Source organism: Adiantum capillus-veneris, chromosome 3 (genome assembly GCF_014529385.1).
Source record: "Adiantum capillus-veneris isolate H3 chromosome 3, ASM1452938v2, whole genome shotgun sequence".
Taxonomy (NCBI): Eukaryota; Viridiplantae; Streptophyta; class Polypodiopsida; order Polypodiales; family Pteridaceae; genus Adiantum; species Adiantum capillus-veneris.
In genome coordinates this window covers 156,855,285-156,927,373 of record NC_140933.1, presented here as the reverse complement: position 1 = coordinate 156,927,373, position 72,089 = coordinate 156,855,285, and the positions used below count along the sequence as shown (strand labels likewise).

General features: G+C 41.8%; 3 protein-coding genes and 2 pseudogenes across 3 annotated transcripts; all 5 read right to left on the bottom strand.

Annotated features, from left to right (window-relative positions):
* Nucleotides 1-19,484: 19,484 nt before the first annotated feature.
* Nucleotides 19,485-20,192, bottom strand: LOC147462028 (uncharacterized). Its single transcript, XM_086502371.1, has 2 exons — nt 19,961-20,192; nt 19,485-19,851 (listed from the first exon to the last, which is right to left on the bottom strand). The coding sequence occupies exons 1-2, from the start codon at nt 20,090-20,092 to the stop codon at nt 19,669-19,671; spliced, it is 315 nt and encodes a 104-aa protein (XP_086358497.1). The 5' UTR covers nt 20,093-20,192; the 3' UTR covers nt 19,485-19,668.
* A 10,011-nt stretch (nt 20,193-30,203) lies between these two features.
* Nucleotides 30,204-31,684, bottom strand: LOC147462027 (uncharacterized; annotated as a pseudogene).
* A 3,781-nt stretch (nt 31,685-35,465) lies between these two features.
* Nucleotides 35,466-36,173, bottom strand: LOC147462026 (uncharacterized). Its single transcript, XM_086502370.1, has 2 exons — nt 35,942-36,173; nt 35,466-35,832 (listed from the first exon to the last, which is right to left on the bottom strand). The coding sequence occupies exons 1-2, from the start codon at nt 36,071-36,073 to the stop codon at nt 35,650-35,652; spliced, it is 315 nt and encodes a 104-aa protein (XP_086358496.1). The 5' UTR covers nt 36,074-36,173; the 3' UTR covers nt 35,466-35,649.
* Nucleotides 36,174-46,184: 10,011 nt separating this feature from the next.
* LOC147462025 (uncharacterized) lies at nt 46,185-47,660 on the bottom strand (annotated as a pseudogene).
* A 3,798-nt stretch (nt 47,661-51,458) lies between these two features.
* Nucleotides 51,459-52,166, bottom strand: LOC147462024 (uncharacterized). The gene is made up of 2 exons (XM_086502368.1): nt 51,935-52,166; nt 51,459-51,825 (listed from the first exon to the last, which is right to left on the bottom strand). Exons 1-2 carry the CDS (start codon nt 52,064-52,066, stop codon nt 51,643-51,645), a joined length of 315 nt encoding a protein of 104 aa, XP_086358494.1. The 5' UTR covers nt 52,067-52,166; the 3' UTR covers nt 51,459-51,642.
* Between the last annotated feature and the right edge of the window lie 19,923 nt (nt 52,167-72,089).

Here is a 72,089-nt window from a genome sequence, read left to right as displayed (position 1 = left end):
CAACTTGGGAGCAAAGAGAAAAAGAGAGCAATTACCTTTCTACACATCCCAGGAAATAGGGAAGGTAGCATCGAATGCACATGTAGCCCTTGCTGGAGAGAGAGAGAGAGGATTGTCAAGAGAGAAGTGAGAGAACACACGACAGAGTGATGGCGGTGGTGGCCTAGGTGAATTGAGACGTAGCAAATGCAGGCTCCCATCCGTAGTAGGCAAAGGAGAAGAAGCTAGAGCATGTTCCCATGAATAGGAGATCAATCATGTAGACATTAAGTGGGTGTAGTGTTCGGAAAAAATGTGTTTCAATTTAATATCGTGCCATTTTCAATTTCAAAAATTATTGTTGAGAGCAAGGGGAAAAGGAGAAATTCCGTCTCAAAATAGAGAAAAATAGTGTAAAAACTTGAAAAACAAATCTAATTTCCTGAAAATTTTCCTCCTGCCAAATTCAAGAGAAGGAATTTTGTACGTCTGGTTATGCACAGCAAAAAGGCATAGATTATGAAGAGACTTTTTCTCCCACATGTCGTATGACTACTATGCATTTTCTATGTGCATTGGCAGCTCATTTTGGTTGGGATGTACATCAATCAGACATTGTTACTACTTTCTTGAATGGTGACATATTTGAGGAAGTTTATGTAACGCAGCCTTGCGGTTTTGTCATAAAAGTACAAGAGGACAAAGTGTGCAAATGTAACAAGGCTTTGTATGGGTTGAAGCAATCTCCTCGTGCTTGGTATGAGAAAGCTGACACTCATTTGGTCAAACAAGGCTTTCATAACAGTCCAACAGAAAGAACATTGTATGTGAAGCGTGAGGGTGATGTACTTCTCATTGTGGTTCTTTATGTTGATGATTTGTTGATCACTGGACCAAATGAGAGACACATTGCTGAATTTAAGTCTGATTTGAATGCTACTTTCAAGATGAAAGATTTGGGGCTGTTGCATCATTATTTGGGTATACAGTTTAAGTAGTGTGATGGTGGTATTGCCTTGTGTCAGAAAAGTTACATAGAGACATTGCTATGTAAGTTTGGACTTGAGGATTGCAAACCTATTGCCACTCCCATGGAAACAGGTTTGAAGTTGAGTCTACATGATGCTGGTGATCCTGCTGATGTCACTCTTCACCAAACTGTTGTTGGCTGCCTCATTTATGTATGCAAAACGAGGCCGGATATTCATTTTGCAATCTCACAGGCAGCAGATTTATGCATAGCCTTGGGTCTAAGCATTGGCAGGCTGTCAAGAGGATTTTCCGCTACCTTAGTGGAACTTTACACCTTGGCTTGTTTTATTCCAAGCTGGGATCATTGCCACCAGACTTACATGCTTTTTCGGAATCATATTGGGCTGGTTGTTTTGACATGCGAGTGTCCACAAGTGGTTTTTGTTTCATGCTTGGCAGCTCATGTATATCATGGTTGAGCAAGAAGCAACCTACTGTGGCCATTTTGAGTTGTGAGGCTGAGTACAGGGAAGTCTTCACAGCTACGGTTGAGTGTGTATGGCTCAGACGCCTTATGGCTGATTTGGGTGTTGGACAGGACATTGCCAACACTATCTACACTGACAGTCAGAGCGCATTGGTAGTTGCGAGGAACCCAGTTTTTCATGCTAGCACAAAGCACATTGAGGTGAATTACCACTATGTCAGGGAGAGGCTCTCAGCAGGAGAGATCAGCTTGGCTTATGTGCCAACACAGGACAACCTTGCAGATCTTTTCACAAAGGCATTGTCTCGTGAGAAGCTTGAAGCTTTCCGCAAAGCTTTGGGCTTACTCCCCTTTGTGGACTGATCATGTCCTCAGGGCATGGCACTTCCCTTTACTCATGTGCCAGCTCTCGTTCACCACATCACTTCAGGGGGGATTTAATTTGTTACCATATACATGTGGTAGTGATGTGTGTGAACACACTAGGACCTCCGGGGTATTTTTTCCCTCTTTAGGAGGTTTTTTCCCCCGTGCATTGTATATACGCCCATCACTCTAGGGCTATCTATCTTTCCATTGCACACTAAGTAACACACTCTCTATTGTGTGCCTTGAGCTTCCTTTGTCTTCTCCAAGCTGTGTGTGTTTCTCTACAACCCTAATTCCAACAAACAAAACCACAACATCAAAAGCTTAATCATGACAAGTTCTCAAAAGCATAACCATAACATCAACTCCAAACCATAGGCACAATTGCATAACCATAACCATAACCATAATCTAATTGCCAAACCATAACTATCACATGATTGCCATACGATCACTGAAAACCATAACCATAACTTGATTGTCAAACCCTAACCATACCATGATTACCATACCATCATTGCAAAACCATAACCATAACTTTATTACCAAACCATGACCAAAATCTCCTATACAGGTTCAGAACAAAATCAGGGTACTGAATGGAAATTGAAGACAGAATACACAGAGAAACACAAAATCTTCATAGCCATAGTCTTGCAATCATCATCTTCACATGTACGGAAATTATTCTGAATCTGTAATGAGATGATGCATTGCCTTAATGGTTGATTTAGTTGTTATTCCCACTCCCCTATGCCTCAATAACATGAATCAAGCACTAAAATCATGCTTAATCAAAACCTCAAACTTTTATAATGACTTTATGCAAATTTTGCAATCGATGCATACACAATCATAGCCCATATCGGTGCTCTTTAAGTAGCAAATATGGCATTTTTAGCAAATGATGGAAAGGACTATTTAGCTCTCACGGTAATAAATACCCAATGAAGCTCATCCACTAGTGCATGACAACATTTGACAGTCAAAGTAAGCCTCAAAACAGACCATGACCATTCACAAACCAAACATTTTTAAGTTATTCCATGGCCATTCACCCAAAATCTATGTAAAATTTAGGATATTTAGCATACATATCAAAAAAGAAAGAGATTTTACCATGAAGTGCACACAATTCTCTTTTTCGATAATCAAATGTTGGCTCTAAAAGTGCAACTCAAAATGCGTCTAAGCCTTGATTAAATAGAATGGCTCTTTATTTCAAGAATTTTTATGGTTTTTGAAAGTTAACTTCAATCATGAGCATTCATTCAAATTTTAATGCATCTGAAATGAACATTTGTTACACCAACCAACATATATAACTGTCAAGTCTTGTGCTGCAGTCCATAGGGAGGTGGGAATCATCTCTTGATGAGAGTAATTTTTTTATTTTTTTTAAAAAAATATTTTATCTTTTAATTATTTCTGTTTCTGCTCTCTGCATAGCCTTAGTGGCGTCAGTCCATCTGTGGCGAATTAAGGGACACACACACACACACACACACAGGGACAGAGAGAGAGAGAGAGGGAGAGAGAGAGAGAGAGAGAGAGAGAGAGAGAGAGAGAGAGAGCGAAATCGGCTCTTTAAAAAAACCCTAGAAGCTAGCGATGGCGTAGCATCTTCACCCCTGCGCTCGCCCATTTCCCAATGAGATGACCTCGCCGCTCGTCTCACCCACCCTCAACCCCGACTCGAGAACCCCCAACATTTGGACGTCAAGTGGACTTCCACACCACACTCTAGTGCACCTTAACTCCACGGCCGACCACGCAAGTGGAGTTAATGAGATTCACCTACTGGGTAATCCTCACTTCAACCACTTGGGGCCTTTTCACTACGACGACGACCAACTGTTGCATGAAACTATAAGCAAGCTTCAAGTAGCGAGGCAGGCGAGGCAAGATGCCGTGTTCTACACATAGTCACCCACTGCCAACACACCAACATGGTTACATATTGGGGTTGGTGAAGGCAGTGCCACTGCATCCGCCTTTACTGTTGCCGCTGAGTCTCAACCAGGAGGAAGCATAGACCATCATGCAGGAGGCACTGGCAAGACTCCAAATGGTAAGACTCTGGTCATTTTACCTGCTATTCAAGTTTGCAAAACCTAGAACAATATAGAGAGCAGATCCCTCATAGGCCCCTAGCCGGACCTCGTCCACCTACCGAAGTGCTAAGAGGTTGGATTAGGAATCAATGGGGGGAAATAGAGGCGCAAGTAGATACCATTCAGGCCCTACCCAAAAACCAGTGCGTCTTCATTTTCAAGAACGCAGACATGGCCTTTAGGGTATTAAGCTCGGGACAATGGCTTCTACGCTCCTCCCTCCTCTGCATGTTCAAATGGCACAAGGAATACAACACTGAGAGAGACGCACTATAACACTTCCCGGTTTGGGCGGAGTTCCCTAACCTGCCCCTGCACTTTCATAATCACCCGAAGGCGATAGGTACACAACTTGTAAAGGTCCTAGGAGGCTGCCCACATGGAGAATACATCCCCTCTTGGCACCCACAAGCCCTGATAGAGATTGACATCTCTGAGGAACTCCCTCAAGCAATGATGATCGCCCTAGATGATGGTGAAGTCTTTGAACAACCCTTGATCTACAAGTACTTACCAAATGCATGTTCTCACTGTGGAATGAAAGGGCACTTCATTCGAGACTCCTCGATCAAAAACCCTTAACCAAAAATGACCTGAAAGGTCAATGAAAAAAGGGAGAGTCGGAAACAAGAGCGACCGCCAGCAGTCTCCTAGTAGAACAATACAACCCCACGGCCAACTGCAGAAAATCCTTCAAATGATAGAGCTAAACCTAGACAGGCCAACAGGTATGCGCTCCTTGCCTCACTTCCCGAATGGGAAGATTCAGAGGTAGCAGATTCCAGTGGGCAGGACTCAGAGGAGGAGCAAGACACAGAATCACAGCTTGGAGAGCAAGTCAACAAATCAGACAGAGGCTCTGCCATTGAACTCAACAAAGAATCTAGTAGATAGAGCCCAACAAGGAGAATGTGGGCCCCTAGACATGCAAGATGTATAGAAGCAGACCCCTCCCCAATCGAAGTGCAAAAGATAATAAGAAGAGTCATAACTCAGTAACCCAGCCCTCACCAAGGGCCCAGATAAATATCATGAAAGACAAAAGAAGTAATAAATGAAGCTAATGTTGTGGAATATGAAGGGGTTGACCGACCCCAAGAAAGCAAAGAAGATCAAAGCTTGGACTCAGAATTACCCTGTAGATGTGATTGGGCTACAGGAAGTCAAAATTACAAGGCAAGATCTAGAGCAGAGGCTTCAATTGATCCAAGGAGCTTCAGTGGTTCCACTGTTCGTACAACAGAGGGTCAAGAGGAACAGCCTTGGACATTCCTCTGAACTGGAAAATTAATTAAACATTGTCGTCAAGAGGAGAGTATTGGGTTGCACTCTACATTGAGGCTCCCATGAGCTTCTCTTGGTTTCAATTTATGCAGGGGGCTCGGTTAAAGACAGGACCAAGCTGTGGAGACAAATCGCTCAGATCAAGGAACAGACCATTCTAATGGGGGACTTTAATACGGTAGAGTCTATGGAGGATAGGTACCTTATGAAGGGGAAAATAGTGGGGAATACCGAGAAACAAGGATGGGTAAACCTTAAGGATCAGCTAGACCTATGGGACATAGGAACACAAGGAGAATTCACCTGGCAAAATTACTCGAGAGGGAGCCTTGCTCGAAAGGCTAGACTTGACAGATGTTACGTTAGTACTCCTCTGGCTAGACAATTTAACAGGGTCAAAGTGTCTAATAGAACCACCTCCTGTGCGTCAGACCACTACCTATTAGTCATCACTCTGGACAACAAATGCAACAAGATAAGGAACCACTGGTTCCACACAGACCCATCGTTGTTTCGGTTAGGGGAGGTCCAGAAAACCATAAAAGCTATTTGGGTGCAAGCTTTCTCTAAGGGAACCACACCAACAAAAGCTTGGAAGATGGCGGTCGCCAACACTCAACACTCCCTGATCTCTTTTAGGAGAAAGGTGACAGAGATTCAAAGAAAAAGGAAGGACTCTATCTATAATGAACTTATATAACTAGAAGCCTGTAGTAAGGAGGGGCTGGAAGTGCAGAACAAAATAACCACCCTTCGACATCAACTCAAGACTGAAGAAGAAATAACACTGCAGCACACCAAAGCATTTATTCGAGAATGGCGGATAGGGAAAGTAGAAGTCTCAGAACGAAACATCAAATAGAACTGATCCCGATGCTAGTAGGGGCTAGAGGGAATGCCACATCTGAGGAGGAAAACCTAGAAGTGGCCAGAGATCACTACGCTCAGTTATTTACCCCTCCAGAAGTTCATGATGAGTCAGTCATGCTGGCAAGAAGTATTATTAGGAACTGTAGGAAACGAGTGACTCCTCCTCATCTGAGTACCCAGCTAGACTGAGAGCTGTCTTTAGGAGAAATTAAAAGGGCCTTATATGCTCTTAAACTAAAGAAAACATCTGACATTGATGGCCTCCCTGTTGAGTTCTACCAAATGTTTAGGATGTCTTAGCACCTATCCTCCTCATAGTTTGGCAAGAAGTTGTTAAGCATGGAGCCCTACCGATTCAATTCAACACTCTGATAATCAAGCTGCTTCATAAAAAAGTCCCTAAGGAAATACTATCAAGCTTGAGACCGTTGACAATGCTAAATGCCTCATACAAAATTTTTGCCAAAGCCATAGCTCTCAGAATTTCCCTGGCTCTTGTTGAATGGTTGAGCTCCACGCAAAAATGATTCATCAAAGGATGTCGGCTCGTGCAAGCTGTGATAGCAATGTGGGAAGGAATAGACTATGCTGAAGAATCATCACAAGACTACATCTTCATCAAAGTCGACTTTGACAAAGCTTATGATAGACAAGAATGGTCGTTTATTTTGGAATGTCTAACTATGATGGGGTTTGGGCCCAGGATTGTAAGGTTTGTGAAAACTCTGCTAGGTAATGCCCAAGCCCAAGTAGCTATTAACAATGGATTGTCAGAAGTGTTCCTCCTTAGTAGATCGGTCAGGCAGAGACGTCCTCTCGCTCCTCTGTTATTTTCCACTTCAACTGACTCCCTGAATTGGTTGGTAAAAGAACGAATGCAACAAGGTAGCCTCATAGGAATCAAGATGCTAACGGGAACCAGCAATGTCTATCTCAATTTGTCGACGACACTAATGGACTGATGCAAAATGACGATACCTCTCTGAAATCCTTTTGGGAATGTCTCAATACCTTCTGCACAGCCTCAGGGTCCAAAATCATCCACGCCAAAATAGGGGTTAGAGCCTCAACGTTCCCGCTGCCTAGGTGGGTGGAAGAGCAAGGATGCGCAATCATCCAGGATAGAGTCATTTTCAGACAGCTAGGGATACCCTTTGGATTCAAGATTTCAATGGCTCAAAGGTGGCAGTGGGTCATGGACATTTTCCACAACTAGCTCAACAGATGGTTGGGTTTTCAAGCTAACTTGGTTGGTAGGATAGTAGTTATAAAGCACTACATCTCTGGGTATGTTCTCTTCTTTCTATCATGTTGGAGACTCCCTAACTGTCAATTAAAAGACCTAACCAAAATTTGTAGGAACTTTCTATCGTCTGGGGATCCCCATAAAAAAGGGCTAGCTAAGGTTACCTGGGAAGTTTGTTGTCTTCCTAAAGAACAAGGGGTACTTGGCCTCACCAGATTTAAATTATGGGTAGACAAACTAGTTGTAAAGCTCATCCTCAAATCAATGGAGAATCCTGATGAGGAATGGGCCGTGTTATTATTTTGGGAAAATCCATAAATTCCATTTTAGAGGGAATAAGGGAACCACTAACATACCTTGGTTTACGGTATTCTTTGGACCCCTAGAAGTTGTATCTAAGGGGTCGGACCCTGTGGAATGCTTGGAACAGATACAGAAGCCTAATTAGAACCAACTGGGAATCGACATACATCAGACAGATTAGGTCTTTTGAATCAATGTGGTGGTCCCTCCCCCCTATCCCCCAGCTGAAACAGAGATAGCTAAGGTCAGCAAAAAGACTACACAATAAAGGTATTATCACCTGGAAAGATGTAAGGAATACAACTGAGCACAAGTGGAAGAATGAAATCAAACTCCTAGGAAGGTACCACCGGCAACCATGGGAGCTCACCCTTATCCAGTCTAGGACTGCCACATTCCCAAAATAGAAGGAGTGGGCACTCTCTGAACAACCTATCCAGTCATCCAAAGCACTATACTGGGTAGGATGGGGGGCCCTCGCCAACCCTCCCAACTGCCCACCAACCCTAAAAGAACCTATCCATGTCACTCTCGATAGAAAATGGCACCTATCCCTTGACAAAAGATAGTGGAACTTCAAATTTAAAACCCTTTGGCATCAAGATACACCAGCCAAACAATCGCTACTACTATGGCTCATCATGCACAAAGCAGTATGGACAGGCTACATAATGATCCATGCAGGCATGGGGGATGGGCACTGGAGGAGATGTAACGGAAATGATAAAGACATCCCCCACCTCTTCATTAATTGTCCTGCTATAACGCAGCACCCATTGAGTCTTGGGTGTGTGTGTGCAAGGATGTAAGGTGATTTTGGGGTTATGCAAGGCAAAGCACGGGTGGGTCTAGTGATTGCAAGCGAGCGCGTGTGTGCGTTCTTTCAGCTTGAAAACAGCAAGTCTTGGCGGGTAGTGAAGGTGAGGCCGAGAGCCAATTGTTAGGAAAAGTAAATGACAATTCTCTCAATCCCTCTCAACACATTGATGCCCCATGCTCATGATCCTTTGAGGAATAACACATTCCCCTATTCTCGAGTTTTAACTCCCAACGTCACTCAAAAATCAATTCAGGTAAAAAAATCATCCCATCCATGGCACTCTTGATTTTTTTCAGTCAATTAAGGCCCAATGCATTATCAATTGACCTCAAAAATCCAAACTTATCGCCCAATCCCTCACTTAATTATGCAAAATCACCTATATTTTGGTCTCAATTTCATTCCAATGCACAATGCCAAAATGAATTATTTACGAACCTTAATTATGCTGCCAATTATACATGACTCCACTAATGATGCAAGCTAAAAATTAATTCAATGGTGATTTTGGACCAAGCTTTACACAATGTAGCTCCAATTTTCAATCATTGCAATTCGGTTCCTCATATCGCATATCCTCACTCAAAACAAATTAACACACAACATGGTCAATTCAAACCCGATTTCTTTTTCTTTTTTTTTTAAATAGCAAAATTAATTGCTCATATCTCATTTCTCTAATCATCCAACCCAAATTTGTCTTTTGGATTTACGAAGATTCATGCTTGTGTTTATGGAAACTCATGAATGCACAACTTAATGAAATTTTCTACCATATCAAATTGGCATACATATCAATGGTAACAAAATCATCCTCAATTGTATACAATTGAGTTATACCAAGTCATTTGATCATACACACCAATCTTTTAGGTCTTCCAATCATCATGATTAGTGGTGACACCAATCATTCATTTTCTCATTGGATAGATCATGCTATTGCATAGGTACACACATTAGTGCATTTTTTTCATGTTCATCAAATTGATTCATCATTAGCATGGAAATAAACTAAAAATATACACAAGTGAGTACCAATTGAGTGATTTATCTCAATTTCCCAAGCCAATTGTGACACACATATCAACTATTTGGCCAAATTAATCATCATAACTGGTTTTAAAAATACCAATTATTCATTCAAGGATTGGATTGCACATGCCATTGAGTAGGCACACACACCCAAATTTAGGCCAAAAATTTATGAAAAAATTACATCAATTCCACATTGCAATGCTCAAATTGCAAACTCAATCAAGCATAAGTGAATGCATGCATGCTTAATTTCTAAAAATTAGCACTATTTTACCCCAATCAAGCAATGCACACACTCAAAAGTTTACCACAAATGATCAAATTTGGCTCAATTGGGAATGCATTTAGGCTTACACCTAATGATTGCACACACTTTTTATGAACATTTCACAATCAAAAATTATTTAGGTGCCCAATTGACCATCAATCATAGAAAATCAAGTGGTCTTGGAACATTTCACAATCAAAAATAATTTAGGTGCCCTAATTGACCATCAATCATAGAAAATCAAGTGGTCTTGGATAGGCACACACACTCAATTTTTGCCCAAATTTTTGGCAATTAGGCTTATCCAATGATTGAATTAGCCTAGCATACACATCAATTACATGTTCGCATACTCATAAATCATCAGTTCCATCAAATTTCATGTATGCACACATTCAAGATTAGGTGCACACGAACTTGAAATTTTTCACAGTTTTTTTCCCTCTTTGGTGCATGCATACACACAATGATTTTTATGCACACACATGAATTCTTGATGAGAGTTAAGCATTATTTTGATACACACAAAGTTCATTAGTCAAAATTTGACTATCAATCTCATTCCAAGTGCATCAAATTAGGTGCAAAGTGTAGGTCAATTTATGTTACACACCTAATTTTAGCAAATAATTAGCACATTAAACCTCATTAATCAATCAAGAATTGACATAATTAACAAGTGAGTGCACTTACATTGTAATTAAACTCTAAACTATTCCTTTGCTCCATGCAAAGATTCATTATTGCACACACAAGTGTGTGCACCATCAAATCGGCTCCAAACTTGACCATTTGTAGGTCAAAATTCAAACACTCAAATCATCAAAGTAGGCATAAATTAGCACAATTAACTTGATTATAGTGATGATTCCACCTCTTATAAGGGGATTTAACATACTTTACACTTCAAATGTTAGTGGTTAGGTTAGGAAGGTTAGTCAAAATTAGTAAAAATTAGCATGAAAGTCCAATTAGCATGGAAACGAAGCGAAATTAGCAAGGGTTAGTATGAAGTTAGTAAAATTGGGGTTGTAATTGGGGGTTTGGGGTATTCATAACTCAACATTAGCATCAATTTATTGCACAAAAATCATCAAATCACACCAAAAATTGAGTTACACAAAAAATTAGTAATGAAGTTACTCTATTCTAAACATCCTAAACTCACTAGCTTAGGTTATCGATCCCATGAAAGGGCGCCAAATGTAGGGAGGCGTTGTAGCACGACCTAATCGCAACCCACACAAAATTATCAAATACGTGGATCGGCAACCCGGCTAGGGCATGGAAGCACGAGCATCGGATGAATGGAAATAGAGAATTCAAGAGATCACCTCTCCATTGCAAGTAGAGATTAGCCATGGCAAGAATAACTCGAAACCTACTCTAATCACTAATCTATCAATCTCCTACACACATCAAGTCCACCGAAGTCTGACTTACCATAGACTAGAAACCCCAAGCACACTAATGATATGCACATGTCAATCACGACACTTCATCAATAGCTATACACACGAGGTGCATAGTGCTAAATCTTCATAAAACCTATCTACAAACAAGCAAACAATAGGGCACACACACTAATTACAAAGATTAAGACCCAAATTAATCAACCTAATTAGTGATGCTAAATATCACAAATCGAATGCTTATGGAAGACTAGGAGTGGTTAACAGCAAGAAGTGCATACATCTCTCAAATCTAGAATCATGAAAGTGTAATATTACTTCATGACAAGATGAAATGTAGAGAAGAAGTAGAAAAATGAGAAAATAAGGATTAGATTTATCGAGAAGAGCTTACTCTAATTACAGTGGTTAGCACTAGCCTCTCAAGCATAGATATTAAGCTCAAGGCTAGGCCATAGAGTGAACACTCCAGAGAGACGGAGCTCTCAAAAGTGGATACTCAAGAGTGGAACCTCGAGAATCAAGCCTCCTTGCATAACGGCTTCCTTTTAAGGGCTTCCCCCACATCCCTTCTAATATGGGTTTAAGCTTGAGCCTCTAGGCTAGCATATACAACTTTGGAACTCCAAAAGAGCCCGAGACTTATACAAAGTGAGTGGGAAGTATTGAGTCACATCCATAGCATATCTCCTGATTGATGCATATTCGGTGTAGCCTCTGTTAGCCGCTGCTAACACCCCTTTTTGTAGACCTTGGTTCACAACCCCTATGTTCCCTACGACATTCTTCCCCATTAGTTGGTCATGCGGTTAACTTATGCATGAGGAGTAATTAACAAAGAGCAGAGGTGTAATAATGATGTATGTTGCTCCATCGTGGATCTGTCCCTTTTTGTAGCCCTTAGTTCACAACCCCTACGTTCCGTACAACATTCTTCCCAATTAGTTGGTTATGCAGTTAACTTATGAATGAGGAGTAATTAACAAAGAGCAGAGGTGTTGTTGTAGCTTGCATTCCCTACTGCTAGCCATGGAAGCCTCCTTTGCCCCATCCACATATACCACATTTTGCCCTTGGTCTTCCTCTTTCTTGCATTGGTGCTTTTGATTGTGGGTCTTGAATCACATGTAGACTCCCTCTCTCCAGATGGCCATGCCCTCTTAGCATTTATCCACATAATGCAAAACCCCCACTTGAATCAGCTTCCAAGCAGTGCTTGAGAAAATTCATTTTTCCAAACATACAAAATTTCTTCCCAAGAGAAAATTTTAGAAAATATAGTTTAGTTTTTGGGTTTTTACGCTCTATCTTGGGGAAAATTTTCTCATTTTCCCCTTGCCCTCAACCAGCATTTTTGAAATTGAAAACGACACGATATTAAGCTGAGATTTATGTTTTTCGAACACTACTTCCAAGGGTTCCCTTTCATGACAGACCATGTGCCCATTATAACCTTTTACAGATGTAGCAAGGTGAGGACCACCACGCATACTATCAGAATCACGCAATATACCCTACACTCAACCCAATGGTGCTACTACTTTCACTGTCACTGTTGTCTGTGTCAAATTCTGCATACAGGTAAAATCATGACATCAAAAATTCCTTGGGGTGAGGAAGACACACACACACACACACACACACACACACACACACACACACATATATATATATATATATATATATATATATATATATATATATATATATATATATATATATATATATATATATATATATATATATATATATATAGAGAGAGAGAGAGAGAGAGAGAGACAGAGAGAGAGACCCTTGCCTCTTGTCACATACAGTGTATACGTGCCAATCCATACCCTATGGCTAATACATACACGTTTACTGTTGTTGTGTACCCTGGCTTGTTGAGTTCTAGTAACGGACTAAACGACCCGATGTTCACCCACGTGTTGTTCATGCTCACATCGAAACGTGCGCATTCATGTTGTTGACCATTTCTCCGTGAGTTTTGTAGAATGAACCACAAAGAGCATTGAGTTTTTCGACTGCGAGTTACCTGATTTAGTGGCACTTTGACGTAGACAAAAACCTCCAAGTAAGAGTTGTTGAGGGAGACTCCCTCTCTCGAGATGGCGATGCCCTCTTAGCATTTCTCCACATAATGCAGAAGCCCCACCTGAATCGGCTTCCAAGTAGTGCTTGAGAAAAATTGTTTTTTCAAACATACAAAATTTCTTTCCAAGAGGAAGTTTTACAAAATTAGGTTTAGTTTTTTGGTTTTTACACTCTATTTTGGGGCGGAATTTTTCCTTTTCCCCTTGCCCTTAACGGACATTTTTGAAATTGAAAAGGACAGGATATTAAGATGAGACATATTTTTCCGGAACACTACTTCCAAGGGTTCCCTTTCATGACACACCATGTGCCCATTATGACCTTTTGCAGATGCTAGCAAGGCGAGGACCACCATGCACACTATCACAATCAACGTGATATACCCTGCACCCATCACTATCACCGTCGTCTGTATCTGCACATAAGTACAATCATGACATCAGAAATTCCTTGGGGTGAGGAAGACACATATCAAGAGAGAGAGAGAGAGAGAGAGAGAGAGAGAGAGATCCTTGCCTCTGTCACATACACTGTATACGTCACCAATCCATACCCTATGGCCAATACATACACCTTTTCTGTCATTGTGTACCCTAGCTTGTTGAGCTCCAGCAATAGACTAAATGACCCAATGTCCACCCATGTGCAGTTCATGCTCACGTCAGATGCTGCAAATTCGTGCTATTGGCCAGTTCTCTCTCAGTTCTGTAGAAAGAACCACAAAGAGCATTGAGTTTTTTGATTACGAGTTACCTGATCCGGTGGCACTTGGACGTAGACAAAAACCTCCGAGTAGGAGTTGTTGAGGGAGACTCCCTCTCTCTAGATGGCCATGCCCTCTTAGCATTTCTCCACATAATGTGAAACCCCCACCTGAATCAGCTTCCAAGCAGTGCTTGAGAAAAATCATTTTTCCAAACATACAAAATTTCTTCCCAAAAGGAAATTTTAGAAAATTAGGTTTAGTTTTTCAGTTTTTACACTCTCTTTTGGGGTGGAATTTCTCCTTTTTCCCTTGCCCTTAACTAGCATTTTTGAAATTGAAAACGACACAATATTAAGCTGAGACATATTTTTCCCGAACACTACTTCCAACGGTTCCCTTTCATGACACACCATGTGCCTATGACCTAAGTTAGAGATGCTAGCAAGGCAAGGACCACCATGCACACTATCATAATCAGTGCAATATACCCTGCACCCATCGTTGCTACTACTTTCACTATCACCGTTGTCTGTGTCAAATTCTGCACACAAGTACAGTCATGACATCAGAAATTCCTTGGGGTGAGGGAGACACATATCAAGAGAAAGAGAGAGAGAGAGAGAGAGAGAGAGAGAGAGAGAGAGAGAGAGAGAGGCAGAGAGAGAGAGAGAGGGAGATCCTTGCCTCTTGTCACATACACTGTATACGTCGCCAATCCATACCCCATGGCCAATACATACACCTTTACTCTCGTTGTGTACCCTAGCTTGTTGAGCTCCAACAATGGACTAAACGGCCCGATGTGCACCAACGTGCGGTTCATGTCACGTCAGAACCTGCAGATTCCTGCTATTGGTCAGTTCTCTATCAGTTCTATAGAAAGAACCACAAAGAGCATTGAGTTTTCCGACTGTGAGTTACTTGATCCGGTGGCACTTGGATGTAGACAAAAAGTTCCGAGTAGGAGTTGTTTAGGGAGACTCCCTCGCTCCACATGGCCATGCCCTCTTAGCATTTCTCCACATAATGCAGAACCCCTACATGAATCAGCTTTTAAGTAGTACTTGAGAAAAATCATTTTTCCAAACATACAAAATTTCTTCCCAAGAGGAAATTTTGGAAAATTAGGTTTAGTTTTTGGGTTTTTATACTCTACTTTGGGGCGAAATTTCTCCTTTTCCCCTTGCCCTCAACTGGCATTTTTGAAATTGAAAACGACAACATATTAAGCTGAGACACTACTTCCAAGGGTTCCCTTTCATGACACACCATGTGCTCATTATGATCGTTTGCAGATGCTAACAAGGCGAGGACCACCATCCACACTATCACAATCAATGCACTATAACCTACACTCAACCCACTCCTCCTTCTACTTTCACTATCACCGTCGTCTCTGTCAAACTTTACACACATGTACAATCATGACATAAGAAATTCCTTGGGTTGAGTGCAGGGTATAGTGCATTGATTGTGATAGTGTGCATGGTGGTCCTCACCCTGCTAGCATCTGCAAAAGGTCATTTCTATAGACAGAACCATAGAGAGCATTAAGTTTTCCAATTGCGAGTTACCTGATCCAGTGGCACTTCGACGTAGACAAAAACCTCGAGTAGGAGTTGTTAAGGGAGATGGTGTAGTAGAAGACAATGGGGTCGAAAGCAGGAACGAGGGTTCCAGCAGATAGAGACAGATCCGACCAAATAGCCATTGTGGCAGACACCTTGCCATTGCTAGCTGATGGCACTATCCGCGCATTGTCGACTACTGTTGCTGCCGCCAACAAAAGCTGCAGGAAAATGCAAAGGAAGGCCAAGGGCAAAATGTGGAGCCCCCCTTCTCCTCTTAAATCCAGTCCAGACCTACACATTGATGAGACTTGTAATTTGATGTGTACCTCCATGGCTCCCTTGCACCAAAGCTTGTGGATCTCTCATCCTCGGCCTCAGCTACATGACACCAATATTTTGTGGTAGCTTGCAAATGTATCGTCTCTCTCTCTCTCTCTCTCTCTCTCTCTCTCTCTCTCTCTCTCTCTCTCTCTCTCTCACACACACACACACACACACACACACACACACACACACACACACACACAGTGCCAATGCCCTGTGAGGCCTGATCTCGTTAGAGCTTGGAGCTTTGTCACACACACATAGTACAATTCTTGTATTCTCTAATCACAACTTGGGAGCAAGCAATTACCTCTCTACACATCGTAGGAAATAGGGAAGGTAGAATGGAATGCACTTGTAGCCCCAGCTGGAGAGAGAGAGAGAGAGAGAGAGAGAGAGGGAGAGAATTGTCAAGAGAGAAGTGGGAGAGCATAGGAAAGAGTGATGGCGGTGGTGGCCTAGGTGAATTGAGACGTAGCAAATGCAGGCTCCCATTGGTAGTAGGCAAAAGAGAAGAAGCTAGAGCATGCTCCCATGAATAGGAGATCAATCATGTAGAGCTTAGGTGGGTGTAGTGTTTGGAAAAAATGTGTTTCAATTTAATATCATGCCATTTTCAATTTCAAAAATGCATGTTGAGAGCAAGGGGAAAAGGAGAAATTCCGTCTCAAAATAGAGAAAAATAGTGTAAAAACTTGAAAAACAAATCTAATTTCCTGAAAAATTTCCTCCTTCCAAATTCAAGAGAAGGAATTTTGTACGTTTGGAAAATAATTTTTCCCGAACACTGGGTGGGTGTAGTATTCTCTCTCTCTCTCTCTCTCTCTCTCTCTCTCTCTCTCTCTCTCTCTCTCTCTCTCTCACTCACACACACACACACACACACACACACACAATTGTAGTCTTGCAACTGTGAGAATACAGATACTTTTGCGTGCTAATCATCGTAAAGTTGCTGCTTCTGCTCACAAGCACATGCAGAGCACGCATAGACTCCCACTTTCCCACGGACACTACGCGCATGAACACACACACACACACACACACAATGATACTATATTGCTGCACTGTGCAATGTGCATTGGTCAGCTTCAACTCTTCTCACTCTCCAGTTTCACAAACATGCACACTGTACGAGATCATGGACAACAGCCCTTTGCACGCACGAAGACACAGACATGCTATATTGTTTGTAGATCGTGACTCCTCTCTCTCTCTCTCTCTCTCTCTCTCTCTCTCTCTCTCTCTCTCTCTCTAGTTTTGCACACATGCACTCCATGATGGACAACAGGTCTTTTCACATGATAGACAACAGGTCTTTTCACATGCACAGACATGGACACTAGGCGCAGTCTCTTCCCATGCAAATCGTCGAGGTCTCGGGACTCGTTAAATGGGAGCAGATCGTGATTGTTGTTATATAGTGCTCCATGGGGCAGAAAGGAGATATTGACACATGGAGGGCCTCTTTGAGCTTGAATATTTTAAGCTCAATTATATATATTAGAGATGGTAGAAGAATGAGCGAGCCAAAATTAATGTGAAAGAGAAAAATGCAATAAACTTAATTAACACTAGTTCTGTACTAAAGTGTCCTGTTTTTCTAGCAACTTATCATAATTATTTGGTGAATCTAGAAAAACAACTCATAGGTCACCTTCATATCTTACGTCAGCTATGAGGTGAAGAGCATAGCCAAATTTTACTTTTTCCAAAATTAAAACTACATTAAGATTATGATAATAAGTTTTAAGATGAAAAAATCATAGAAGTTTAGTGTAGATTTAATAAAATTTTCATAAATTGAATATAGCTTCTCATCAAAATAAGATTTTGCATAGATTTCAAGGTGTATGGATAGGAAAAAGCTTATTATAACAAGAAATTGAGCTTCATAACCTAGTTATGGGACTAGATTTTTGTTATTATCAAAAGACCAAAATCTCAAAAATGCTAACAAAGAAAAAAAAAATGGTCTTTCAAAGCCTCTTTCATTAACATGATGAGATTATGGGATAAAACCTAAGGTGTATAATGTATCTATAGGTCAATACCCATCAACTAAGAAATTTTAAAGGATTCAAACTCATAGGCATCTTGTAACTTAAGCTCATATAAAAAAAAACTCTAGTGCATAATGACTTTCTATATTTATTTTTAGTCACAAATAATTTTTTTCTCACATGACTTTTGCAAAAATATCAAACACATATATAAGTAGTTACTATGGATTATTGCATGCACCGTCCTCATTTTTTCTTAGACTAGAGTACGAGTTTTAATGAGACATTGAGTGTTGTTTTGTGTAGCTTCTTTTCATGAGTGTAGTTGCTATTGAGATTATGATAAAAAATGAGGGATTATAATTTCTATGAGTACTTTGAATAACATTTTATAAGTTTGCAAAAGGTTTTCTTGAGATGTGATCTAGATTTAATCTACCATTTTATTTAAATTCACGAAAAAAGGCCACTTTAGTGTCCTTTTTGGTACCAAACTAGCTAGTGTTAACGTAAGGCACCAGTGAGCAATAAGCCAAATCAAGACCACAAAGAAAATCAAGTTATGATGATGAGATTTGCGATGGGGATCCCACACTGTGGTAAGAAGAGGAAAGTTTGTAGGGTAAAACACCCGATATAGAGCCCATTTAAGAGAGGCGATGAATTGCGGCTATTGTGCTACATTGTTTTCAATTTTGGATGGTGCATTCATGAGCTGAGCAGAAGGGCTATGGGGGATAGAAGCAGCGTCGCGAATGGTGAGGCACTGCACACAACGCACGATGCTAAAGAAAATTCTATGTAACGAAAATGGTCGTGAATAGGTAGACAACAAGGGGTGTAGGTTAAGTCGGTGGGCCAACGATGCTTGAACGAACTCGGGATCCAATGACTAGTATTCAATCTCTCTCGCACTAGCGAGTCTACCACTTGTTGGAACATGTCCCAAATCTGGAGCAAAATGGCTTTAGTTTAAGGGGTCGATGGGTTGGAGGACAGGGACCGGTGTTTTATTGGCCCTTTTACCCTAGAGGATTGATGTAAATCATGAGGCTAGATGTAAATCATGGAGAGAGAGAGAGAGAGAGAGAGAGAGAGAGAGCACAATGGAGCCTGCATTGTGGCTAGGAAAGGAAAGTGTGTAGGTCTAAGGGTAGGTTTAGACGACCCGACGACAACAAGAGAGCAAGCTGGTGAGTGCAGCTTAGCTGGCACGAAGGGATTGGAGAGAAAGAAGCACAACGTCTTTCAGACCCACCTCTTTTTAGGTGACACACCCCTCCGCTCGAGTCCCTCGGAAAGAACTCGAGGTAAAGAGCTTTGCAGTGCCAAACGTGGACTGCTGTCTTGCTGATTGACGTTTGCTCTCAATTTGTGATGTAGCTACCTTTCGCATCTTCTGAACACAGAGAGCAGAGGCAAAAACACAACATTTTAGCTGTCGTTGGGTTCTTGTGAGCCCTGCCTAGGTCATGTGGAGAGAGAGAGAGAGAGAGAGAGAGAGAGAGAGATTTTGCTATTTATTAACTCACGCATGAGCCCAGAGATCATTGCACGTTTCATATTGCCACCATGTTGGAAAAACGCCCAAAATTTAAATAGTCATTCAAAAAAGTAACAAAATAAATCAGATAAGCGCACGTTTCATATTGCCGCGATGGCCCAAAATGTAAAGATTAAAATTACAAAGTAATGTCATTGAGAGTAAGAGTGATTAGTGAAGTACAAAATAATCAGAAAGAGTATTGAGGTGTGCAGGTGGGTGGGAGTTGGAACTTGGAAGCTGGCCGGATAGGCTCGGCAGCCAATCATTAATGCTTGCTGTGGTGAGCGCCATGCTGCTGCTTCTTGGCGGCCTCCTTGGCGTGCTTGCGCTCGTGCTTCTCGTGGACCGCGAGAGTGCCTGCACCGATGGCGATGGCGGCAGCCACGTGCTCGCGCACCTTGTGAGCATGGCGCTGCTCCGGGTGCTTCTTGGCCTCGTGCTTCTCGTGCTGCAGCAAACAATATATATACAACGACGTCAGGCGATGCTGCTAGCATATATAACTCTTACCATATTCTATAGAGCACGCTAAAAACTCATGATCAATAGAAGCTTACCAAAGCGAAGGCACCAGCGGCGAGAGCGCAGGCGTCGGCCGCATGCTGGCGCTGCTTGTGCTTCTTCTCCTCCGCCTTGTGGTCCACGGTGCCGGCCTTGGAGGCGTGCACAAGATTGTGTTGGCCGGTCATGATTTCTGCTAAAGAAGTGTAATTAAGCTGGTGGAGGCAGCTGTATAAATTGATGATATTGTTCGATGAGCAGCAGCAGGATATTTAAATGTAAGAGCAATGTCCTGATGAGTAGCGGTAGCATGCAGGTGCGTATTTATAAGAAGAAGGACGCAGTAGCCGGGGGATTCGTGAGTCGACGTAGAGCGCTTGCAGACACGGCTTTCGAGTTTCGACGCGACGCGCTCACGACAGCTTCCTGCCCAGGGCGGTCACCACACGAAAAGTCGTCCTCGGCTGAGTGGGGAAATTACCCCCGAAATTCCTTCACATGTACATTTCAACCAATCATTCTTGGCTTGGTCCATGGGTCTTCTAAAACAAATAAAGTTTTCGCATCTTATCTTTCTATTCTAGTTGTTCACTTCCATATGTTCCTACATTTACAGATTAATATCCCTAATTTCCATGTCCCTCAACACTAGCACTGTGGATGCAAATCTCACCAATATCTACAACTATGGCATTATGCACGTACATATTGATAACAATGACTGTTGCTTGTAAACTATATTTTTTTGCGGCAAATCATGGAGATGCTAGTGATCAAAAGTATTGAAGAATGCAAGCCTCACTATAGGGAGACCAATCCCTGATGATGAATTGTATAGATGAGTGCATAACTTCTTTCAATTTGTGTCCACTTGTTCTTGAGCCGTGTGTCACTTCCACTTAAGCTATACATGGTGATGAGACTAGGTGGATATGAGAGCGTTGCATTCATGCTGATTACACGCTAATGAGTGCAGACGTGAAATAGATTAGATTGCATTGAAAATTCAGTACAAAAGAGGTGCTTATAGTAAGGCATCTCCCGTGTACTAAGGATAACAAGCCTTCCCTTGAACCAAAGAAGGTATATAAGTCTTCATAAAACATTTGTCACATAAGCACCATAGTACTCTCCTTCGCCATGAACAAGGTTTTTGTCTCCTTTTTCTTCTTCTTCTTTTGCCACATGTGCCGCTCCTCTCATTGGTTTCTTGGATTTGCTATTGCTGCTTCCACTGCTATTGCTTTGATCCTTTGAATAGCATTTGGAAGGAGAATGGACCTTCTTCCCACACTTGTTGCAAAATTTGTTGATGTAGTAATTCTTTGGTACATGTCCCATTCTCCCACAATCGTAGTATTTCCTGACATTGGATGATGATGCAAAATTTAAAGATGGTGATGTTGAGTCACCTCCCCTTGAGGATGATGTGCCATAAGCTCCGGCTCTTCATGATGTTGATGAGCCCTTTCGTTTCTTCTCCTTGGCTTGAAGTAAGTAGATGATGTATTGAAGTGTTGGGGCTGGTTCTTTGTCGTCAAGGATGGTGACTTACTGATCATATGAGGGTGGAAGTGCACTTAGAATGATAGCCACTTTGTCATCTTTAAGGACTTCACACTTGATGTAGGTAAGTTGTGTACTGATGCTGTTAAGCACGTTAACTAGGCTAGCTACGTCCTCCCCTACACCCATGGTGAGTTTTTAAAATTTTTGTTTAAGGTTAGCTTTGCTCTTTTTAGCTCTAACCCCAAACTTTTTCTCAAGCACAACCCATGCTTCATATACACTTTTGCACTCATCAATGAAAAGAACATATGTAGTTGTCGTGAAGTGAAGTGATGATGATGCTTAGTCACTTGCTCATAGTTTTTTAGGTTTATTGCAGTCATTGCCCTAGATTATGTGCCTTCTTGATTACTTGGTGATGGTTTTACTACTCCCCAAAAGGTCTTCTTCATTAGGTATCCCTTGAGCTTTTTTTGCCAGATATATATAAAAAGCCTCTCCATTAAACCGAGTAGTTCCCTCCTCCTCCATAGCTTAGGAGACTCTCCAAGTCAGTGTCTACAAGCACACGTAGCAAATCAGCCACGGGGATCCACCTTAAAATATGTAAGTGTAGCACATGAGTCCCGAGGCTTCCACAATGAAATATTTAAGATAGCACATGTGAAAAAAATAAGGGATTTTAATCAGGTACATTTACAGAAAAAATGTACTTACATAAAGGGTTTTTTAATTGATAAAGTGAAAACTTTCATACATAAGGGCTAGTATTTTTTACAAAAATGCATACATAAGGGATAGATATAATACTTGAAAACGTACAGGTAAGAGATTATTTAAATACCTCTTGTTTGCACGTGCTATATGCAAATTCTACATACACTACAACATGTCGCGTAAAAATCAACGCACATATCGGCGAGACAAGCTTTCTTTTAGAAGTAAAATACGATTAAATAAGCATCATAATAAACGTCGGGATCGTAGCATCGATATAAATATCGGTAATCACAGTCAAAATATACCAAGTTATAACAGTCAAAATACACGCAGTTATATACGCCTGTATAAACCGATAGTTCTTCTAAGGCCTGTACCGGTGCATATACCGAACTCAGTTCCGACGACCAAACCTGCAAATTTTTTTGGGCACAGGGGGCTGGGAACTGATGCTGCATATACTACAGCAACAGAAAACATCCCTCTCAACCCAAAGGAAGAGTGTACAAGCAACCGCACTCCACCTACAAGCTGACGCTAAAGAGCGAAAGTATATAGTTTAGCAAAACGCTAAAAAGAACAAAACCACAAAATCAAAAGCTTAATCATGACAAGTTCTCAAAAGCATAACCATAACGTCGCCTCCCAAATCATAGGCACAACTGCATAACCATAACCATAACCATAATCTAATTGCCAAACCATAACTATCACATGGTGATGTTGAGTCACCTCCCCTTGAGGATGATGTGCCATAAGCTCCGGCTCTTCATGATGTTGATGAGCCCTTTTGTTTCTTCTCCTTGGCTTGAAGTAAGTAGATGATGTATTGAAGTGTTGGGGCTGGTTCTTTGTCGTCCAGGATGGTGACTTACTGATTATATGAGGGTGGAAGTGCACTTAGAATGATAGCCACTTTGTCATCTTTAAGGACTTCACACTTGATGTAGGTAAGTTGTGTACTGATGCTGTTAAGCACGTTAACTAGGCTAGCTACGTCCTCCCCTACACCCATGGTGAGTTTTTAAAATTTTTGTTTAAGGTTAGCTTTGCTCTTTTTAGCTCTAACCCCAAACTTTTTCTCAAGCACAACCCATGCTTCATATACACTTTTGCACTCATCAATGAAAAGAACATAGGTAGTTGTCGTGAAGTGAAGTGATGATGATGCTTAGTCACTTGCTCATAGTTTTTTAGGTTTATTGCAGTCATTGCCCTAGATTATGTGCCTTCTTGATTACTTGGTGATGGTTTTACTACTCCCCAAAAGGTCTTCTTCATTAGGTATCCCTTGAGATTTTTTTGCCAGATATATATAAAAAGCCTCTTCATTAAACCGAGTAGTTCCCTTCTCCTCCATAGCTTAGGAGACTCTCCAAGTCAGTGTCTACAAGCACACGTAGCAAATCAGCCACGGGGATCCACCTTAAAATATGTAAGTTTAGCACGTGAGTCCCGGGGCATCCACTATCAAATACCTAAGATAGCACGTGCGAAAAAAATAAGGGATTTTAATCAGGTACATTTACAGAAAAAAAGTACTTACATAAAGGGTTTTTTAATTGATAAAGTGAAAACTTTCATACATAAGCGCTAGTATTTTTTACAAAAATGCATACATAAGGGGTAGATATAATACTTGAAAACGTACAGGTAAGAGATTATTTAAATACCTCTTGTTTGCACGTGCTATATGCAATTTCTACATACACTACAACATGTCGCGTAAAAATCGACGCACACATCGGTGAGACAAGCTTTCTTTTAGAAGTAAAATACGTTGAAATAAGCATCATAATAAACGCCGGTATCGTAGCATCAATATAAATATCAATAATCACCGTCAAAATATACCAAGTTATAACCGTCAAAATACACGCATGTATGAACGCAATTATAGGCGCCGAAAATTTTATTGATACTAACCGTTCGTCTGAGGCCTGTACCGGTGCATATACCGAACTCTGTTCCGAAAACCAAACCTGCAAATTCTTTTTGGGCAGAGAGGGTTGGAAACTGATGTTGCATATACTATAGTAACAGAAAACAGTCCTCTCAACCCAAAGGAAGAGAGCACAAGCAACCGCACTCCACCTACAAGTTGACGCTAAAGAGCGGGAGTATACAGATTAGCAAAACTGTAAAAAGAACAATGTTACCATATACATGTGGTAGTGATGTGTGTGAACACACTAGGACCGCCGGGGCATTTTTTCCCTCTTTAGGAGGTTTTTTCCCCCGTGCATTGTATATACGCCCATCACTCTAGGGCTATCTATCTTTCCATTGCACACTAAGTAACACACTCTCTATTGTGTTCCTTGAGCTTCCTTCATCTTCTCCAAGCTGTGTGTGTTTCTCTGCAACCCTAATTCCAACAATTGGTATCAGAGCAAGTCACGTCCTCCCGGGCTTAGTCGCCAGCTGCTCCAGCACACGCCTGTTCACTTTCTCCGATTTCAGTGAGCTTTGGCGAGCGTTCGTAGGTCGACAAAAATTTTGGGTAAGCTCGAAGAGCTTGGTCTTCTCAGAATTTTGATTTGGGCTCATTTTGGCCTCCGTTTCTACTAGAAGCAGTACTGCACAGGCTATTTCGTCATTTTGTGCAAAATTTCTATCAGTGTCGTTTTCTGCATAACAGGTGCCTTATAGTCTTCTACGGTTTGTGCTATATAGCACAGGTTGTTCCCGCTCCATTTCTCCTATTTTCGGGCAGTTTTCACATCAGGTGCACCATTTACCATGGCTGACAACAACAACACAGATGTGTTCAAGATGTTTGCTGCTGAGGACAGGTTGGATGGGGACAACTACCCTATGTGGGCTTATATGATGCAACATGTTCTTGTGTCAAAGGATGTCTGGAACATTCTGCAGGGCATTGATGTACGTCCTGGTCCTGAGGATGTAGGCGATGTTGAGGATGTTGCAGGTCTTGCTGCAAGGATTGCAGCTGTTAGAGTTGTTTTGCCTACGGCAGAACAAGCTCGTTGGGATGTTAAGGATGCGCAGGCTCATGCATTGATTGCGTTGTCTGTGAAGCGCACCATTGTTCCTCACATCTGTTCAGCAAAATCTGCAAAACAGGCTTGGGATATTTTAGCAGGTCTTTATGCAAGCCGCAATGAGGCTAAAATTGCTTTGCTGCGTAAAGAGCTGGAGTCGAAGATTATGCATGAGGAAGATGATATGGACACTTTCCTTGCTAGTGTCAAGGATATCAATGAGCAGCTTATTTCTGCAGGTGAAGTCATTTCAGACAGTTCCCTTGTGCAGATTGTTCTTGATGCCTTACCAGATTCCTACCAGACTTTTGCTAGTACTTGGAGACTTATGACCCAAGGAAATCCAGAAGTTGTCAAGTTTGATGCATTATGCACATTGTTGTTGCAAAAGTCACTTTCCAAAAAAAACAGGACTAGGCAGCGTGCAGTTGAACAGGCTTTTATTGCTTCTCAAAGAAAGGGTGGTAACAGCAATGCAGCCACTTCTTATGGTTCTGCTGCGAGTGGCAAAAATTCTGTTCCTAATGCTTCTGCTGGCAAAAATTTGTCTGGAAATTCTGGTGATAAGGGAAAAAGAAGATGCGTTGCCATTATTGTAAATCCAATGATCACTTAATCAAGTCGTGTCCTAAGTTGAAGGCCAAAGAGGCTAAGAAGAAAGAGGGTGGTTCCACTGCTAATGCTGGTTCCACTACAAATGCAGCCATTGTTGAGTCTTCTATGAAAGGAGACTGTAATTCTGATGTTGATGTAGAATGGGCTTTTAGCACAGACTGCACTTACAATCCGGCTGTCCATGATGCATGCTTGTCAGTTGCTGCAGATTCACATGGGTGGTATTTCGACAGTGGTGCTACAAAGCACATTACCTCACATCGTAAATTGTTTACCTCTCTTGAGTCTATCCCTCATGGGAATTCAGTCACTTGTGCCAACAACGCCTCTTATCCAGTTCAAGGAGTTGGAAAGATTGTGCTCACTGCTGCTAATGGCAGTTCCTTCACACTTGTTGATGCACTTTATCTACCTGGGATCAAGAAGAATCTCTTGTCTGTATCCGCACTTGCTAGACTTGGACTTGTAGTCAAATTTGTGGATGACAGATGTACAGTTCATGATCTCAGTTTTGGTGATGAAATTGTTGCATCTGGCCTTTTGTGCCGTGGGCTGTATAAGCTCACTTTGTATGACAAGTGTGGACAAAATTTTGCAAATGCTGTTGCAATTTCAAGGGCTATTTCAGATGCAAAACTTTGGCATGCACGTTTTGGTCATATGAATTTTGCCAGTTTGCTGCGTTTGCAGAAATCTGATATGGTTGCTTCTTTGCCGCCTCTTGAAGCACCTGTCAAACATGTTTGTGAAGGCTGTATTTTGGGTAAGATGCAACGTTCTAAATTTCCAAAGGATGGTTCAGTTCGGGCCACATGTAGGTTGCAGCTTGTGCATAGTGATGTTTATGGGCCCATGCAAACTCCGTCCTTGGGCAATTACCTGTACTTCGTGACTTTCATTGATGATTACTCCAGGCATGCATGGGTATTCCCGCTTAAAGCGAAGTCCAAAGTTTTTATGTGCTTCAAACAATTTCTGGCTATGGCTGAAAATGTCTCGAAATGTACTATGGGCACCCTCCGTTCCGATCGAGGGGGGGAGTATATGTCTCATGAATTTAATGCATTTCTGGCTAGTCGTGGGATAAAACACCAATGTACAGTGCCTTATACACCTCAGCAAAATGGTGTTGCTGAGAGGAAAAACAGGTCACTGACGGAAATGGCACGATGTATGGTCAAAAGTCAAGCTTTGCCGCATTCTTTTTGGCTTGAGGCCATTATGTGTGCCACTTATGTACTTAATAGGTGTCCTACGAAAGCTTTGCAATCTATTACTCCATATGAAGCATGGCATCATAGAAAGCCTTCTATTGAGCACATGCGTGTTTTTGGTTGTTTGGCATATGCTTTGGTGCCACAAGTGCAGCACAGAAAATTGGATGATAAGGCTGTCAAATGTATTTTTGTTGGTTATAGTGCTAAAAGCAAAGGTTACAGGTTGTATCATCCGCAAACAAAACGTATTCTAGTTTCACGGGATGTAGTGTTTGTGGAAGATTCTGTTCAACCCTTGCTGTCATGTACTAGAGACAGTAATGTAAGCTCACAGGACATTTATGTCACTTTGTTGCCTCTTTTCAGTGGTGGAAATACGAATGTAAGTTCCAATGAGGAAAATGTACAGCCTATGGGGGTTTCTCAAAATGTTTTAGATCAGCCTATTACTGATGCAGATGTACATGATGTACTTGATGAGGAAAGGGCTGAAAATGAGCAGGCTAGAGGTATGCCAAAATGGCTGGTGCACACTTTGCGCGACAGTAAATTGGATGCACCTTTGTCTAGTCGTACTCGTTCAAGCTCTCGCCATGCATCTTATGCATCAGATTGTTATGCTTTTGCTGTGTCTAGTTTACATGATGTTGAGGAGCCTCTGTCTTTTGATGAAGCACAGAATTCAGAAAATTGTATGGCTGCCATGCAATCAGAATATGATGCACTTATAGAAAATGACACATGGACTTTATGTGATTTGCCTCCTGGCAAAAAGGCCATTGTGGGTTTACAAGTTGAAACGCAAGCCGGATGGTGAGATCGATTGCCATGAGGCTCGACTTGTTGCAAAGGGTTATGCACAGCAAAAAGGCATAGATTATGAAGAGACTTTTTCTCCCACATGTCGTATGACTACTATGCATCTTCTATGTGTATTGGCAGCTCATTTTGGTTGGGATGTACATCAATCAGACATTGTTACTACTTTCTTGAATGGTGACATATTTGAGGAAGTTTATGTAACGCAGCCTCGCGGTTTTGTCATAAAAGTACAAGAGGACAAAGTGTGCAAATGTAACAAGGCTTTGTATGGGTTGAAGCAATCTCCTCGTGCTTGGTATGAGAAAGCTGACACTCATTTGGTCAAACAAGGCTTTCGTAACAGTCCAACAGAAAGAACATTGTATGTGAAGCGTGAGGGTGATGTACTTCTCATTGTGGTTCTTTATGTTGATGATTTGTTGATCACTGGACCAAATGAGAGACACATTGCTGAATTTAAGTCTGATTTGAATGCTACTTTCAAGATGAAAGATTTGAGGCTGTTGCATCATTATTTGGGTATACAGTTTAAGTAGTGTGATGGTGGTATTGCCTTGTGTCAGAAAAGTTACATAGAGACATTGCTATGTAAGTTTGGACTAGAGGATTGCAAACCTATTGCCACTCCCATGGAAACAGGTTTGAAGTTGAGTCTACATGATGCTGGTGATCCTGCTGATGTCACTCTTCACCAAACTGCTGTTGGCTGCCTCATTTATGTATGCAAAACGAGGCCGGATATTCATTTTGCAGTCTCACAGGCAGCAGATTTATGCATAGCCTTGGGTCTAAGCATTGGCAGGCTGTCAAGAGGATTTTCCGCTACCTTAGTGGAACTTTACACCTTGGCTTGTTTTATCCCAAGCTGGGATCATTGCCGCCAGACTTACATGCTTTTTCGCACTCAGATTGGGCTGGTTGTTTTGACACGCGAGTGTCCACAAGTGGTTTTTGTTTCATGCTTGGCAGCTCATGTATATCATGGTTGAGCAAGAAGCAACCTACTGTGGCCATTTCGAGTTGTGAGGCTGAGTACAGGGAAGTCTTCACAACTACGGTTGAGTGTGTATGGCTCAGACGCCTTATGGCTGATTTGGGTGTTGGACAGGACATTGCCAACACTATCTACACTGACAGTCAGAGCGCATTGGTAGTTGCGAGGAACCCAGTTTTTCATGCTAGCACAAAGCACATTGAGGTGAATTACCACTATGTCAGGGAGAGGCTCTCAGCAGGAGAGATCAGCTTGGCTTATGTGCCAACACAGGACAACCTTGCAGATCTTTTCACAAAGGCATTGTCTCGTGAGAAGCTTGAAGCTTTCCGCAAAGCTTTGGGCTTACTCCCCTTTGTGGACTGATCATGTCCTCAGGGCATGGCACTTCCCTTTACTCATGTGCCAGTTCTCGTTCACCACATCACTTCAGGGGGGATTTAATTTGTTACCATATACATGTGGTAGTGATGTGTGTGAACATACTAGGACCGCCGGGGCATTTTTTCCCTCTTTAGGAGGTTTTTTCCCCCGTGCATTGTATATACGCCCATCACTCTAGGGCTATCTATCTTTCCATTGCACACTAAGTAACACACTCTCTATTGTGTGCCTTGAGCTTCCTTTGTCTTCTCCAAGCTGTGTGTGTTTCTCTGCAACCCTAATTCCAACAAACAAAACCACAACATCAAAAGCTTAATCATGACAAGTTCTCAAAAGCATAACCATAACATCAACTCCAAACCATAGGCACAATTGCATAACCATAACCATAACCATAATCTAATTGCCAAACCATAACTATCACATGATTGCCATACGATCACTGAAAACCATAACCCTAACTTGATTGTCAAACCCTAACCATGCCATGTGTACCCTAGCTTGTTGAGCTCCAGCAATAGACTAAATGACCCAATGTCCACCCATGTGCGGTTCATGCTCACGTCAGATGCTGCAAATTCGTGCTATTGGCCAGTTATCTCTCAGTTCTGTAGAAAGAACCACAAAGAGCATTGAGTTTTTTGATTGCGAGTTACCTGATCCGGTGGCACTTGGACGTAGACAAAAACCTCCGAGTAGGAGTTGTTGAGGGAGACTCCCTCTCTCTAGATGGCCATGCCCTCTTAGCATTTCTCCACATAATGTGAAACCCCCACCTGAATCAGCTTCCAAGCAGTGCTTGAGAAAAATCATTTTTCCAAACATAGAAAATTCCTTCCCAAAAGGAAATTTTAGAAAATTAGGTTTAGTTTTTCAGTTTTTACACTCTCTTTTGGGGTGGAATTTCTCCTTTTTCCCTTGCCCTTAACTAGCATTTTTGAAATTGAAAACGACACAATATTAAGCTGAGACATATTTTTCCCGAACACTACTTCCAACGGTTCCCTTTCATGACACACCATGTGCCTATGACCTAAGTTAGAGATGCTAGCAAGGCAAGGACCACCATGCACACTATCACAATCAGTGCAATATACCCTGCACCCATCGTTGCTACTACTTTCACTATCACCGTTGTCTGTGTCAAATTCTGCACACAAGTACAGTCATGACATGAGAAATTCCTTGGGGTGAGGAAGACACATATCAAGAGAAACAGAGAGAGAGAGAGAGAGAGAGAGAGAGAGAGAGAGAGAGAGAGAGGCAGAGAAAGAGAGAGAGAGGGAGATCCTTGCCTCTTGTCACATACACTGTATACGTCGCCAATCCATACCCTATGGCCAATACATACACCTTTACTGTCGTTGTGTACCCTAGCTTGTTGAGCTCCAACAATGGACTAAACGGCCCGATGTGCACCAACGTGCGGTTCATGTCACGTCAGAACCTGCAGATTCCTGCTATTGGCCAGTTCTCTATCAGTTCTATAGAAAGAACCACAAAGAGCATTGAGTTTTCCGACTGTGAGTTACTTGATCCGGTGGCACTTGGATGTAGACAAAAAGTTCCGAGTAGGAGTTGTTTAGGGAGACTCCCTCGCTCCACATGGCCATGCCCTCTTAGCATTTCTCCACATAATGCAGAACCCCCACATGAATCAGCTTTTAAGTAGTACTTGAGAAAAATCATTTTTCCAAACATACAAAATTTCTTCCCAAGAGGAAATTTTGGAAAATTAGGTTTAGTTTTTGGGTTTTTACACTCTACTTTGGGGCGAAATTTCTCCTTTTCCCCTTGCCCTCAACTGGCATTTTTGAAATTGAAAACGACAACATATTAAGCTGAGACACTACTTCCAAGGGTTCCCTTTCATGACACACCATGTGCCCATTATGATCGTTTGCAGATGCTAACAAGGCGAGGACCACCATCCACACTATCACAATCAATGCACTATAACCTACACTCAACCCACTCCTCCTTCTACTTTCACTATCACCGTCGTCTCTGTCAAACTTTACACACATGTACAATCATGACATAAGAAATTCCTTGGGTTGAGTGCAGGGTATAGTGCATTGATTGTGATAGTGTGCATGGTGGTCCTCACCCTGCTAGCATCTGCAAAAGGTCATTTCTATAGACAGAACCATAGAGAGCATTGAGTTTTCCAATTGCGAGTTACCTGATCCGGTGGCACTTCGACGTAGACAAAAACCTCGAGTAGGAGTTGTTAAGGGAGATGGTGTAGTAGAAGACAATGGGGTTGAAAGCAGGAACGAGGGTTCCAGCAGATAGAGACAGATCCGACCAAATAGCCGTTGTGGCAGACACCTTGCCATTGCTAGCTGATGGCACTATCCGCGCGTTGTCGACTACTGTTGCTGCCGCCAACAAAAGCTGCAGGAAAATGCAAAGGAAGGCCAAGGGCAAAATGTGGAGCCCCCCTTCTCCTCTTAAATCCAGTCCAGACCTACACATTGATGAGCCTTGTAATTTGATGTGTACCTCCATGGCTCCCTTGCACCAAAGCTTGTGGATCTCTCATCCTCGGCCTCAGCTACATGACACCAATATTTTGTGGTAGCTTGCAAATGTATCGTCTCTCTCTCTCTCTCTCTCTCTCTCTCTCTCTCTCTCTCTCTCTCTCTCTCTCTCTCTCTCTCTCTCTCTCTCTCTCTCTCTCTCTCACACACACACACACACACACACACACACACACACACACACACACACACACACACACAGTGCCAATGCCCTGTAAGGCCTGATCTCGTTAGAGCTTGGAGCTTTGTCACACACACATAGTACAATTCTTGTATTCTCTAATCACAACTTGGGAGCAAGCAATTACCTCTCTACACGTCGCAGGAAATAGGGAAGGTAGAATGGAATGCACTTGTAGCCCCAGCTGGAGAGAGAGAGAGAGAGAGAGAGAGAGAGAGAGAGAGAGAGAGAGAGAGAGAGAGAGAGAGAGAGAGAGAGAGAGAGAGAGAGAGAGAGAGAGAGAGAGAGAGAGAGAGAGGGAGAGAATTGTCAAGAGAGAAGTGGGAGAGCATAGGAAAGAGTGATGGCGGTGGTGGCCTAGGTGAATTGAGACGTAGCAAATGCAGGCTCCCATTGGTAGTAGGCAAAAGAGAAGAAGCTAGAGCATGCTCCCATGAATAGGAGATCAATCATGTAGAGCTTAGGTGGGTGTAGTGTTTGGAAAAAATGTGTTTCAATTTAATATCATGCCATTTTCAATTTCAAAAATGCATGTTGAGAGCAAGGGGAAAAGGAGAAATTCCGTCTCAAAATAGAGAAAAATAGTGTAAAAACTTGAAAAACAAATCTAATTTCCTGAAAAATTTCCTCCTTCCAAATTCAAGAGAAGGAATTTTGTACGTTTGGAAAATAATTTTTCCCGAACACTGGGTGGGTGTAGTATTCTCTCTCTCTCTCTCTCTCTCTCTCTCTCTCTCTCTCTCTCTCTCTCTCTCTCTCTCTCTCTCTCTCTCTCTCTCACACACACACACACACACACACACACACACACACACACACACACAATTGTAGTCTTGCAACTGTGAGAATACAGATACTTTTGCGTGCTAATCATCGTAAAGTTGCTGCTTCTGCTCACAAGCACATGCAGAGCACGCATAGACTCCCACTTTCCCACGGACACTACGCGCATGAACACACACACACACACACACACAATGATACTATATTGCTGCACTGTGCAATGTGCATTGGTCAGCTTCAACTCTTCTCACTCTCCAGTTTCACAAACATGCACACTGTACGAGATCATGGACAACAGCCCTTTGCACGCACGAAGACACAGACATGCTATATTGTTTGTAGATCGTGACTCTCTCTCTCTCTCTCTCTCTCTCTCTCTCTCTCTCTCTCTCTCTCTCTCTCTCTCTCTCTCTAGTTTTGCACACATGCACTCCATGATGGACAACAGGTCTTTTCGCATGATGGACAACAGGTCTTTTCACATGCACAGACATGGACACTAGGCGCAGTCTCTTCCCATGCAAATCGTCGAGGTCTCGGGACTCGTTAAATGGGAGCAGATCGTGATTGTTGTTATATAGTGCTCCATGGGGCAGAAAGGAGATATTGACACATGGAGGGCCTCTTTGAGCTTGAATATTTTAAGCTCAATTATATATATTAGAGATGGTAGAAGAATGAGCGAGCCAAAATTAATGTGAAAGAGAAAAATGCAATAAACTTAATTAACACTAGTTCTGTACTAAAGTGTCCTGTTTTTCTAGCAACTTATCATAATTATTTGGTGAATCTAGAAAAACAACTCATAGGTCACCTTCATATCTTACGTCAGCTATGAGGTGAAGAGCATAGCCAAATTTTACTTTTTCCAAAATTAAAACTACATTAAGATTATGATAATAAGTTTTAAGATGAAAAAATCATAGAAGTTTAGTGTAGATTTAATAAAATTTTCATAAATTGAATATAGCTTCTCATCAAAATAAGATTTTGCATAGATTTCAAGGTGTATGGATAGGAAAAAGCTTATTATAACAAGAAATTGAGCTTCATAACCTAGTTATGGGACTAGATTTTTGTTATTATCAAAAGACCAAAATCTCAAAAATGCTAACAAAGAAAAAAAAAATGGTCTTTCAAAGCCTCTTTCATTAACATGATGAGATTATGGGATAAAACCTAAGGTGTATAATGTATCTATAGGTCAATACCCATCAACTAAGAAATTTTAAAGGATTCAAACTCATAGGCATCTTGTAACTTAAGCTCATATAAAAAAAAACTCTAGTGCATAATGACTTTCTATATTTAATTTTAGTCACAAATAATTTTTTTCTCACATGACTTTTGCAAAAATATCAAACACATATATAAGTAGTTACTATGGATTATTGCATGCACCGTCCTCATTTTTTCTTAGACTAGAGTACGAGTTTTAATGAGACATTGAGTGTTGTTTTGTGTAGCTTCTTTTCATGAGTGTAGTTGCTATTGAGATTATGATAAAAAATGAGGGATTATAATTTCTATGAGTACTTTGAATAACATTTTATAAGTTTGCAAAAGGTTTTCTTGAGATGTGATCTAGATTTAATCTACCATTTTATTTAAATTCACGAAAAAAGGCCACTTTAGTGTCCTTTTTGGTACCAAACTAGCTAGTGTTAACGTAAGGCACCAGTGAGCAATAAGCCAAATCAAGACCACAAAGAAAATCAAGTTATGATGATGAGATTTGCGATGGGGATCCCACACTGTGGTAAGAAGAGGAAAGTTTGTAGGGTAAAACACCCGATATAGAGCCCATTTAAGAGAGGCGATGAATTGCGGCTATTGTGCTACATTGTTTTCAATTTTGGATGGTGCATTCATGAGCTGAGCAGAAGGGCTATGGGGGATAGAAGCAGCGTCGCGAATGGTGAGGCACTGCACACAACGCACGATGCTAAAGAAAATTCTATGTAACGAAAATGGTCGTGAATAGGTAGACAACAAGGGGTGTAGGTTAAGTCGGTGGGCCAACGATGCTTGAACGAACTCGGGATCCAATGACTAGTATTCAATCTCTCTCGCACTAGCGAGTCTACCACTTGTTGGAACATGTCCCAAATCTGGAGCAAAATGGCTTTAGTTTAAGGGGTCGATGGGTTGGAGGACAGGGACCGGTGTTTTATTGGCCCTTTTACCCTAGAGGATTGATGTAAATCATGAGGCTAGATGTAAATCATGGAGAGAGAGAGAGAGAGAGAGAGAGAGAGAGAGCACAATGGAGCCTGCATTGTGGCTAGGAAAGGAAAGTGTGTAGGTCTAAGGGTAGGTTTAGACGACCCGACGACAACAAGAGAGCAAGCTGGTGAGTGCAGCTTAGCTGGCACGAAGGGATTGGAGAGAAAGAAGCACAACGTCTTTCAGACCCACCTCTTTTTAGGTGACACACCCCTCCGCTCGAGTCCCTCGGAAAGAACTCGAGGTAAAGAGCTTTGCAGTGCCAAACGTGGACTGCTGTCTTGCTGATTGACGTTTGCTCTCAATTTGTGATGTAGCTACCTTTCGCATCTTCTGAACACAGAGAGCAGAGGCAAAAACACAACATTTTAGCTGTCGTTGGGTTCTTGTGAGCCCTGCCTAGGTCATGTGGAGAGAGAGAGAGAGAGAGAGAGAGAGAGAGATTTTGCTATTTATTAACTCACGCATGAGCCCAGAGATCATTGCACGTTTCATATTGCCACCATGTTGGAAAAACGCCCAAAATTTAAATAGTCATTCAAAAAAGTAACAAAATAAATCAGATAAGCGCACGTTTCATATTGCCGCGATGGCCCAAAATGTAAAGATTAAAATTACAAAGTAATGTCATTGAGAGTAAGAGTGATTAGTGAAGTACAAAATAATCAGAAAGAGTATTGAGGTGTGCAGGTGGGTGGGAGTTGGAACTTGGAAGCTGGCCGGATAGGCTCGGCAGCCAATCATTAATGCTTGCTGTGGTGAGCGCCATGCTGCTGCTTCTTGGCGGCCTCCTTGGCGTGCTTGCGCTCGTGCTTCTCGTGGACCGCGAGAGTGCCTGCACCGATGGCGATGGCGGCAGCCACGTGCTCGCGCACCTTGTGAGCATGGCGCTGCTCCGGGTGCTTCTTGGCCTCGTGCTTCTCGTGCTGCAGCAAACAATATATATACAACGACGTCAGGCGATGCTGCTAGCATATATAACTCTTACCATATTCTATAGAGCACGCTAAAAACTCATGATCAATAGAAGCTTACCAAAGCGAAGGCACCAGCGGCGAGAGCGCAGGCGTCGGCCGCATGCTGGCGCTGCTTGTGCTTCTTCTCCTCCGCCTTGTGGTCCACGGTGCCGGCCTTGGAGGCGTGCACAAGATTGTGTTGGCCGGTCATGATTTCTGCTAAAGAAGTGTAATTAAGCTGGTGGAGGCAGCTGTATAAATTGATGATATTGTTCGATGAGCAGCAGCAGGATATTTAAATGTAAGAGCAATGTCCTGATGAGTAGCGGTAGCATGCAGGTGCGTATTTATAAGAAGAAGGACGCAGTAGCCGGGGGATTCGTGAGTCGACGTAGAGCGCTTGCAGACACGGCTTTCGAGTTTCGACGCGACGCGCTCACGACAGCTTCCTGCCCAGGGCGGTCACCACACGAAAAGTCGTCCTCGGCTGAGTGGGGAAATTACCCCCGAAATTCCTTCACATGTACATTTCAACCAATCATTCTTGGCTTGGTCCATGGGTCTTCTAAAACAAATAAAGTTTTCGCATCTTATCTTTCTATTCTAGTTGTTCACTTCCATATGTTCCTACATTTACAGATTAATATCCCTAATTTCCATGTCCCTCAACACTAGCACTGTGGATGCAAATCTCACCAATATCTACAACTATGGCATTATGCACGTACATATTGATAACAATGACTGTTGCTTGTAAACTATATTTTTTTGCGGCAAATCATGGAGATGCTAGTGATCAAAAGTATTGAAGAATGCAAGCCTCACTATAGGGAGACCAATCCCTGATGATGAATTGTATAGATGAGTGCATAACTTCTTTCAATTTGTGTCCACTTGTTCTTGAGCCGTGTGTCACTTCCACTTAAGCTATACATGGTGATGAGACTAGGTGGATATGAGAGCGTTGCATTCATGCTGATTACACGCTAATGAGTGCAGACGTGAAATAGATTAGATTGCATTGAAAATTCAGTACAAAAGAGGTGCTTATAGTAAGGCATCTCCCGTGTACTAAGGATAACAAGCCTTCCCTTGAACCAAAGAAGGTATATAAGTCTTCATAAAACATTTGTCACATAAGCACCATAGTACTCTCCTTCGCCATGAACAAGGTTTTTGTCTCCTTTTTCTTCTTCTTCTTTTGCCACATGTGCCGCTCCTCTCATTGGTTTCTTGGATTTGCTATTGCTGCTTCCACTGCTATTGCTTTGATCCTTTGAATAGCATTTGGAAGGAGAATGGACCTTCTTCCCACACTTGTTGCAAAATTTGTTGATGTAGTAATTCTTTGGTACATGTCCCATTCTCCCACAATCGTAGTATTTCCTGACATTGGATGATGATGCAAAATTTAAAGATGGTGATGTTGAGTCACCTCCCCTTGAGGATGATGTGCCATAAGCTCCGGCTCTTCATGATGTTGATGAGCCCTTTCGTTTCTTCTCCTTGGCTTGAAGTAAGTAGATGATGTATTGAAGTGTTGGGGCTGGTTCTTTGTCGTCAAGGATGGTGACTTACTGATCATATGAGGGTGGAAGTGCACTTAGAATGATAGCCACTTTGTCATCTTTAAGGACTTCACACTTGATGTAGGTAAGTTGTGTACTGATGCTGTTAAGCACGTTAACTAGGCTAGCTACGTCCTCCCCTACACCCATGGTGAGTTTTTAAAATTTTTGTTTAAGGTTAGCTTTGCTCTTTTTAGCTCTAACCCCAAACTTTTTCTCAAGCACAACCCATGCTTCATATACACTTTTGCACTCATCAATGAAAAGAACATATGTAGTTGTCGTGAAGTGAAGTGATGATGATGCTTAGTCACTTGCTCATAGTTTTTTAGGTTTATTGCAGTCATTGCCCTAGATTATGTGCCTTCTTGATTACTTGGTGATGGTTTTACTACTCCCCAAAAGGTCTTCTTCATTAGGTATCCCTTGAGCTTTTTTTGCCAGATATATATAAAAAGCCTCTCCATTAAACCGAGTAGTTCCCTCCTCCTCCATAGCTTAGGAGACTCTCCAAGTCAGTGTCTACAAGCACACGTAGCAAATCAGCCACGGGGATCCACCTTAAAATATGTAAGTGTAGCACATGAGTCCCGAGGCTTCCACAATGAAATATTTAAGATAGCACATGTGAAAAAAATAAGGGATTTTAATCAGGTACATTTACAGAAAAAATGTACTTACATAAAGGGTTTTTTAATTGATAAAGTGAAAACTTTCATACATAAGGGCTAGTATTTTTTACAAAAATGCATACATAAGGGATAGATATAATACTTGAAAACGTACAGGTAAGAGATTATTTAAATACCTCTTGTTTGCACGTGCTATATGCAAATTCTACATACACTACAACATGTCGCGTAAAAATCAACGCACATATCGGCGAGACAAGCTTTCTTTTAGAAGTAAAATACGATTAAATAAGCATCATAATAAACGTCGGGATCGTAGCATCGATATAAATATCGGTAATCACAGTCAAAATATACCAAGTTATAACAGTCAAAATACACGCAGTTATATACGCCTGTATAAACCGATAGTTCTTCTAAGGCCTGTACCGGTGCATATACCGAACTCAGTTCCGACGACCAAACCTGCAAATTTTTTTGGGCACAGGGGGCTGGGAACTGATGCTGCATATACTACAGCAACAGAAAACATCCCTCTCAACCCAAAGGAAGAGTGTACAAGCAACCGCACTCCACCTACAAGCTGACGCTAAAGAGCGAAAGTATATAGTTTAGCAAAACGCTAAAAAGAACAAAACCACAAAATCAAAAGCTTAATCATGACAAGTTCTCAAAAGCATAACCATAACGTCGCCTCCCAAATCATAGGCACAACTGCATAACCATAACCATAACCATAATCTAATTGCCAAACCATAACTATCACATGGTGATGTTGAGTCACCTCCCCTTGAGGATGATGTGCCATAAGCTCCGGCTCTTCATGATGTTGATGAGCCCTTTTGTTTCTTCTCCTTGGCTTGAAGTAAGTAGATGATGTATTGAAGTGTTGGGGCTGGTTCTTTGTCGTCAAGGATGGTGACTTACTGATTATATGAGGGTGGAAGTGCACTTAGAATGATAGCCACTTTGTCATCTTTAAGGACTTCACACTTGATGTAGGTAAGTTGTGTACTGATGCTGTTAAGCACGTTAACTAGGCTAGCTACGTCCTCCCCTACACCCATGGTGAGTTTTTAAAATTTTTGTTTAAGGTTAGCTTTGCTCTTTTTAGCTCTAACCCCAAACTTTTTCTCAAGCACAACCCATGCTTCATATACACTTTTGCACTCATCAATGAAAAGAACATATGTAGTTGTCGTGAAGTGAAGTGATGATGATGCTTAGTCACTTGCTCATAGTTTTTTAGGTTTATTGCAGTCATTGCCCTAGATTATGTGCCTTCTTGATTACTTGGTGATGGTTTTACTACTCCCCAAAAGGTCTTCTTCATTAGGTATCCCTTGAGATTTTTTTGCCAGATATATATAAAAAGCCTCTTCATTAAACCGAGTAGTTCCCTTCTCCTCCATAGCTTAGGAGACTCTCCAAGTCAGTGTCTACAAGCACACGTAGCAAATCAGCCACGGGGATCCACCTTAAAATATGTAAGTTTAGCACGTGAGTCCCGGGGCATCCACTATCAAATACCTAAGATAGCACGTGCGAAAAAAATAAGGGATTTTAATCAGGTACATTTACAGAAAAAAAGTACTTACATAAAGGGTTTTTTAATTGATAAAGTGAAAACTTTCATACATAAGCGCTAGTATTTTTTACAAAAATGCATACATAAGGGGTAGATATAATACTTGAAAACGTACAGGTAAGAGATTATTTAAATACCTCTTGTTTGCACGTGCTATATGCAATTTCTACATACACTACAACATGTCGCGTAAAAATCGACGCACACATCGGTGAGACAAGCTTTCTTTTAGAAGTAAAATACGTTGAAATAAGCATCATAATAAACGCCGGTATCGTAGCATCAATATAAATATCAATAATCACCGTCAAAATATACCAAGTTATAACCGTCAAAATACACGCATGTATGAACGCAATTATAGGCGCCGAAAATTTTATTGATACTAACAGTTCGTCTGAGGCCTGTACCGGTGCATATACCGAACTCTGTTCCGAAAACCAAACCTGCAAATTCTTTTTGGGCAGAGAGGGTTGGAAACTGATGTTGCATATACTATAGTAACAGAAAACAGTCCTCTCAACCCAAAGGAAGAGAGCACAAGCAACCGCACTCCACCTACAAGTTGACGCTAAAGAGCGGGAGTATACAGATTAGCAAAACTGTAAAAAGAACAATGTTACCATATACATGTGGTAGTGATGTGTGTGAACACACTAGGACCGCCGGGGCATTTTTTCCCTCTTTAGGAGGTTTTTTCCCCCGTGCATTGTATATACGCCCATCACTCTAGGGCTATCTATCTTTCCATTGCACACTAAGTAACACACTCTCTATTGTGTTCCTTGAGCTTCCTTCATCTTCTCCAAGCTGTGTGTGTTTCTCTGCAACCCTAATTCCAACAATTGGTATCAGAGCAAGTCACGTCCTCCCGGGCTTAGTCGCCAGCTGCTCCAGCACACGCCTGTTCACTTTCTCCGATTTCAGTGAGCTTTGGCGAGCGTTCGTAGGTCGACAAAAATTTTGGGTAAGCTCGAAGAGCTTGGTCTTCTCAGAATTTTGATTTGGGCTCATTTTGGCCTCCGTTTCTACTAGAAGCAGTACTGCACAGGCTATTTCGTCATTTTGTGCAAAATTTCTATCAGTGTCGTTTTCTGCATAACAGGTGCCTTATAGTCTTCTACGGTTTGTGCTATATAGCACAGGTTGTTCCCGCTCCATTTCTCCTATTTTCGGGCAGTTTTCACATCAGGTGCACCATTTACCATGGCTGACAACAACAACACAGATGTGTTCAAGATGTTTGCTGCTGAGGACAGGTTGGATGGGGACAACTACCCTATGTGGGCTTATATGATGCAACATGTTCTTGTGTCAAAGGATGTCTGGAACATTCTGCAGGGCATTGATGTACGTCCTGGTTCTGAGGATGTAGGCGATGTTGAGGATGTTGCAGGTCTTGCTGCAAGGATTGCAGCTGTTAGAGTTGTTTTGCCTACGGCAGAACAAGCTCGTTGGGATGTTAAGGATGCGCAGGCTCATGCATTGATTGCGTTGTCTGTGAAGCGCACCATTGTTCCTCACATCTGTTCAGCAAAATCTGCAAAACAGGCTTGGGATATTTTAGCAGGTCTTTATGCAAGCCGCAATGAGGCTAAAATTGCTTTGCTGCGTAAAGAGCTGGAGTCGAAGATTATGCATGAGGAAGATGATATGGACACTTTCCTTGCTAGTGTCAAGGATATCAATGAGCAGCTTATTTCTGCAGGTGAAGTCATTTCAGACAGTTCCCTTGTGCAGATTGTTCTTGATGCCTTACCAGATTCCTACCAGACTTTTGCTAGTACTTGGAGACTTATGACCCAAGGAAATCCAGAAGTTGTCAAGTTTGATGCATTATGCACATTGTTGTTGCAAAAGTCACTTTCCAAAAAAAACAGGACTAGGCAGCGTGCAGTTGAACAGGCTTTTATTGCTTCTCAAAGAAAGGGTGGTAACAGCAATGCAGCCACTTCTTATGGTTCTGCTGCGAGTGGCAAAAATTCTGTTCCTAATGCTTCTGCTGGCAAAAATTTGTCTGGAAATTCTGGTGATAAGGGAAAAAGAAGATGCGTTGCCATTATTGTAAATCCAATGATCACTTAATCAAGTCGTGTCCTAAGTTGAAGGCCAAAGAGGCTAAGAAGAAAGAGGGTGGTTCCACTGCTAATGCTGGTTCCACTACAAATGCAGCCATTGTTGAGTCTTCTATGAAAGGAGACTGTAATTCTGATGTTGATGTAGAATGGGCTTTTAGCACAGACTGCACTTACAATCCGGCTGTCCATGATGCATGCTTGTCAGTTGCTGCAGATTCACATGGGTGGTATTTCGACAGTGGTGCTACAAAGCACATTACCTCACATCGTAAATTGTTTACCTCTCTTGAGTCTATCCCTCATGGGAATTCAGTCACTTGTGCCAACAACGCCTCTTATCCAGTTCAAGGAGTTGGAAAGATTGTGCTCACTGCTGCTAATGGCAGTTCCTTCACACTTGTTGATGCACTTTATCTACCTGGGATCAAGAAGAATCTCTTGTCTGTATCCGCACTTGCTAGACTTGGACTTGTAGTCAAATTTGTGGATGACAGATGTACAGTTCATGATCTCAGTTTTGGTGATGAAATTGTTGCATCTGGCCTTTTGTGCCGTGGGCTGTATAAGCTCACTTTGTATGACAAGTGTGGACAAAATTTTTCAAATGCTGTTGCAATTTCAAGGGCTATTTCAGATGCAAAACTTTGGCATGCACGTTTTGGTCATATGAATTTTGCCAGTTTGCTGCGTTTGCAGAAATCTGATATGGTTGCTTCTTTGCCGCCTCTTGAAGCACCTGTCAAACATGTTTGTGAAGGCTGTATTTTGGGTAAGATGCAACGTTCTAAATTTCCAAAGGATGGTTCAGTTCGGGCCACATGTAGGTTGCAGCTTGTGCATAGTGATGTTTATGGGCCCATGCAAACTCCGTCCTTGGGCAATTACCTGTACTTCGTGACTTTCATTGATGATTACTCCAAGCATGCATGGGTATTCCCGCTTAAAGCGAAGTCCAAAGTTTTTATGTGCTTCAAACAATTTCTGGCTATGGCTGAAAATGTCTCGAAATGTACTATGGGCACCCTCCGTTCCGATCGAGGGGGGGAGTATATGTCTCATGAATTTAATGCATTTCTGGCTAGTCGTGGGATAAAACACCAATGTACAGTGCCTTATACACCTCAGCAAAATGGTGTTGCTGAGAGGAAAAACAGGTCACTGACGGAAATGGCACGATGTATGGTCAAAAGTCAAGCTTTGCCGCATTCTTTTTGGCTTGAGGCCATTATGTGTGCCACTTATGTACTTAATAGGTGTCCTACGAAAGCTTTGCAATCTATTACTCCATATGAAGCATGGCATCATAGAAAGCCTTCTATTGAGCACATGCGTGTTTTTGGTTGTTTGGCATATGCTTTGGTGCCACAAGTGCAGCACAGAAAATTGGATGATAAGGCTGTCAAATGTATTTTTGTTGGTTATAGTGCTAAAAGCAAAGGTTACAGGTTGTATCATCCGCAAACAAAACGTATTCTAGTTTCACGGGATGTAGTGTTTGTGGAAGATTCTGTTCAGCCCTTGCTGTCATGTACTAGAGACAGTAATGTAAGCTCACAGGACATTTATGTCACTTTGTTGCCTCTTTTCAGTGGTGGAAATACGAATGTAAGTTCCAATGAGGAAAATGTACAGCCTATGGGGGTTTCTCAAAATGTTTTAGATCAGCCTATTACTGATGCAGATGTACATGATGTACTTGATGAGGAAAGGGCTGAAAATGAGCAGGCTAGAGGTATGCCAAAATGGTTGGTGCACACTTTGCGTGACAGTAAATTGGATGCACCTTTGTCTAGTCGTACTCGTTCAAGCTCTCGCCATGCATCTTATGCATCAGATTGTTATGCTTTTGCTGTGTCTAGTTTACATGATGTTGAGGAGCCTCTGTCTTTTGATGAAGCACAGAATTCAGAAAATTGTATGGCTGCCATGCAATCAGAATATGATGCACTTATAGAAAATGACACATGGACTTTATGTGATTTGCCTCCTGGCAAAAAGGCCATTGTGGGTTTACAAGTTGAAACGCAAGCCGGATGGTGAGATCGATTGCCATGAGGCTCGACTTGTTGCAAAGGGTTATGCACAGCAAAAAGGCATAGATTATGAAGAGACTTTTTCTCCCACATGTCGTATGACTACTATGCATCTTCTATGTGTATTGGCAGCTCATTTTGGTTGGGATGTACATCAATCAGACATTGTTACTACTTTCTTGAATGGTGACATATTTGAGGAAGTTTATGTAACGCAGCCTCGCGGTTTTGTCATAAAAGTACAAGAGGACAAAGTGTGCAAATGTAACAAGGCTTTGTATGGGTTGAAGCAATCTCCTCGTGCTTGGTATGAGAAAGCTGACACTCATTTGGTCAAACAAGGCTTTCGTAACAGTCCAACAGAAAGAACATTGTATGTGAAGCGTGAGGGTGATGTACTTCTCATTGTGGTTCTTTATGTTGATGATTTGTTGATCACTGGACCAAATGAGAGACACATTGCTGAATTTAAGTCTGATTTGAATGCTACTTTCAAGATGAAAGATTTGGGGCTGTTGCATCATTATTTGGGTATACAGTTTAAGTAGTGTGATGGTGGTATTGCCTTGTGTCAGAAAAGTTACATAGAGACATTGCTATGTAAGTTTGGACTAGAGGATTGCAAACCTATTGCCACTCCCATGGAAACAGGTTTGAAGTTGAGTCTACATGATGCTGGTGATCCTGCTGATGTCACTCTTCACCAAACTGCTGTTGGCTGCCTCATTTATGTATGCAAAACGAGGCCGGATATTCATTTTGCAGTCTCACAGGCAGCAGATTTATGCATAGCCTTGGGTCTAAGCATTGGCAGGCTGTCAAGAGGATTTTCCGCTACCTTAGTGGAACTTTACACCTTGGCTTGTTTTATCCCAAGCTGGGATCATTGCCGCCAGACTTACATGCTTTTTCGCACTCAGATTGGGCTGGTTGTTTTGACACGCGAGTGTCCACAAGTGGTTTTTGTTTCATGCTTGGCAGCTCATGTATATCATGGTTGAGCAAGAAGCAACCTACTGTGGCCATTTCGAGTTGTGAGGCTGAGTACAGGGAAGTCTTCACAACTACGGTTGAGTGTGTATGGCTCAGACGCCTTATGGCTGATTTGGGTGTTGGACAGGACATTGCCAACACTATCTACACTGACAGTCAGAGCGCATTGGTAGTTGCGAGGAACCCAGTTTTTCATGCTAGCACAAAGCACATTGAGGTGAATTACCACTATGTCAGGGAGAGGCTCTCAGCAGGAGAGATCAGCTTGGCTTATGTGCCAACACAGGACAACCTTGCAGATCTTTTCACAAAGGCATTGTCTCGTGAGAAGCTTGAAGCTTTCCGCAAAGCTTTGGGCTTACTCCCCTTTGTGGACTGATCATGTCCTCAGGGCATGGCACTTCCCTTTACTCATGTGCCAGCTCTCGTTCACCACATCACTTCAGGGGGGATTTAATTTGTTACCATATACATGTGGTAGTGATGTGTGTGAACATACTAGGACCGCCGGGGCATTTTTTCCCTCTTTAGGAGGTTTTTTCCCCCGTGCATTGTATATACGCCCATCACTCTAGGGCTATCTATCTTTCCATTGCACACTAAGTAACACACTCTCTATTGTGTGCCTTGAGCTTCCTTTGTCTTCTCCAAGCTGTGTGTGTTTCTCTGCAACCCTAATTCCAACAAACAAAACCACAACATCAAAAGCTTAATCATGACAAGTTCTCAAAAGCATAACCATAACATCAACTCCAAACCATAGGCACAATTGCATAACCATAACCATAACCATAATCTAATTGCCAAACCATAACTATCACATGATTGCCATACGATCACTGAAAACCATAACCCTAACTTGATTGTCAAACCCTAACCATGCCATGTGTACCCTAGCTTGTTGAGCTCCAGCAATAGACTAAATGACCCAATGTCCACCCATGTGCGGTTCATGCTCACGTCAGATGCTGCAAATTCGTGCTATTGGCCAGTTATCTCTCAGTTCTGTAGAAAGAACCACAAAGAGCATTGAGTTTTTTGATTGCGAGTTACCTGATCCGGTGGCACTTGGACGTAGACAAAAACCTCCGAGTAGGAGTTGTTGAGGGAGACTCCCTCTCTCTAGATGGCCATGCCCTCTTAGCATTTCTCCACATAATGTGAAACCCCCACCTGAATCAGCTTCCAAGCAGTGCTTGAGAAAAATCATTTTTCCAAACATAGAAAATTCCTTCCCAAAAGGAAATTTTAGAAAATTAGGTTTAGTTTTTCAGTTTTTACACTCTCTTTTGGGGTGGAATTTCTCCTTTTTCCCTTGCCCTTAACTAGCATTTTTGAAATTGAAAACGACACAATATTAAGCTGAGACATATTTTTCCCGAACACTACTTCCAACGGTTCCCTTTCATGACACACCATGTGCCTATGACCTAAGTTAGAGATGCTAGCAAGGCAAGGACCACCATGCACACTATCACAATCAGTGCAATATACCCTGCACCCATCGTTGCTACTACTTTCACTATCACCGTTGTCTGTGTCAAATTCTGCACACAAGTACAGTCATGACATGAGAAATTCCTTGGGGTGAGGAAGACACATATCAAGAGAAAAGAGAGAGAGAGAGAGAGAGAGAGAGAGAGAGAGAGAGAGAGGCAGAGAAAGAGAGAGAGAGGGAGATCCTTGCCTCTTGTCACATACACTGTATACGTCGCCAATCCATACCCTATGGCCAATACATACACCTTTACTGTCGTTGTGTACCCTAGCTTGTTGAGCTCCAACAATGGACTAAACGGCCCGATGTGCACCAACGTGCGGTTCATGTCACGTCAGAACCTGCAGATTCCTGCTATTGGCCAGTTCTCTATCAGTTCTATAGAAAGAACCACAAAGAGCATTGAGTTTTCCGACTGTGAGTTACTTGATCCGGTGGCACTTGGATGTAGACAAAAAGTTCCGAGTAGGAGTTGTTTAGGGAGACTCCCTCGCTCCACATGGCCATGCCCTCTTAGCATTTCTCCACATAATGCAGAACCCCCACATGAATCAGCTTTTAAGTAGTACTTGAGAAAAATCATTTTTCCAAACATACAAAATTTCTTCCCAAGAGGAAATTTTGGAAAATTAGGTTTAGTTTTTGGGTTTTTACACTCTACTTTGGGGCGAAATTTCTCCTTTTCCCCTTGCCCTCAACTGGCATTTTTGAAATTGAAAACGACAACATATTAAGCTGAGACACTACTTCCAAGGGTTCCCTTTCATGACACACCATGTGCCCATTATGATCGTTTGCAGATGCTAACAAGGCGAGGACCACCATCCACACTATCACAATCAATGCACTATAACCTACACTCAACCCACTCCTCCTTCTACTTTCACTATCACCGTCGTCTCTGTCAAACTTTACACACATGTACAATCATGACATAAGAAATTCCTTGGGTTGAGTGCAGGGTATAGTGCATTGATTGTGATAGTGTGCATGGTGGTCCTCACCCTGCTAGCATCTGCAAAAGGTCATTTCTATAGACAGAACCATAGAGAGCATTGAGTTTTCCAATTGCGAGTTACCTGATCCGGTGGCACTTCGACGTAGACAAAAACCTCGAGTAGGAGTTGTTAAGGGAGATGGTGTAGTAGAAGACAATGGGGTTGAAAGCAGGAACGAGGGTTCCAGCAGATAGAGACAGATCCGACCAAATAGCCGTTGTGGCAGACACCTTGCCATTGCTAGCTGATGGCACTATCCGCGCGTTGTCGACTACTGTTGCTGCCGCCAACAAAAGCTGCAGGAAAATGCAAAGGAAGGCCAAGGGCAAAATGTGGAGCCCCCCTTCTCCTCTTAAATCCAGTCCAGACCTACACATTGATGAGCCTTGTAATTTGATGTGTACCTCCATGGCTCCCTTGCACCAAAGCTTGTGGATCTCTCATCCTCGGCCTCAGCTACATGACACCAATATTTTGTGGTAGCTTGCAAATGTATCGTCTCTCTCTCTCTCTCTCTCTCTCTCTCTCTCTCTCTCTCTCTCTCTCTCTCTCTCTCTCTCTCTCTCTCTCTCTCTCTCACACACACACACACACACACACACACACACACACACACACACACACACACACACACACACACACACACACACACACACACACACACACACACACAGTGCCAATGCCCTGTAAGGCCTGATCTCGTTAGAGCTTGGAGCTTTGTCACACACACATAGTACAATTCTTGTATTCTCTAATCACAACTTGGGAGCAAGCAATTACCTCTCTACACGTCGCAGGAAATAGGGAAGGTAGAATGGAATGCACTTGTAGCCCCAGCTGAGAGAGAGAGAGAGAGAGAGAGAGAGAGAGAGAGAGAGAGAGAGAGAGAGAGAGAGAGAGAGAGAGAGAAGAGAGAGAGAGAGAGAGAGAGAGAGAGAGAGAGAGAGGGAGAGAATTGTCAAGAGAGAAGTGGGAGAGCATAGGAAAGAGTGATGGCGGTGGTGGCCTAGGTGAATTGAGACGTAGCAAATGCAGGCTCCCATTGGTAGTAGGCAAAAGAGAAGAAGCTAGAGCATGCTCCCATGAATAGGAGATCAATCATGTAGAGCTTAGGTGGGTGTAGTGTTTGGAAAAAATGTGTTTCAATTTAATATCATGCCATTTTCAATTTCAAAAATGCATGTTGAGAGCAAGGGGAAAAGGAGAAATTCCGTCTCAAAATAGAGAAAAATAGTGTAAAAACTTGAAAAACAAATCTAATTTCCTGAAAAATTTCCTCCTTCCAAATTCAAGAGAAGGAATTTTGTACGTTTGGAAAATAATTTTTCCCGAACACTGGGTGGGTGTAGTATCTCTCTCTCTCTCTCTCTCTCTCTCTCTCTCTCTCTCTCTCTCTCTCTCTCTCTCTCTCTCTCACACACACACACACACACACACACACACACACACACACAATTGTAGTCTTGCAACTGTGAGAATACAGATACTTTTGCGTGCTAATCATCGTAAAGTTGCTGCTTCTGCTCACAAGCACATGCAGAGCACGCATAGACTCCCACTTTCCCACGGACACTACGCGCATGAACACACACACACACACACACACACAATGATACTATATTGCTGCACTGTGCAATGTGCATTGGTCAGCTTCAACTCTTCTCACTCTCCAGTTTCACAAACATGCACACTGTACGAGATCATGGACAACAGCCCTTTGCACGCACGAAGACACAGACATGCTATATTGTTTGTAGATCGTGACTCTCTCTCTCTCTCTCTCTCTCTCTCTCTCTCTCTCTCTCTCTCTCTCTCTCTCTCTCTCTCTCTCTCTCTCTAGTTTTGCACACATGCACTCCATGATGGACAACAGGTCTTTTCGCATGATGGACAACAGGTCTTTTCACATGCACAGACATGGACACTAGGCGCAGTCTCTTCCCATGCAAATCGTCGAGGTCTCGGGACTCGTTAAATGGGAGCAGATCGTGATTGTTGTTATATAGTGCTCCATGGGGCAGAAAGGAGATATTGACACATGGAGGGCCTCTTTGAGCTTGAATATTTTAAGCTCAATTATATATATTAGAGATGGTAGAAGAATGAGCGAGCCAAAATTAATGTGAAAGAGAAAAATGCAATAAACTTAATTAACACTAGTTCTGTACTAAAGTGTCCTGTTTTTCTAGCAACTTATCATAATTATTTGGTGAATCTAGAAAAACAACTCATAGGTCACCTTCATATCTTACGTCAGCTATGAGGTGAAGAGCATAGCCAAATTTTACTTTTTCCAAAATTAAAACTACATTAAGATTATGATAATAAGTTTTAAGATGAAAAAATCATAGAAGTTTAGTGTAGATTTAATAAAATTTTCATAATTGAATATAGCTTCTCATCAAAATAAGATTTTGCATAGATTTCAAGGTGTATGGATAGGAAAAAGCTTATTATAACAAGAAATTGAGCTTCATAACCTAGTTATGGGACTAGATTTTTGTTATTATCAAAAGACCAAAATCTCAAAAATGCTAACAAAGAAAAAAAAAATGGTCTTTCAAAGCCTCTTTCATTAACATGATGAGATTATGGGATAAAACCTAAGGTGTATAATGTATCTATAGGTCAATACCCATCAACTAAGAAATTTTAAAGGATTCAAACTCATAGGCATCTTGTAACTTAAGCTCATATAAAAAAAAACTCTAGTGCATAATGACTTTCTATATTTAATTTTAGTCACAAATAATTTTTTTCTCACATGACTTTTGCAAAAATATCAAACACATATATAAGTAGTTACTATGGATTATTGCATGCACCGTCCTCATTTTTTCTTAGACTAGAGTACGAGTTTTAATGAGACATTGAGTGTTGTTTTGTGTAGCTTCTTTTCATGAGTGTAGTTGCTATTGAGATTATGATAAAAAATGAGGGATTATAATTTCTATGAGTACTTTGAATAACATTTTATAAGTTTGCAAAAGGTTTTCTTGAGATGTGATCTAGATTTAATCTACCATTTTATTTAAATTCACGAAAAAAGGCCACTTTAGTGTCCTTTTTGGTACCAAACTAGCTAGTGTTAACGTAAGGCACCAGTGAGCAATAAGCCAAATCAAGACCACAAAGAAAATCAAGTTATGATGATGAGATTTGCGATGGGGATCCCACACTGTGGTAAGAAGAGGAAAGTTTGTAGGGTAAAACACCCGATATAGAGCCCATTTAAGAGAGGCGATGAATTGCGGCTATTGTGCTACATTGTTTTCAATTTTGGATGGTGCATTCATGAGCTGAGCAGAAGGGCTATGGGGGATAGAAGCAGCGTCGCGAATGGTGAGGCACTGCACACAACGCACGATGCTAAAGAAAATTCTATGTAACGAAAATGGTCGTGAATAGGTAGACAACAAGGGGTGTAGGTTAAGTCGGTGGGCCAACGATGCTTGAACGAACTCGGGATCCAATGACTAGTATTCAATCTCTCTCGCACTAGCGAGTCTACCACTTGTTGGAACATGTCCCAAATCTGGAGCAAAATGGCTTTAGTTTAAGGGGTCGATGGGTTGGAGGACAGGGACCGGTGTTTTATTGGCCCTTTTACCCTAGAGGATTGATGTAAATCATGAGGCTAGATGTAAATCATGAGAGAGAGAGAGAGAGAGAGAGAGAGAGCACAATGGAGCCTGCATTGTGGCTAGGAAAGGAAAGTGTGTAGGTCTAAGGGTAGGTTTAGACGACCCGACGACAACAAGAGAGCAAGCTGGTGAGTGCAGCTTAGCTGGCACGAAGGGATTGGAGAGAAAGAAGCACAACGTCTTTCAGACCCACCTCTTTTTAGGTGACACACCCCTCCGCTCGAGTCCCTCGGAAAGAACTCGAGGTAAAGAGCTTTGCAGTGCCAAACGTGGACTGCTGTCTTGCTGATTGACGTTTGCTCTCAATTTGTGATGTAGCTACCTTTCGCATCTTCTGAACACAGAGAGCGGAGGCAAAAACACAACATTTTAGCTGTCGTTGGGTTCTTGTGAGCCCTGCCTAGGTCATGTGGAGAGAGAGAGAGAGAGAGAGAGAGAGAGAGAGAGATTTTGCTATTTATTAACTCACGCATGAGCCCAGAGATCATTGCACGTTTCATATTGCCACCATGTTGGAAAAACGCCCAAAATTTAAATAGTCATTCAAAAAAGTAACAAAATAAATCAGATAAGCGCACGTTTCATATTGCCGCGATGGCCCAAAATGTAAAGATTAAAATTACAAAGTAATGTCATTGAGAGTAAGAGTGATTAGTGAAGTACAAAATAATCAGAAAGAGTATTGAGGTGTGCAGGTGGGTGGGAGTTGGAACTTGGAAGCTGGCCGGATAGGCTCGGCAGCCAATCATTAATGCTTGCTGTGGTGAGCGCCATGCTGCTGCTTCTTGGCGGCCTCCTTGGCGTGCTTGCGCTCGTGCTTCTCGTGGACCGCGAGAGTGCCTGCACCGATGGCGATGGCGGCAGCCACGTGCTCGCGCACCTTGTGAGCATGGCGCTGCTCCGGGTGCTTCTTGGCCTCGTGCTTCTCGTGCTGCAGCAAACAATATATATACAACGACGTCAGGCGATGCTGCTAGCATATATAACTCTTACCATATTCTATAGAGCACGCTAAAAACTCATGATCAATAGAAGCTTACCAAAGCGAAGGCACCAGCGGCGAGAGCGCAGGCGTCGGCCGCATGCTGGCGCTGCTTGTGCTTCTTCTCCTCCGCCTTGTGGTCCACGGTGCCGGCCTTGGAGGCGTGCACAAGATTGTGTTGGCCGGTCATGATTTCTGCTAAAGAAGTGTAATTAAGCTGGTGGAGGCAGCTGTATAAATTGATGATATTGTTCGATGAGCAGCAGCAGGATATTTAAATGTAAGAGCAATGTCCTGATGAGTAGCGGTAGCATGCAGGTGCGTATTTATAAGAAGAAGGACGCAGTAGCCGGGGGATTCGTGAGTCGACGTAGAGCGCTTGCAGACACGGCTTTCGAGTTTCGACGCGACGCGCTCACGACAGCTTCCTGCCCAGGGCGGTCACCACACGAAAAGTCGTCCTCGGCTGAGTGGGGAAATTACCCCCGAAATTCCTTCACATGTACATTTCAACCAATCATTCTTGGCTTGGTCCATGGGTCTTCTAAAACAAATAAAGTTTTCGCATCTTATCTTTCTATTCTAGTTGTTCACTTCCATATGTTCCTACATTTACAGATTAATATCCCTAATTTCCATGTCCCTCAACACTAGCACTGTGGATGCAAATCTCACCAATATCTACAACTATGGCATTATGCACGTACATATTGATAACAATGACTGTTGCTTGTAAACTATATTTTTTTGCGGCAAATCATGGAGATGCTAGTGATCAAAAGTATTGAAGAATGCAAGCCTCACTATAGGGAGACCAATCCCTGATGATGAATTGTATAGATGAGTGCATAACTTCTTTCAATTTGTGTCCACTTGTTCTTGAGCCGTGTGTCACTTCCACTTAAGCTATACATGGTGATGAGACTAGGTGGATATGAGAGCGTTGCATTCATGCTGATTACACGCTAATGAGTGCAGACGTGAAATAGATTAGATTGCATTGAAAATTCAGTACAAAAGAGGTGCTTATAGTAAGGCATCTCCCGTGTACTAAGGATAACAAGCCTTCCCTTGAACCAAAGAAGGTATATAAGTCTTCATAAAACATTTGTCACATAAGCACCATAGTACTCTCCTTCGCCATGAACAAGGTTTTTGTCTCCTTTTTCTTCTTCTTCTTTTGCCACATGTGCCGCTCCTCTCATTGGTTTCTTGGATTTGCTATTGCTGCTTCCACTGCTATTGCTTTGATCCTTTGAATAGCATTTGGAAGGAGAATGGACCTTCTTCCCACACTTGTTGCAAAATTTGTTGATGTAGTAATTCTTTGGTACATGTCCCATTCTCCCACAATCGTAGTATTTCCTGACATTGGATGATGATGCAAAATTTAAAGATGGTGATGTTGAGTCACCTCCCCTTGAGGATGATGTGCCATAAGCTCCGGCTCTTCATGATGTTGATGAGCCCTTTCGTTTCTTCTCCTTGGCTTGAAGTAAGTAGATGATGTATTGAAGTGTTGGGGCTGGTTCTTTGTCGTCAAGGATGGTGACTTACTGATCATATGAGGGTGGAAGTGCACTTAGAATGATAGCCACTTTGTCATCTTTAAGGACTTCACACTTGATGTAGGTAAGTTGTGTACTGATGCTGTTAAGCACGTTAACTAGGCTAGCTACGTCCTCCCCTACACCCATGGTGAGTTTTTAAAATTTCTGTTTAAGGTTAGCTTTGCTCTTTTTAGCTCTAACCCCAAACTTTTTCTCAAGCACAACCCATGCTTCATATACACTTTTGCACTCATCAATGAAAAGAACATATGTAGTTGTCGTGAAGTGAAGTGATGATGATGCTTAGTCACTTGCTCATAGTTTTTTAGGTTTATTGCAGTCATTGCCCTAGATTATGTGCCTTCTTGATTACTTGGTGATGGTTTTACTACTCCCCAAAAGGTCTTCGTCATTAGGTATCCCTTGAGCTTTTTTTGCCAGATATATATAAAAAGCCTCTCCATTAAACCGAGTAGTTCCCTCCTCCTCCATAGCTTAGGAGACTCTCCAAGTCAGTGTCTACAAGCACACGTAGCAAATCAGCCACGGGGATCCACCTTAAAATATGTAAGTGTAGCACATGAGTCCCGAGGCTTCCACAATGAAATATTTAAGATAGCACATGTGAAAAAAATAAGGGATTTTAATCAGGTACATTTACAGAAAAAATGTACTTACATAAAGGGTTTTTTAATTGATAAAGTGAAAACTTTCATACATAAGGGCTAGTATTTTTTACAAAAATGCATACATAAGGGATAGATATAATACTTGAAAACGTACAGGTAAGAGATTATTTAAATACCTCTTGTTTGCACGTGCTATATGCAAATTCTACATACACTACAACATGTCGCGTAAAAATCAACGCACATATCGGCGAGACAAGCTTTCTTTTAGAAGTAAAATACGATTAAATAAGCATCATAATAAACGCCGGTATCGTAGCATCGATTTTACTTTTAGAAGTAAAATACGATTAAATAAGCATCATAATAAACGCCGGTATCGTAGCATCGATATAAATATCGGTAATCATTGTCAAAATATACCAAGTTATAACAGTCAAAATACACGCAGTTATATACGCCTGTATAAACGCAATTATAGGCGCCGAATTATTTTTTGAGACCGATAGTTCTTCTAAGGCCTGTACCGGCACCGGTGCATATACCAAACTCAGTTCCGACGACCAAACCTGCAAATTTTTTTGGGCACAGGGGGCTGGGAACTGATGCTGCATATACTACAGCAACAGAAAACATCCCTCTCAACCCAAAGGAAGAGTGCACAAGCAACCGCACTCCACCTACAAGTTGACGCTAAAGAGCGGAAGTATATAGTTTAGCAAAACTCTAAAAAGAACAAAACCACAAAATCAAAAGCTTAATCATGACAAGTTCTCAAAAGCATAACCATAACGTCGGCTCGCAAACCATAGGCACAACTGCATAACCATAACCATAGCCATAATCTAATTGCCAAACCATAACTATCACATGATTGCCATGCCATCACTGAAAACCATAACCAAAACTTGATTGTCAAACCCTAACCATACCATCATTGCAAAACCATAACCATAATTTGATTGCCAAACCATGACCAAAACCTCTGCGCCATACCAGAACCATAACCTCTCTACCATACCATAAGTGAAAAACAAATCATAATCACAAACGGAATGCAAAACCATAAACATGAGCACTACAAAACTGTACGTGCAAACAATCACTGAGTAACACTAGTATCAAGAAGACCACAGCTACAAAAAAGAATGTACAAAGAGTGTATGAAGATGACTGAGTAAGACTCTATCAAGAAGACCATTATGGTAATGCCTCCCCGTCGACCTCCTGCCCTCCTCAAGTAGCTGGGTCAAAAGGGCCACAAGTCTATGCTTGTACCCATACTTCTCCTCTCAACGTATCGGAATGCGCTTCACGACAACTTCCTACAAAATTATGGTTTAATCATGGGATAAGTCTTCAAACTTCATATATATTTTCAACAATGCAAAGCATACGTATAATACTTAAAAACTCATGTCAAATGTGTTGTAGTCTCCACTCGCAAGATGTGATGCTCCAACAGACTCCAAACGTGCTCTGGCTGCATCTCTCTGCTGTTGAAATATGTCTGGATTGTCTTGTCTCTCGTGCAATCCCCGCCCACTCCTCTGCATCCAACCATGCTGGCTTTGTACTATCGGCATTGTACTTGTCTCTTGACTCTGATCGACAGTGTGACATTGTGGCCTTCGCTACGCCCAAAATTCAACCATTTGAGACTTGATCGTACCCCTCTGCCGGCCTGTACTCTCTATGAATGGCCTTGACAATGTAACTCCTTCTTTCATCGTCGAGATTATCCCAAACTTCCATCACATAGTGACCAAACTGAACTGTACAGAGCTGTCAAATCCTCTATCGCATGGCCTTTCCGACCTTATCTCCCACAACAGCCCCATCCCTGCTCTTGTACACCTTGCTAGGATCATGCTCCTGTGATCCCCAAGGTGTACGTGGTGTGCCAATCGGTGAACTATCTACTGAAGAGAGTGGGGGAGCTCTCTTAGTGGTGTGGACGCATTAGCAGAATCACTACCACAATCATCACCACCTTTAGAACGATGCCTACCTCGTCTTGAGGATGAACCACCCGTCGGTGTATGGGGTACACTAGTCCTAGGCCCTGCACTTTGTTCGTGAATCACCTCTTCAACCTCAACGTACTCCAATCCTTCACACACTTGCTTGCTCCATGGAGCAATTTGAATAACATAGAGCCACCACGGTTTAGATAGATTATTTTCATCATTTTCTCTCCACAGTGGATCTATTGTGAACACAACTTGTTCACAATGCTCCAAAAGTACGAATGTCTCCAGCACATCGGTCCGCACCGGCCTAGAGTTCACTTGAATCAATCCACTCTTGTCTTTGCGCACAGTTTCATTAGGGCTGATGGTAATAACTTTGAACCACTTGACATCAAAGATAAAAATATCAAACTTTCTAAAGCTGATCTTCCAGATGTCTTGGATATAGCCAAAGTATTCAAGTTGGCTAGTCTCTGTGTTTTCATCCCTGGAACTACTCCTACTTTCTTGGATGAAGCTTGCCCTAACATCACTATCAAAAGTGACCCTTTGTTCGTCAATCCATTGCACTCTAAAGTGTTTCCCATGCAACCACAAAGCTCCATATTTGTGATAATGCAACCACAAAATTGAAACATACTTAAAGTTATAATTAAAGTAATGTTATCATGTGGAGCTCGAAAAGGAAGTTGTGAAAATATACATGCCAATCGTAACCCCTCAACATCTCCTCTTTCTCTTCAGTAATCAACACTACATTCCTCTTTGCCTCTGAGATTGTCGCATCTAAGTTGTAAAGTCAGGCAATTTTTGAAGATGATCTAGAAAAGAAAGGTTTCTAGTGGCACGATTTTCCCTTGAATTGCACGCAATCTATCAGGAGTTGTTGCTTTTTTCCTTCGTACCTCTCTAGCCACTTTTGCACGATGTCTGAGTTGAGAAGGTAAAATCTCAAAACCTTTTCTCGCGTTGTGATGTCCATCTTCCTAACGATGCCTTGTCCCTGTGGCTCGTCCCCTGCCACCTTTACGTTGACCTCAGTGGTCCACATTCGGCGCATCTCTGGATCAATTGAGACAAAAAATTCACTGATGAGGACAAGAGACTCTTCTTCAAGCCATCCTTCGGCCATGCTACCCTCGGGGCGAGCCCTATGACAAACGAACCCCTTTAAAGTATTCATAAATCTCTCCAAGAATAACATCCACCTGTAATGGACTACCTCAGCAACTGCAACTTCATTGACCACATGCACAAGTACATGTATTTGGATGGTAAGAATGTTTGTTGGAAAGTACTTCTCTACCATGCACACTACTTCAATAGCATTTAAGCGTGCTGCATCGATATTGTCTTCTCTTATCTCTTTTGAATTGATCCAGCGTACCAACTCACTGATGCTGTAGATTTTTCTTCTAATGTCATCTGTCAAACAATCCTTTATGGCAATTGGTGTCATAAAATATAATATCTAACTTTACCAAATGATTTTATCATATTAAACTGATCATTTAATATGGGAAGATAAAAGGGGAACAAGAGTTAGGATAATATCAACAGGGGACCAAAATGAGAAATGGTTGCATCTCAATAGGGGTCCAAAAGGAGATGGTCTACCAAAGAGCAATGTGTAATAAGTGCTTCTAGATCTACCTCAGCAAGGGACCAAGAGGAGAGATGGTTACATCTCAATAGGGGTCCAAAAGGAGGTAGTATATCAACGAGCAATGTGCATCTAATGGAGCTTAAAAGACCTTAGGGTTAGCTTCATTAATGACCTCCAAAACTTAGTGTTAAAAAGTCCTTTGACCTGACTGTTAGAAGTTGGACACACCCCACGGCATCTAACTACTCGGCGGACTATTATTTTTGTAATTATTCATTCATTGAGGAAAACCCGATTTTTCAACTTGTAAATATTGGGACTTACAGAAGTTTCCAGATTGTATCCCAGTTTTGATAGTTAGATTGAGTAGATGGTTGATTTTGGAACTTTACGGTTTGAGAAGTTGTAAGGTATATATACCACTTTTTGACCTTAATGAAAGGACCTTTTGTCATTTTTAAAACAAGTTTGAAGTCTGTGAGTGAGCGTATTGTGTACGAGAGAGAGAGTGTGAGCTTGTCTTGACGTTACGTGTGCTACGGTGGTCGGAATCGAGTGTGGAGAAGTACAGTGTGTTGCCCCCGACTAGAGCTACGCGCCGATACCAACATTGTGCGCGTATGGTCCGGCTTTGGGAGTTCCTTCTACGAGCTTCATCGGTTGTTTGGGTGAGCATACGTTATCCGATTTCGTATTGCAGCATATCCACGCGTTCAAATTGAGTAGAAATACACATTAGGTACTTCAGATTTCGGAAACGAAGACCTGCAGATTTCGGCCAAACATCCTATGTGTTTCTGCACTGGGTGTTTTGGGTCGTGATTTTGGTTCATAGACCTTAGGGAGAGCAGCCTATAGGTATTAATAGGGTCTCCTTCAAGTCCTATGGTGTTTTGAAAGTGTTTGATGGGTGTTCGGCTCTAGCAAGCGTTGTAGCAAGTTTCCTCTTTTGCACTCTTGAAGGCTGTCACTTAGACAATTGGTAGGGACCTCTGTAGGAATTAGTTAGGAGTCGGTCGAGTGTAGGTTGACACCTTATGCTTGCTTCCATGCGCCTGCGGGTCAAGCTTCGTCCTTAGCTGACATTACATGTTAGGTGAGTTCTCGTTGTGCTGACATCCGTCGCGGCGTATTCGTCCAACATTGGCACCGCTGTCGGGGACGAAAACCTTAGGTAGGTGACCGAGACTAATCCTTGAGGATTGGGATTTTTGGCTTGCCAAGAGTCTCGCTTTACATTTAGATAGGATCATAGGGTGGAGGACTCTCTAGGTCTTAGAGGGAGTTTAGGAAGTGTGTGTCTGGCCTAGATCCTTCGACTTAGGTAGAGGAGGTAGACTTAGGTAGTTTTAGGTAGTAGTCGAGTTCTAGAGTAGGAGTTGGAGTGGTAGAAGCGGTGAGAGAGAGCTTGAGAGTCCGAAGAGGCCAAAAAGCAACCAAAAACACCATTATCACCATTTCTTCATGATAGGTAGGAGTAGAGTAAGTAGGACATCATGATTCAGATCTAGAGTATCTCATGCATGTACACTTGCTTGGTAGAATCATTACAAGTTTGTAAAAGACGCAAAAAGACACAAAAGTGTCGTTGAAAGCCTAATTGAAGTCCAAAAGTTACTGTGAGTGTTTCTGATAGATCTACAGAGCGTCAGGAGCATTCTTGTCAGAAAAGACTTTAATTTTAAGCCAATAGACATCCTACGCGTAGGATGTCTACAAGCCAATCTGGGAGGAATTTTGGGATTTTGAGTTGACCAGTGTGTTCAGAAGGTAGGGTTTACCCTAATTTCAACTGGAAAGTGGAAATTTGGCCATATCTTGACAACATAACGCCAGATAGACTGAAATTGCTAGACATCCTACCCAAATAGTGCCAAAACATTAACTTGAGACCAAAACCATAAGATGGCTGCATGAGTATGTCTTGCATGATATATTGAGTGACTGAAAGGGGTTCCACCTCATTTGGGTAAGAAAATTGGGTTCAAAGTGGACTTTGGTACTTTTGACTGAAAAAGCAAAAACAGCTGAAGTTTGGGACTTTTGACATCCAAATCAAAATCTAAGCATACCATTGGGATACTGACATCAAGGGGAAGCTGTGGGACAAATCTGGGGTTAAACTGGCCAAAAAGACATCCTACGCGTAGGATGTCTTCTGAGTGATTTGGGACTCCAAACTGAATTCTGAGTATACCAAAGTGATCAGCAACTCAAGGGGAGCTTGAGCCTTGAGTTTAAAGCCATTCTGAAGAAAAATACATCCTACGCGTAGGATGTCTAATGCAAGAAAATGAAGCCAAAATTTGACTTTGAGCATTGTAAGGTGTTATATAGCCTAAGGCAAGCCTCCTAGTCAATTTTGGTCCAATTTGGAGTTCATTAGACTGATCAATACCATCAACAGGCCGTCGGAACAAATTTCTAACTCATTGACTAGCTAATAGGTGTCCAAATCAAAAAGTAAAAGCAGCTGTAAGCTCAGCACAACAAGGGGAAACAACAATGCAAAAATCCAGGCAAAACACAGCAGGAGACATCCTACGCGTAGGATGTCTATTGGGGCATACTGCAGAGAAAATTTGACCTGGCCTAGACAGTGAGGTTCCATTTGGCTTAAGGGTTCCAGAACTTCTTTCAGAAGTGAATTTGGACCTTGTTTGTCCATTTGACGAAGCAAGGACCGAATTCAGACTTTTTCGCGTAAATTGGCCAACATCAGAGGGAAGTACTGTTTCAGATTAGCAAACCTAATCCAAAACATTAGCAGTGTATAAAATACAATAGTGGTTGAGATTAACTCTCCAGTTATACCAATCATTACTAAGATAACCTCTAGCAGATAAATGCTTTGATTCAATTGCCGAAATTAAAACTCTTGTGTACAGGTATATTGAGCAACAAAGCAAGAAGTTGCGCAGAAACTGACCCATTGCCAGGTGAGTGGTTGAATTTGTGATAAATTGCATTGATAAGTTTGATGAATTTAAGATCAGGAAGATACATTGTTAGAGACCAGAAGGTGGCAGGTGACCAAGGTAGCTTAGTGTCCACCGAAGAGAGTGTAACTCAGGCAAGGCTAGATCCGCTAGCACCGATTATTGAGGAAGGTAGTGATACTCACACTTCGTCAGACAAATCTTTCTTCATGATGGGTAGTCAACAGCCAGGAGGTTTCACCTATGATGGACCTATGTGAGGAGGAAGCACCTCCAAAAATCCTTTGAATGATTCCAGGCTCACGGTGATCTTCTTAGAGGGAACAAACTCAAGAGGAGCCCTACTCTATTCTGACTATCGAGGCCGCAAGTGCATTTGTATCGAAGAGAGGCCAGCTCAAAGATTGTAGATAATCCGAGTGTATGATGATGGAGATAGATTCCGAGACGAAAAGGGGAACCACTATTTAATAGTTAGCAACCCTGAAGATTACAACAAATATGGAGATAACGTGGCAAAAGGAAAATGGTTTCAGAAACTCAAGAACCGCCACCAAACATTGATCTGCCCGGAGCTAATTTTATGTATGATAAGAAAACAACCAGGATTCCAACTTATAACGAGAATGTGGGAATCTACAAACATGAGAGTGAGGGAATTGTCTCTTACTTGCGCAGCAAAGAACCATACGTAAACAAACTAAGGAAAGACAAGGTTCTTTACTTATTCTCTTATGAAACTGCTATGGGGAAGGGCATAGTTTTTGTTTATAGATACAGGCGAGAATACCAACGTATTCTCCCAGAGGAAGTAGAAAGAGCAACAGGTCCAAGAGCATCAGCATATGCCCTTGAGGAAATGTTGAGAGCCTCCCACACCCCAAGCAAGTCAACAAATCCATTTTCAAATGAGTATGACACTACCTCACATTCCACCAGACCACAAGCATTCAACAACCAAGACCAACCAGCAAACCATCCATCATTGCAGGCATGGCTTCGACAGAGTGCAACAATGGAACCAGATCAAAACCGAGATGGTTATCAAGCCGCACGAGGGCTCAGGGATTTTCAAGAACCACCACACTATTCTAGGTATCAAGCAGAGAGTAAGCCAAAGACACAAGGGTCGACCGAGCCTGGAGGACCACCCATGGAACGAGTTCGAAGAGAAGAACCACCTCCAGCGAGAACTGTTAGAAATTATGGCTTAGGAGCACCGTTGGAAGAGGAACCAGCCTATTGTAGAAGACCTGAGGAGCTGTATCGACTTGGACAGGGTGATCCAATGATGAGGTTTGTAGACCATCGCAGAATTAGACCTTCTCGAGTGCAAAAATGGGTAAACAAGAAATACACAGGAAACAGAGACCCAAGAGATCATGTAGCAGCCTTTGTGCATGTAATTAGAGCCGAAGAGGTGTTAGATTTTCCTACCCAATTTGCAGGGTTTGGACTAACCCTAGAGGATGATGCTGCAACTTGGTTTGACTCTATGGAGCGTAGAGACTTTAAGTCGATGGACGAAGTGTTTGACAATTCTATTGAGGAATTCTCTCAAAGGGGAATAGCTCATAATACCGTCTCACAAATCCATAAATTCAAACAAAAAGATGGAGAATCTGTACGGAAGGCAGCCCTAAGACTAAAAAGATATGTTAGGTTCTGTCCTGTTGAAGAACTGCCAACTCAGTCCAGACTTATGCTGATATTCATCCAAGGACTAAGGAATGCAGATCTCCAGAAAGACTTACATATGAAGAGGAGCACAACGTTGAATGAATTGACCAAGGAGGCTCTGTACCTTGTGGACAATTGTGCGGTCTACAAAGAAGGGGAGTTGAAGGACCTTGATGACGATTCATCTTCACAGCAAAGTGGGAGCAAGTCTTCCAAGATAGCACTGAAAGGCGAAAAAGCGGTAAACCAGGAGCAGCTCGTAGATGAAGTGCTAAAAAAGATCAACATGTACGCCAAACCCCAGGCTAAACAGCCCAAGTGGTGTACTATTGAACAAAAATGGACAAACCATGGGACCAAGGAATGTTATTATAACAAGGAATATGTGAGGGAGAGACCTTACGCTCCCCAAGCTCCAGTAGCTTCCCCTCAGGTTCCACCGATGCCCAGATATCAAGCAGGCAACTTACCAGGACCTGTAGGTGTAGAAAGACCACAACTGGTGTTGGGGCAACAACCACCCCTACCAGGTTTATGACCAGTTGGTATAAGATACACACCAACGGTAACAGAATCAGAAGAAAAGGCTTTGGTGCCTATGCATGCATATTATGAAGATCCCAATGGATATGCGGCAAACCCTGTCTATTATCCACCGGAAGAACCCTCAACACCAGAACCATGGAGCATGATAGGGAATCAAGGACCACCAACTGCTGCACAAGCTGTTTCGTATAGTAAAAAAATATACACATAAATAAAACTAGTTTTTTTGGATTTTTTTTGGGATGGAATTACACCAAAAATAAGAGAAGCTTGCATGAAATTATTTTTATATGGAATAAAGAGTATGGTAAGAAAAAATATGGTAATGGTGAGTCAATGTACATAGCATAAATAACACACCATAGGTAGAAATATTTAAATAAATACCAAAATAATTATGAAAAATCCTTTTATTTAGGCCCTATATAAAATGAAATATTACACACAAATGGGCCATAATATACTTATTTTTTTTATATTTTTTTGGCTCAACTAGCCCTGTAACTAGCTAGTTAAGGGTTTTTAAGAAGATATGGAAAAAGTCCCCTAACTCACACAGACCTATATACAGTGAAATGGTAGGGATAGCCACAGTGTTTGGATGATTTTGGTAGGGTGGGTTAACTCACTATAGCAATTACGGAGAGCCGAAAAACGGCTATCATTAGCCCTCCCCCAGGATGATGGTATATTCATGTACCATCATAGAGCATCTTTTCCAAAGAGAGTGCTTCAGAGTCCTTGATGAGGTCTTCATTGTTTGGCCCCTCACAATTTTGGTTTGAGCTACACTCATGCTTCACGGAACAATACCTACATGAGATAGCTGCCTTTTGACAGATCTTTGGTAGAACCTTTGGTAGAAGGCGACTCAAATAAGGCTTCAAGCGATACCCGTTTACCTTCCTGGAGTGCTCTTTCCCATTCAAGTCCATAAGTTGATAGTAACTTGAATTGAAAGCCTTCTTAACTATGTATGGCCCTTGCCATCTAGTTTCAAATTTGGCATCAAAACGATTGTCGAGTCGATTGTCATACCTTAGCACAAGATCTCCTTCATTGATGCCTTTGTCCTTTAGTTTCTTGTCAAGCTTCTCCTTCGCATGCGTAGCTTTCCTCTTGTAGCACTCGTATGCTACTTCTCTTTTCCACTCAAGCTCAGCTAAGGTAAGAAGTCAATCCATCCATGCTTCTTGATCATCTTGTGCTGCTTTGCCAGGAAGTCGTATTGTTGGGATGTTGAGCTCAATTGGTTGTAAAGCCTCTTGACCATAGACCAAGTGAAATGGTGTAAACTCCGTGGCTTCCCTATATGTGGTTCGATACGCCCACAAGGCACCATCCAAGAAGTCATCCCACAACTTTGTCTTGTTTCTCACCATCTTTCTAATGATGCCTGCAATGACACCATTAGCTTTTTCTACCAGACCATTGGATTGGGGATAGTAGGGTGTACTATGACGATGTAGAATGTGAAGTTCTTCACAGAACTTTGTGAGCAAGCCCTTTCTAAACCCAGGACCATTATCAGAAACAATCTCCAAAGGTGTGCCAAATCTACAACAAATGTGAGTGTAGAAAAATTTGCTCATTGTCCTCTTAGTTACCTTTGCCACACTTTGTGCTTCCACCCACCTAGTCATATAGTCTACCGCCACTAGAATGTAGAGTTTACCATTTTTTGTCCTAGGGAGAGGACCCATAGCATCAATGCCCCACTTTTCAAAGGGTCCATTTGCAAGCACGATTTGCCTTGGACCATACACCAATCTTCTATTCCCATTTACCTGACAATTGTGACAACTTTTACACCAATGTTGGACATCCACATGCAGACTTGGCCAAACATACCCCGCAAGCAAAATCTTCTTCACAGTTAACTCTTGGGCAAAATGACCACCACATGCCTCTTTATGCAAACCTTTTAGAATGGCTGGAATCTCCTTGATAGTTGGTACTCTTCTGCACACTTGATCCTTCCCTCTTTGATAGAGGGATCCTTCTAGGAAGAGATACGCGCTTGCCTTTTTCATGAGTCTCCTCTTCTGAGCCTTCATGAAGTCTTGTGGAAACTCACTCCAAAATGTAGCTAATAATGGGAGTCAATGACTCCAATCCGTGGTATCTCAGTTGCTTGATAGTTGCTGCCACCATGATGACCTGAACTTCTTTCTCAACACATGTAACTGCTTGTTGTGCAAGTAAATCGGCATCTTCATTTTGTTTCCTAGGAATATGATATAGTTTCACTTCTTCAAAGTGATTAAACATCCTACGAATGGCATGAACTTTTGTCCGTAAGCTTTCATTCTTGCATACCCAAATGCCTAAAATCTGTTTAACAATGAGAAGTGCATCTCCCTTTACCATGAGACATTGTATCCCTTGGCCAATGCACATCTTCAAACCATGAAGTAGTGTGTCGTATTCTGCTTCATTGTTGCTAGTTGAACCTGGTAGATTGACCTTCTCTTTCATGACCACCTCCCCACTTGGGTTGAGCAACACTAGCCCTCCCCCTACTTTTCTTGTGACTCGTCAAAAAGCTCCATCAAAGAACAAGGTAAAAGCATTAGCAATATTTTTCGGTGGTGGCAATGGTAGGGTCTTTATTTCAGGCACCTTAATCTCCTCCTCATGTACCCTATAAGTAAGGATCCCTGCCAATTGTGAAAGCACACTATCTTCTACCTTGAAAGAGTATTGGAACTCTTGCAATTCCATAATCCACTTTGAGATCCTAGTGCTAAGATTCATTTGAGATGACACCCAAGGAAACAAATTTATGCAGTGAGAATTACAAAAGGTTTTGGTAGCAAGTAGGATCTAAAATTTCTCACCGCAAACATGAGAGAAAGCATCATGAGTTCTGCCTCCGTGTAGCCTCTCTCCAAAGCATTCATGACCCTACTAGCAAAGTAGATGGGTCGCATCCGGGTACTATGGGGATCTTGTTGTAGCAAAACCGCTCCAATTGTTTCTTTCCCAACACTAGAGCTAACAAAGAATGTGTACTCCCAACAAGGAGGCATGAGTGTTGGTAGTTCTGACAGGATGACTTTAACGTTACAAAAGTACTCTTCAAGCTCATCAGACCATGAAAATTCTACTTGTTGTGTCAACTTTTGCAAAGGATGAAGCAACTCCGAAGCTAAGTGAATAAAGCGTGACATATACTTCACCTTTTGAATTAATGAGATGACCTCTTTGAGATTCTTGGATGATGGGAGATCAATAAGATCCTTTGCCTTTGAAGGATCCACCTCAATGCCTTTATAGGAAACCTTGTGACCAAGCAAGATCACTTCATCCTCACCTATGTGGCACTTGTCGGGGTTGAGTTGACCTCCCATGTCATAGAGCTTCTTTAAACCTTCTTCTACCCTTTGTAGATGCAATGATTTTGAGCTATAAATGCAAAAATCATCAATAAAAACCCTAATGGACTTTCCAAAGAATGTTTGAAACACCATGTTCATGAAGCGTTGGAAAGTTGTAGGAGCATTTGTCAGGCCAAATGGCATGACTCTAAAAGCATAACAACCCCAAGGAGTGATGAAGGTTGTTTTCAATTGATCTTCCAATGCGATACCTATTTGAAAGTAACCCGAGTAGCCATCACACACAGTGTACTTCTCATGACCAGCTACCTCATTTAGTATCTCATCCTGAAATGGGAGGGGAAAGTGATCTCTTTTTGTTGCCTCATTAAGTGGACGATAATCCACACACACCCTCCACTTGCCGTTTTTCTTAGGAGTGACAACAACGGGAGAGACCCACTTTGAATTCTCCACTGGATAAATGAAACCTGCTGCTAGAATCTTTCTTACCTCCTTGAGTAAATCCTGCTCCTTGATGACTCCTAGCCTTCGTAGCTTTTGAGCCTTAGGTGTGGCCTCTGGCTTCAACTCAATTTTGTGTTGAACAGCATCTACTCCACGCACATCGGTGTAGTCTTTAGCAAAAAGCCTCGAAAATTTCCCTAGCACACGTTTGAACTCCTCTCTTTCGTCCTTTGTAAGTGTTGTAGACAACATACCTTCTAACATTTCTTCATCTTGCACATTTTGGTTCTCTTGAGTACCTGCCTCTTCCAAACCTCAAGAAGAGGTCTCCTAGTTGTTTGGCTTAAACCTTACCCCCATGACTTCGATGGAAGACTCCTCTTCAGTAATGCTGCCGCTACTTTCTCCTTCTGAAGTGCTATCGGTCCAGCCTTCCTCCGTCTCACTTTGAGATGACTCTTCATGGAGCTCCTCTTGGCGTTGCTCCTTCATGTCGAAGACAATCTTCTTATGATTGTCATTCCTGCAAATTAGCTTTCCACTCTCCCAATCCTGCAAAGCTCGCATTTTCATTAGCCATGGTCTCCCTAGGATAAATGGGTAACCATTTCCTTTGGTAGACATAACATAAAAATCCACTGCCTTCTTAATGCCAAAGGCCTCTACAAAAACATTTTTACAAATGCCTACACACCTAGCTTTGCTATTGTTTTCCATCTTGACTTTAATTTCAGGTGTCTCATGGATGTGCATGCCTAGTTTTTTCATGAGCCCCTCTGTCATGATGCAAATTTGTGCACCCCCATCCACTAGACCTTTCCTAACCAATCTTCCTTTGATGTAACAATCTAGCACAGGTGTAATATCCTCATTCATTTCAGCATGTGCAATTTTTACAAAAGGCACACTCTCTTTTACCTTTCTCCTAGTGCTAACTGCCTTTGTTAAATCCCTCCTAACTTGTGGGCATAATGCAAGAAACTGAGGCCATGTGATATCAGGACCCTTACCTCTCATGTCTTCCAACAAGTTGTATGGAGCCATACCATGTCCAAGAGGGAAGTCTTGGAGATTGATACGATGTCGAGTCCTCTTAGCTTCCTTGTTCTCCTTTGCCTTCTTACCTCGTCCATGGTCACTCTGTGATGTGACACCTTCTTTCTCCTTCCCTTTTCCACGGCCACGCTTAATGCCATTTGCTTCCATGTCAACCTCTTTTGAATTTGTCACCTCTACCACATGCACATCTGGGTGTGGCAAAGGTGGAACTCCTTCCACTCCTTGTGGAGGTGGTCTTGCTCCATTTGGTCTTTGTAGAAGCCGTGGTTGCTGACTAGTTCCTTCACCTGCATTCATCACTGGGTAATTCAATTTAGGTCTCCCTGGCTCCCCACGGGGCCAAGGACAATTATACATCCCATGTCCATACTCTCCGCAATTCCAACATTATAAGACTCTCCTAGGTCGTGGATCTCGCTCTTCAGACTTCCTTGCTTGTCCTTTTGGACCTACAGCTTGTGCAAGGTGAATTGACAAGCTACTTAAAGATTCATTTAGCTTCTCAATCACTTCCGCCGTTACCTCAGGAAGCTCCCTAGATTTTGATGCTTGTGACTTACCTTTGGGTCTAAGACCTTCTATTGGAACCTCTCCCCTTAGGCACTTGAGTTTCCTATACTTCTTCGAAGCTCTAATTTCAGTTGCATCATAGGTGGCAGGTGCATCCGCCTCCACCTTTACCTTAAGATCAGGAAAGAGTCCAGCTATGAATCTCTCCTTCTTTAGAAATTATGCACCATCACCAAGGTTAGCAACATTTCGTATCCATAGAGCCCAAAGACGTAGAAACTCTTGCTTGTACAAGTAGTAGTCATCTAAATCTTTTTGCTTATGAGAAACAATGTCTTGCCATAGTTTTTGAGTGTTTTGGGGATCAAAGAAGTATCTCTTGAAATGATTCACAACTTTCGTGTAATTCCCTTTAACTTCCTGAGGCAACGAGTCAAACCAAGTGCTAGCATCTTTCCTAAGGACCACTTCAAACATCTCTACGCGTTCTTGATCAGTTACTATCCTCTTAATACGACAAGACATCTTGAAATTTGCTAAAAATAATTTTGCATCCTCTCTAGACTCTCCAAAGAAAAGAGGATATCCGGACATTTGGTGTTGGGCCTCCATTGAATCGGTTTCAAAGTGACAGCACGTTTTTGTTTTTTTTTCTTAAAAAAATTTACACAATAATATTTTCTAAATTGCAATCTATTCTACAACAAAATAAAAATATTCACATCAAATGACCTATGATAATCAATAAGAGGCACGATGACAGGGTTTGGTGATGCGAGAATTTCTCCTACTCTTTGGGCACCAAACATGAACATCATACGTTGTTGAAAATGGATTTTTCTGCTAATTGCAATGTTTATTTTAATGTGTGGAGTGAAATGAAAGGGGAAAACCTCTATTCTTGGGCCATTATCCATTGTCTATGCATGACCTTATTCTTAAAACAAAACAAAAATATAGACGTCCAAACTAAGGTCGTACCTAATGAGAGGCAAAATAAAAGGATTTACTGATGCGTTTATCGCTGCCAACCTAAGAGGACCTAAAATTCTACGAATTACACGTTGAAATTGCAACTTAGTACTAACAATTATGTGTACCTTTTGCCTTGCAATGGGAATGAAGGGATCATACAAATTCTCGCGATTCATGCAAACTACTTGATTATGCTAAAGGTTGAGCCTACACAAAACATACACAAGCCGTCCTCCGTGGGGGCACCAATTTGAGGCGGTCCGGGGTGGGCAACAAGAAGAGCGGCCTCTAAACACCCTTCGAGGCTATCGTGCTGCTCAATTGGGACTGGGGCAAGCACAATCAGAGACAACAACAACCCACAGCCAAAAACCAAACAAGAAAAGGGGCACCACCTAGTTGTAGATGTGAACTAGGACGCACGTGATATCTCCTTGTACTCAAACGCACAATGAGAGGGGAATGCAAGATAGCCACACACACCAAACACAAACATTCACCACACCAGAGAGAGGTAAAAAGCACAAATCAACTTGAGCAACTCAGTCTTAGCCTTCAAGACTAGATGCACACAAAGCTCGATGAGAAATAGAGAGACAACACAAAACTTGACCTTGTTGCCAATACACAAATTGTCTTAGGGTCACGGGAGCCCTCTCACCGAGCACCCTCTTACAATTGACCTTGTAGGCAAACAATTCAACAAGCCCTCAAACCACCAAGCATGAATTGGCACAACAAACTTTAAGGACAATATACCTTCAACCACCTGATTAGCCAACTTATCAAGTCAATTTGGAGAGAAGAGTCGTAGTTGCAGCATACAATTGCACCCAAAACTATGAATCTTATTTATGGACAAGAGTAGGCTACAAGTGTGATTGCAGAGTATAGTATCACTCCACTTCTCTAGATGGCATAACTAACTTCAAGCTTCTCCATGCACCTATGTGTAGTGATGGAATAGATCACTCACAATGCACACACTCTACCCAATTAGACTTGAAGAGTGGTGTGTTATGTGTTGAGAATGGTGTGGTGTAGTGTGATCATGGGATGATTTACAAGGGAGAGAAGGGCTCTATTTATAGGTTTTAGAAGCCCCGATTAGCATTAGGCCTAATCAAGTTTATTTGAAGGAATAAAATATTATGCATTTTTTTATTTTTATTTTAATGAGGATGGGTCTCTCTTGTCCTTTGAGTCACATGGATGTGGGCTCAAAGGAAGAGAATTATTGAGGATGATAGGAGAGAGGATTGAGTGAATAATTTGGGAGTGCCTACTCTAGTAGAGGGTGCATTTTACAATAAGGTTAGTGGTTAGTAGTTAGTAATTATCACTAAAAAATATTTACAAAATCATTCCCCAAATGGTGAGATATATGATGAGAAAAGTTAGAGAAGGGATGAGCTTGTAAAGAGAGGTTGAAGCCTTGGAGAAGTTGACATTCACCTCTTTACAGCACCGGAAGAAGAAGCAGTTAGCATGGCGAAGCAACACGTATCGATGAAGCTATGTTATTTCAAACCTTGGAAAATTCATGATAAAAGCCTTCATTTGCAGAGGTTATCCTTGGATTTTTGCTGATTTTTTGAAGTTCTACAAAGATGAAGAGAGTATGGTAATATGGACATATATGTAGAGAGAAAGGGAGACACATAGGGTGTAGAAATGGAGGATGAAAGCTATGGAGGTGTGAGAGATGTGGCAATGGTGAAGAGGCTGAATTAGTACATAGGAGTTGCAGGTTTGGGAGTGGGAAGGAGAGGGAGGAGTGTGTGTGAAAGAGGAAAATGATAAAGTGGAAGAGGGAGTGTGGCTGCATAGCATGGGCAAACTGGGGTCCACCAATAAAATCATAGCCAACAGCTCGTAGCTCAAAAAAATATGAAAACATTTGAGGTAAAATTTCAGCTCACGAGCTACAACTTTTGTTTGTATCAACTTTTCAAATTTGGGGAGCATGTGATCTTTAAAAATTCAGCAAAACCGACTATTTTTTCCACTGCACAAGGTCCTTGTGAGATCCTTCTTTGGATGATTCTTTTGAATACCTCCAAGAGTGAGCTCCCCATGGTACATGCATGCATGCCACATACCCTTGACCTTATTTGGTAGGTCTATAATTGAAGATATTGTTGAGATCATGATATAAGTGAATAGTACAACTAAGAAAATCAAATATTGAGGGGTCTAAAAAAATATATACATGTCAAATATAAATAATATAGGTGGAAAAAATATAAAGGGGTCAAAATAAATCTCTCTCATCATAAGTCTACCATAAAAAGATGAATATTTTTGGTGTTCTAATTTATGAGAGTAAAAGAGAATATATGTAGGAAGGAAAAAATCACAATAGTGAAAAAATATACACATAAATAAAACTAGTTTTTTTGGATTTTTGTTGGGATGGAGTTACACCAAAAATAAGAGAATCTTGCATGAAATTATTTTTATATGGAATAAAGAGTATGGTAAGAAAAAATATGGTAATGGTGAGTCAATGTACATAGCATAAATAACACACCATAGGTAGAAATATTTAAATAAATACAAAAATAATTATAAAAAATCCTTTTATTTAGGCCCTATATAAAATGAAATATTACACACAAATGGGCCATAATATACTTATATTTTTTTGGCTCAACTAGCCCAGTAACTAGCTAATTAAGGGTTTTTAAGAAGATATGGGAAAAGTCCCCTAACTCACACAGACCTATATACAGTGAAATGGTAGGGATAGCCACAGTGTTTGGATGATTTTGGTAGGGTGGGTTAACTCACCATGGCAATTACGGAGAGCTGAAAAACGGCTATCACTACCATACCTTAGTATTTACCTTTGAAGTAATATAAATGTACATTACTATTAGAAAGTACTACAAGAGAAGTATCAATGATTGTGCCTCTTTTTATCTGGGGGAAAAGCAGTTGTATATTTCTTCTAAT

Coding starts and splice junctions, on each gene's coding strand:
- LOC147462026 (XM_086502370.1), bottom strand. CDS start 36,073: ATGACCGGCCAACACAATCTTGTGCACGCCTCCAAGGCCGGCACCGTG. Junction 35,833..35,941: donor CCGCTGGTGCCTTCGCTTTG/GTAAGCTTCTAT, acceptor TGTTTGCTGCAG/CACGAGAAGCACGAGGCCAA.
- LOC147462024 (XM_086502368.1), bottom strand. CDS start 52,066: ATGACCGGCCAACACAATCTTGTGCACGCCTCCAAGGCCGGCACCGTG. Junction 51,826..51,934: donor CCGCTGGTGCCTTCGCTTTG/GTAAGCTTCTAT, acceptor TGTTTGCTGCAG/CACGAGAAGCACGAGGCCAA.
- LOC147462028 (XM_086502371.1), bottom strand. CDS start 20,092: ATGACCGGCCAACACAATCTTGTGCACGCCTCCAAGGCCGGCACCGTG. Junction 19,852..19,960: donor CCGCTGGTGCCTTCGCTTTG/GTAAGCTTCTAT, acceptor TGTTTGCTGCAG/CACGAGAAGCACGAGGCCAA.